Genomic DNA, 67,930 nt, shown 5'->3' with positions numbered 1-67,930 from the left:
CCCGCTGGGGTGGCATGAGCCGGGCATGGAGCGGAGAGGATTTTTGGGAATCGCCTGTGGGTTGGGGTTGGAGCATCCCGGGATGCTGCTGTTTCCTTAAGGATTTTCCTGGAAAACGTCCCTAAATGCCGGGTTGGGGCAGTGGCAGCTCCAGGGTGGGCACAGCCGGGTGGGACGGGCGCTCTGCCCACCCCTGTGTGTCCGCAGAGCTTGGCCCGGTTTGGGGACAGTGTCGTGGTCAGCTCAGCCCCATCCCGCCCTGGGGCAGCTCTCTGGGATTGCTCCGAGTCCTTTCCCACCCCATCCCGGGCAGCAGCGGTGGGAAATGCCGCCGAGGGGTGACAGAGGTGACAGAGGTGGCAGAGCCCCAGCGCACCCCGCAGCCGGCGGGAGGGGGACAGTGCCATCCCCCCATCATCCCGGCGCTCCCGGAATTCCCCCGCCAGCCCTTGGAAACGCTCCTTTCATCCCAGCGCTGCTCCCCGGAGCCCCCCCGGCAGCCCCCCACCATGATCGGCGGCTCTTTCATCCAGCAGCCCTTTCATCCCGAGCCTTGGCAGCTCCCCGCTCCCCTCCCGCCGCCCCGAGTCACCGAGCGCAGCCCCCCCGCCCTGCCCTGCCCTGCCCTGCCAGCCCCCGGGGCTGGAAATGACCTCAGCCGCGTTTTGCTGAGAAAATGCCATTTTCCGGGGGTGACCTCAGCCCCGAATGATGCGTTCGCTGCCAGACGGGGTGTGGGAGAGGAGCTGGGCTGCTGCCGGGAGGGATGGGGGGGGACGGGAAAACCGGGAAAAAACACCCGGAGAGGAGTTATCCTGGAGGGTTTGGAGCTCGGGGGGTTGTCCTGTAGGTTTATATCCATGGTGAGAGATTTTCTGGTCGCTATCCCAAGGGATTATCCAGGTGAAGATAGCCTGGACACTTCTCCTGGGGATACTGGGGGAAACTGGGGAAAACCCCAGGGTTTGGGACTGCAGCCACTGCCGAAGGACAGGTGTAGGGACTGCCAGCAATGGGAATTGGGCATTCCAGAAGATTTTTAATGGAAATTCTGGGGTGGGTGGTGTGTCTGGGGGTCGGTGGGTCACCCCGGGCTTGGGTGAGGTTTTCCTCTCACCCAGGAGCTGCTTTGGGAAAACCAACCACGGGAGATTCACACATCCCCGTGCGGCATCCCCGGGCAGCCGCAGCGCCCCGAAAAATGGGACAAAAGGGAATTTTGGGGTTGGGGCAGAGCTGTCTGGGGGAGCACAGAGAGCAGCCCCGGCGCCACTCCCAGAGCTGCCGGCGGGAGGTTTCCCGGCAGAGCGGAGCTGTCGGCGCTCCCCTGGCCCTGAGTCACCCCCGGGCATCAGCTCCTGCCCGGGCTTGTGCCGCGAAACCCGGATCGCCGAGCCTGCTGTGGGACTGGGAGCGGGGCAGGCTCGGGGGACAATGCCCGTGACCCCAGGGGACATCGTGCAGCCAGAGGCACAGCTCGTGCTGGGAAGGCAGCGCGGAGATGAGGGTGGCATCCCGCTGGAGCGCTGGGATGGTCATGGATGGAGGGCCAGAGCCAGCTCTCATTAACTGCTGGCTCCCAATGATGCCCTGGGATGCCCCCGGAGCTCTGGAATTTGGGTATTCCAGATCCCTGCTCCTCGGAACGTTGGGATTTTTCCTTCCTGTGGGAATCTCCCGGTGTTGGTTTTTCTCCTCCCCGGGTTTTGTGCTGGAGCGCTTTGTGCGCGTCTGACACACCGTGGGCGCAGAGCCAAGGATATTTCTGAGACATTTTGTCGGAACTTTGAGCGCCCGAACAATTAACACAACAAAGTCGAGGTGTTCCTTTGCCTCTGATTCTTTCAAAGTCGGGTTTTGGGTTTTTTTTTTTGGTGTTATTTTTTTTTTAAGGTGCCTCCACCACCACCTGTTTGATTGCTGGATTTCTTTGAAGATCTGAAGGGGAGAAATCCCCACATGAAAGTCCTCCTTGTCTTTAATGGCACCGGGCTGCAGCCTGGAGCAGCCCGAAAAAAAAAAAGGGGAGAAAAATGCACCTGGAAACTTTGATCCCATTTTCCTGGAGCACAGGGGATGTCTGGGTCACATCTGAGCCGAAATTGGAATCCCAGACCCCACTGGGGAGCTGGTTAGCCGAGCTCTGGTGGCCGTTCCCAAGCTCCTGTGTCCTTCTGGAGCTGTGGTGATGAGGGTTTTTTGGGTCTCTGTGGTGGAGGATTTCTCCAAGATTTATCTCGGAGACTCCGGGATGTGCAGTGGGGTGGGACAGAGGGGATCAGCTCCAGCAGGACCATCGGGACACCTCCTGTCCTTCCCAGGATCATCCTGATGGGATGTGAGAGCCACAAATCGTAAAATCCTGGAATATCCTGACCCACAGGGATCGTGCAGCCCAACTCCCCTCACCCCGACCCTCCGGCCGCTCCCGGGACACTCCGGGCTTGCACAAGCCGCTGGCTCTCAGCCCTCGGGCTCTGCAGGTGACCTGTCTGGGGAGCAGCCGGTGACTCAGGTGGGTCACCGGGGGTTGTGACACCTCGTGTCACCACCGCGTCACCGCCATGGCATCTCCACAGAGCCCAGGCCAGCGCAGCGGGAAGAGCCGGAGAGACCCCGACCGTCCCGTGGTGGGCAGAGGGTGCTGCCAGCCCGGCCGGGGGGAGCTGGAAGCCCCCAAAACCTCTCCCAGAGCCATTTCTCCTCATCCTCCTCCATCCCCCATCGGCAGAGCTCCCCCCGTGCCTCACACGGGAAGCGAGCTGCAAGGGAGGGCGATTTGCCCGGCGGATTTGGCAGCCTGGCAATGCAAAGCAGCGCCCAGACAGGTTTCTCGGAGGGGCCGGACCCGGCGGATCCCCAATTCGGGACGCTGGTAGCCAGCCAAGCCCGGCTGCGAGTCCCTGGCCACCCGGGGAGGCGACGCTTTGCATCTCCAGGCACCGGAGCGATTCCGGCTGCTCCTGCAGGAGGTTCAGGGGTTCCCGTGGGCCGTGACATCGCTGCCGTGGCAGGAGCAGCTTTGCATCCCGCTGGGAATTTCCTGCAGGGCAGCCGAGAAGCGGGCTGGGCTCTTGCCTCAGCACCCGGGGGAAGCGGTTCAGCCGGCTCCGGCGGGGAGCAGCGGGGCTGGCAGCCTGGCACGGCGACAGCATCTGGGTGTGCCACCTCCCCGCCGCGCCGGTGGCAGCACCGCGCTCGCCCAGCCAGCGGGGCAGGTTCGCCGCGGCCCCGGGGAGCCCCGGGGAGCCTCCCGTGGCTGCTTTGCACGCGTGGGAAGGGCTTGGGAAGGGAACGGGAACGGGAACGGAGGGTTATTCCCATGGGGCGGCGATGGCGGGGTTTGGGGAGGGATGGGCAGGGCAGGGGGCTGGGAGGGACAGACCCGAGCTCTGTGACAGTGACAGTGACAGGAGCCAGGGGATGGTCAGAGCTGCAGGAGGGTATTTTTGGGTATCAGGACAAGGTTCTTCCCGCAGAGGTGGCACTGCCCAGGCTCCCCAGGGAACGGTCACTGTCCCAAACCTCCCAGAGCTCCAGGAGGTTTGCACAACACTCCCAGGGGTGCACAGGGTGGGATTTTGGCATCCGCCAGCCCTCGGGCAGCCCCGCGATCAGTTATTTCTCTAATCTTATCGAGCTGTCTCTCTGCTCCTTTCCCCTCGCTGCCTCCCCCTCCCTCCGCAGCCGCCCAGCCCTGCTCCCCCTGCAGCCTCGCCTTTGATCCCGGGAAGCAGCAATTGATCCTCCTTATCTTTATTGTGGTGGAGACATTCCCAGCACTGCCCTTAATTAAATTCTTCTTCATTTCCCTCCGCCAGCCTCGCGCTCCCCCCAGCCCTGCAAGAGGATTTATTTTTAAACTCGCAATTAAAAGATTGGATTGGTCCCTGGTCTGCCTGGGCAACAAGAGCTCGAGGGGCTGCTGGTCACGCTGTGATAGTGGCACTGGTCACAGTAGCGCGGACACTGGCCATGGTGGCATGGGCACTGGTCACAGTGGCATTGGCAGTGGTCACAGTGGCCATGGTGACACTGGCAGTGGTCACAGTGCAATGGAGATGATCCACAGTAGCACAGACACTGGTCATGGTGGCACTGGCACCTGCCATGGTGGCCCTGGCACCTTCTGTGGTGGCCCTGGCACCTGCCGTGGTGGCACTGGCACTGGTCACAGCAACACGGGGATGGCCCACAGTAGCACAGGCACCTGCCATGATATCATTGGCACCTGTCGTGGTGTCATTGGCACCTGCCATGGTGGCCCTGGCACTGGTCATGGTGGCCCTGGCACCTGCCGTGGTGGCCCTGGCACTGGTCATGGTGGCCCTGGCGGCGCCAGGTGACCGCAGTGCCCGGGGCCAGCCGCCGGCCGTGGCTCTGCGCCGCTTTAAGCTTTTCCGCTCGGAAATTTTTCCTGCAGCCACTCTGACCCGGAGGGCAGGGAGTATTTTTCATGTGGAACAGCCGAAATTCCCCCGGAGACAGCGCAGGAATGCGAGGCATGTTATCCTTGGTACCAGCGCTTGCTTTTTACGGCCTAAGCTCGGCCACGCAGCCGGGGGGAGGGGACAGCAGGGGACCCGCCGTGTCCCCTCTCGTGACTGCCAGCATTCCCCCATCGCCGATCCCATTCCTTCTCGGGAAAATCCCCCGTGCTGGGCCTGGATGGGGTCTCCTTGCCCAGGTGGAACTGCGGGTGCAGGTGGCACCTCTGTGTCCCTGCTGTCCCCAGGCACACAGGGAGAGCCCCACGGGGACACCGCGGGGACGTTTTGGGAGCTCCCCCAGCGGAGCAGAGGGCGGCGAGGACATGATTGTATCTGGGAACGGCCAGGAGATAAATCAGTGCCTCGTTTCATTCCCGTTAAGTGTGATTACCCTGAGACACCAAACCGATTTATTATCATTATTGTGATTATTATTCCATCCGTGCTGCGGTGACACACGGGGCAGAGCAAGGGGACAACGCTGGCATCACTCTGCCCGATTTGGGCACTCTTGGGATGCAGCAAACCAGCCCTAAACGGGGGGGACAGGACAGGGGACAATCCTGCTGGGACACCCCAGGTGACCCTCGGCACCCACCAGGGTCCCGTGCCCGGTGCCACCAGCCCGGCGCCCCATCCCCGTGTCCCCTCCTGTCCCCATGCCCGGTGCCACCAGCGCGGCGTCCCCATCCCCGTGTCCCCACTAGGGTCCCGTGCTCGGTGCCACCAGCGTGGCACCCCCATCCCCGTGTCCCCTCCTGTCCCCATGCCCGGTGCCACCAGCGCGGCGCGCCCATCCCCGTGTCCCCTCCTGTCCCCATGCCCGGTGCCACCATCCTAGCTCCCCCATCCCCGTGTCCCCTCCTGTCCCCCGCCTGTCCCCATGCTCGGTGCCACCATCCTAGCTCCCCCATCCCCGTGTTCCCTCCTGTCCCCATGCTGGTGCCACCAGCGCGGCGCCCCCATCCCCGTGTCCCCATGCTGGTGCCACCAGCCCAGCGCCCCCATCCCCGTGTCCCCTCCTGTCCCCATGCCCGGCGGCAGGCTGGAGCGCAGCTGCCGCTCTTACATAAACCGCAATTAGCGGCGGGCAGGGAGGCCTGAGTGGCATTAAGGAATTCCTGCCGGGCTGACGTCAAAGCTGCACCTCTCCCCCCACCTCCCGCACAAAGGGGGCCCTTATGAGCCCCCCCGAGTCCTCAGCGAGCCCCGCGCCGCACATGCCACGCGGGAATTGTCCCCGATGGCACCGGCAGCTCCCGGCGCGGGATTTGCTGGCGCCCTGCTCCCCCTTGCTGGGCATGGGAAGGTGCCAGTGGCCCCCCGTGCCAGCTGCTCGCCCGCCGTGCCCAGCCTGGGGAGCTGGAGGGGCAGGGGAGGTGAGGTGTGGACAGCTGGACATGGGGACAGGCAGGGCAGTGAGCGGGAAATCCTGAAATTCCCAGCGGGATGGAGGAGCTGAAATTCCCTCCAGGCTGCAGGAGCTCTCCTGGCTGCCCCAACGCTGGGGCCTCCTGCGGCCGCTGCCAAGGAGGTCACAGGGACTGGGCAGTGCCAGGACACCGTGCCAATGTCCCCAAGTGTCACGGGAGGCGGGGGGGTGGCAGGGCTGACATGTGTGGGGCGCCTGCCTCAAACCTCCTCCCCTTCACGGCGATTGTGACAGAGCACAAGGGCTGGGAACAGTTTTGAACTGAAAAAGGGTCAGTTTAGAGTGGATACAGAAGGCATTTTTTAAAGGGAGGGTGGGGAGGAGCTGGGATGGAATTCCCAGAGAAGCTGTGGCTGCTCCTGGATCTCTGGAAGTGCCCAAGGCCAGGCTGGATGGGGCTTGGAGCAGTTTGGGACAGTGAAAAGTGTCCCTGCCCATGGTGGGGGGTGACACTGGATGTGCTTTAAGGTCCCTTCCAACCCAAACCATCCTGCGATTCTGCGATCGCTGGTGCTGCTGCGGGCAGGAAGGGGTTAATGCACTAATTTGGGGGGCAGGGGGTGACCCCAGCCCGGGCCTGCCCTGCCCCATCCCTGCCCGGCCTGACGGGAAGATGCTCCGGAGCTGCTCCGGGATCTGCCGCGGGGACCGGGAGCCCCCCTGCGGCCGCGGAGCCGCATCCCTCTGCCGCGGGATGATTCCCTTTCCTGCAGGGTTCCCTTCCTCGCGGGATAATTCCCTTTCCTGCAGAGTTCCCTTTCCCGCGGGATGATTCCCTTTCCTGCAGGATTCCCTTTCCCGCGGGATAATTCCCTCTCCCGCGGGACAATTCCCTCTCCCGCGGGACAATTCCCTCTCCCGCGGGATAATTCCCTCTCCCGCGGGATAATTCCCTCTCCCGCGGGACAATTCCCTCTCCCGCGGGACAATTCCCTCTCCCGCGGGATAATTCCCTCTCCCGCGGGATAATTCCCTCTCCCGCGGGATAATTCCCTTTCCCGCAGGATAATTCCCTTTCCTGCAGGATTCCCTTTCCCGCGGGACAATTCCCTTTCTTGCAGTACAATTCCCCTCCCCGCAGCCCCTTTCCCCCTCCCCGCAGCCCCCCGCCCACCCGGACGCTGAAAACCACCAGGAAAGAGGTTTTTTCCCCATCTCCCTCCGGCTGTGGGGCTGGCAGGGTTGGGGCAGCTGAGCCCGATCTGGGCTCAGGCAGAGCCAGGCAGGGCATGGAGAATTTGGGGAATTTTGGAATTAATTACTCACAGTTTTGTCCCCTTCACGGTGACCTGGCTGGGGTGAGGCAGCACAGGGAATTCTGCCAGACCGGAGGGTGGGACAGATCCTCCAGCCCTGGGCAAGCCCAGCTCGCCCAGGTGACCATTCCCTCTGCAGAGGACATGTCCTGGGTGTCACCTGAAGGAATGGGAACCCCAGGGAGCTCCCCAAAGCTCTGTCCCGTCCATCCCTGTGCATCCCAGCTGGGCACAGCCCTGCTCTGCTCTGGGGCTGGGCTGAGCCTTGTTTTTGATACCAAACCTGTGTCACCTCCCAGCTGTGAGAGGTGATGCTGCAGCACCGAGGGGATGCAGGGACCCCGATATGGGGACAAAGCTCAGCCCTGGGAGCGTGGAGGAGGTGGCAGAGGGACCCCACAACCTCCCCAAAAACCCCATTGGAATCCCCACAGGAAATATTCAGGGCCAAACTCACACCTGAGGCCAAGCACTCCACTCAGTGCCCGTTTGCAGCAGAGGAGGCCCTGGCTGTGCAGATATTTTATATATATATTTCTATATATATGTGTGTGTGTATAGATATATTACATAAATATATAGGTATGAAATAATTTAAGAACCATCCGAGACAGCATGCTGTGCTCTGGGGTGGGGCTGGGGGGGCTGGAAGGTGCTGCTCCCCTCCCCTGCCCTGCCCCACCGGCTTTGATTCACAAATGGAAACAGAGTCTGGAATTAAATTAAAAAACTGCACACACGCACACGACACGGGGCAGAGGCTGGCAGAGTCCAGGTGTGTCCCTGAAGAGATTGACCAAAGCCAGAGAATCGGGAATTCCGGGAAGGAAACCGGCGGAGAGGTGGTGCTGACCCTCCCCCCGTGTGTGCCCAGCCCCTTGGGGACACTGGGGTGGTGTCACAGCCCTGCCGGGTCCTGGCTGTGGGCTGTGAGTGTCCTGCTGGCTTTGCCCCGGAGCTGTGTCCTCCATCCGTCTTTTTCGCTCCATCCCAGGACTTTTTGCCACCTCAGTTGTCAAGGCCAAAAGGGAAAACCCTGCCCCGTGAAGCCCTCTTCTCTCCCTGCTGGAAGTTCTCCCAGAAGCCAGGTTTGGTCCACCTCCATCCTTCCCACCAACCGAAGCCCCCTGAAGAAGGGGATCCGTGCTCTCCTCCAGGACGACCTCTAAAAAACCACCTCAGAAAAACATCACCACCGCCAGCGCCGTCCCAAACTCCCACCCTTCCCAAACACCCCACAGGGCTGGCAGATCCCAAAGCCACGCGGCGGCTGCGGAGAGCCTGGAGAGCAGCCTGGAGAAAGGCTTCAGACCCTCACCCCCCATCCCTCCCCTCTGCAGGAATCCAAAACCCCCCGGGGATTCGCGGATCAGCTGGGCAGCAGCACGTGCTCCAGGAAGTAGCTGATGGAGTCCCAGTGCTTCCAGAGGAAGAAGAGCAGCAGGACGAGCAGGGCGGTGCTGAGGATGCGCATGCGGGTCTTCATGAGCGGCGTGATGAAGTTGGCGATGGTGGAGACGAAGACGAGCAGCACGGCCATCAGGGCCAGGATGACGTTGATGAACTTGCCCAGCAGCGCCCGGGCGTTGGCGTTCTCCACGCCTTCCAGCTGCACCACCTGCTGCTGCTGCTGCTGCAGCTCCAGCTTGGTCACCCGCGTCAGGCACGACTCCACGGCCTCCTGCGGGGGGACAGCGGGGCCAGGGATGTCCCCTGAGGGGTGTGGCACCTGGGATGGCTGATGGGGAAGGTCTGGGTGCTGGCTCAAAGGGGATATGGGGACTGTGGTGGCCCACACGTGGCTTGTCACCGCCCAGGGCTGTGGCCAGCTCCAGGAAGCAGCAGAGCGGGGAGGGACAGGACACAGGGAATGGCATCCCAGGGCCACATGGCAGGGTGAGATGGGATATTGGGATGGAATTCCTCCCTGTGAGGGTGGGGAGAGGCTGGGATGGAATTCCCAGAGAAGCTGTGGCTGCCCCTGGATCTCTGGGAGTGCCCAAGGCCAGGCTGGACAGCTGAAGCAACATGGGACAGTGGAAAGTGTCCCTGCCAAGGTGGGGTGGCACTGGAGGATCTTTAAGATCCCTTCCACCCCAAACCAGTCTGGCATTCCCTGGTTTTGGGGACATGGTTCAGCCACCTGGGGAGAACCTCACCTGGATGGTGCTGGGAGCAGGGATCTCTCTTCCCCTCCCTCCTTCCCAGCCCAGGGTCTCTCTCCCAGCCCTACCTGGATGTCCCGTGCCCTCTCGTAGGACTGGTAGGCCACCTTCTCCTCCATGCTGGCCAGCTCCTGCTTCAGGTTGGTCATCTCGTTCTGGTGCAGCTCCGTCAGGTCGTTCAGCTGCTCCTCCAGCCGCTCATACCTGCACAGGGCAGCCGGGCTGGGCACACCTCCCCGAGACCTCTGGGGACACCACCCTGCCCTTCTGAGCCACCCCTGGCTCTGGGGACACCACCCTGCCCCTCTGAGCCACCCCTGGCTCTGGTGACACCATCCAGCCCTTCTGACCCTCCCCTGGCTCTGGGGACACCACCCTGCCCCTCTGAGCCACTCCTGGCTCTGGGGACACCACCCTGCCCCTCTGAGCCACCCCTGGCTCTGGTGACACCATCCAGCCCTTCTGACCCTCCCCTGGCTCTGGGGACACCACCCTGCCCTTCTGACCCTCCCCTGGCTCTGCGGACACCACCCTGCCCTTCTGACCCTCCCCTGGCTCTGCGGACACCACCCTGCCCCTCCAACCCCCTCCTGGTTGTGGGAAAACATCTCAAGATCCTCCCTGGACGCCTGGCAGTGAGCATGGCTGCAGCTCCTCATTACCCTGGCATGCAGGGCTCAGCTGGACAAACCCAGCAGGTCCCCAAAGAGCCACCCCAGGTGACACAACGTCCATCCCTACCTGTAGCGCTCCTCCTGCAAGCACTGCGTCATGTAGGAGTAATCCCGCTGCAGCTGGGCCTTGAGGTCCTCCATTGAGTCCTCCAGGTGGGACTGGCTGTCCTTGATCTCGCGCAGCTCCTCCAGGATGGTGTCGAAGTTGTTGTGGTGGCTGTCCAGCGTGTTGGACTTGGGGCTCCCCAGGCCGCCGGGCCCCGCCCCGGAGTTGCTGCCGCCGGCCGAGCCCGAGGTGGCACTGGAGCACTCGTCGTCGCTGCCGTACTTGGGGCTGGACACCAGCGTGGCGCTGCCGCTCAGGGCCCGCGACGCCTCCTCGGGGTGCCCGTCGTCCAGCGTGTCCTTCAGGTGGGCGATGTTGTCGGCGCTGCCGAACTTGTTGCGGATCAGGCTGGCGAACTCGCGCGGCTTGGACACCACGGCCGTGTGGGTGGCCTGGGACAGCCCCGAGAGCCCCCCCTTGACCCCTTCCACCACTCCCCCGCTGAACCCGCTGATGCTGGAGCGCACGTTGGCTCCCACGTCCTTCAGCCCCTGGTGCATGTCCCGGAAAACATCCTTGGGCTGGCGGGACGGGCCGTTCTGCTCGATCTCCTTCAGCTTCTTGTGGTAGTGCTCCAGCTTCTTGTGCAGCTGCGCGATGGTCTGCGCCGACTTCTGGTTCTTCTTCTCGAACACCTGCTTGATGCGCGACGCCTGCTGCTTGTCGGCGTTGTTGGCCAGCTTCAGGTACTCGGCCACGTTGTCGTCGCGGGCCTCCTGCTCGATCTTGATCTGCTCCGTGATCTTGAGGATCTTCTGGTGCAGGTGCTCGATGGCGGCTTTGGTGCGGTGAGGGTCCGGCGTGCCATCGGGGACGTCCAGGCACACGGGGCCGTCGGTGTCACCGTGCCCGGCGCCCGGGGGGAGGTTCAGGGTGGTCACGTCGCCCTTGTCCAGCTGGTGGTGGAAAAAAAAGGTGGGGGATGATCAGGAGACAGAGGAAAAACCCCGGGATGAGGAGGGAGAGCTGGGTGGGAGAATGATTAACTGGAGAAATGAGGAGAAGTTGGGGAGTTTTCCGGTTGGTTGGAGGTTTTCACCGCTGCTGGAATGCCAGGAGTACAGAAATTAAAGAGCAATGAGGGTTCAGGGCTGGATTTTCCCAGTGGATTTCAGCAAGGAGCAGCTGCTGCAGGGAGCTCGACCCTGCCTTTCCACCCTTGCCTCGCGGGCACTGGGATTTCTCCAGCCAGCCAGGGAAAAGGGGTGAGGAAAACCAGGAATCATCATCCAGGAATCATCATCAAATCTCCACCCAAAGCGGCGCAGAGCGCAAGCATTGAGCAACCCAGAGGTATTTCAGTTTTGCTTTTAGCTTGGACGAACCCCAAAGTTATCCAGCCCGAGAGAAACTGGACAATTTGCGGGGGAATAATCCCTCCTCTGCTCTTCCAAGCTCCCTCACCTGGCAGTGCCAAGCTCCTCTCGCAAACACCAGCTGCCACCCCAGGAAATTCGGAAAAATGCCAAAATTCCGCTTTACACATGGCAAAACTGGAGCTTTGGGAGAGGAAATCACTTGCCTGGAGCCACGCTGGCAGAGCCTGGACTGAGACCCAGGTCCTGCCTCGTGCTCTCCAACCTGGACACGCTGCTTGGCCAGTTGGGGGGGAAAAAATAAATTAAAAAATCCCTAAATCTTTCCCAGTTGCTGGGTTTTAGATGCAGATTCTTATGCAAAACCCTCCCCGGTTGTATAAATGGCTCCTGGCTTCTAATTAAGAGCCGCTTGAAAGTTAAATACTCTTGGCAGACCTGAATAATTTCTCATTTCCATCCCACTTTCCCCGAGTGACCCTTTAATAGGGATAATGCCGCGGGATCACTGCTTGGGAGTGTGTTATCACCAGGAAAGGCTGGGTGCAGGAGGGAGGAATGTTCTCTCAGGATGCTGCTTGGGAACACTCCCATCTGGAGCAGGGCTTTGGAAAAACCTCCTGTTCTTCCCTCTCATTTCCTCCTTTTTTCCCCGTTGTTCGTGTCCTGCTGGGATTTATTTCATCTCAGCTCCCCCCAAACCCACCCCTCACGGCTTTTTCTCTCTCCTCACTACAGCAAATGAGAGCAAAAAGGCTGATTCCAGCTGGATTCACTCTGTCTGGAGTGGTAATTTTAAAAAAATAAATACAAAGTCATAACAAACTCGTGGTTTCCAGACCCCACTTCCAGGCTATTTTTAGGCTGGGCCCTCCACGGAGGGTTTTGCTTTGGTTTCTTATCTAGAGGGAGAATTTAGAAACAGCAGGAAACAGACTTTTTGCCCAGATGTGCAATTCTCTGGACAGAAAAGGGAAAAAATGACCCTGGCAGAGGAAAAGGCAGAGCCAGAGAGGCCGAAAAGGGAAACACCAGCTGGGGAGTGGAGGGGAAAAGTTGCTCAAACTCTGTTTTCTAAAGAGGGAATAATCAAACTCTGTAAAGCCAAACTTTTGGATTGGAAAGAGAGGAGGTTTAGATGGGATATTGGGAGGGAATTCTTCCCTGGGAGGGTGGTGAGGGGCTGGGATGGAATTCCCAGAGGAGCTGGGAAGTGTCCAAGGCAGTGGAATTTGGACACTTCCATCCCTGGAAGCATCTCAGGCCAGGCTGGAGCAACCCGGGATGGTGAAACTGGATGAGTTTTAAGATCCCTGGCGACCCAAACCGCTCTGTAATTCCATGATTTATCCCAGGGATTACACTCAGGAGGGCAGGACGGGCAGGGAACAGCACGGATTGCAGCTGGGCTGAAATCCTGGGCGAGGCACACCAGGTTACAGCTTGGAAAACAACCCCAAAAAAAGACAATGTGGATCCCTGGAGCACAAACAGACACTGCCTGCTAAATCCCAGCGAGCCCAAATGACTGTGCAGGGGATTTAACGGGGGGATTATGAAAAGCCACACTTTCCCTACATGCAGCAAACCCTCTGCTCGGCACATCCCCGTGTTTTCCAGCGTTTGTTTTCCAGGCAGGCTGGGGAGGGAGATGTGGGATGAGGGAGGAATGCAGGACGAGGGGAGGAAAAAATTATTCTTATCGCCGGAGCGGAGCCCGGGAGAGCTGAGATCTGCAAAAGGCTCGAGGGAATCAGCTGAGCAAACAGCAAACAGGGCTGCTGGGGCCATGGCTGGGCTGGGTTATGCAATGCTGGGGTGTTTGGTGCTGCAGGTGGGATGGAGGGAAGCCCAGGTGGCAGGTAAGGAGCTAAAGGTGTCCCCAGCCTGGGGTGGTGGCTGTCCCAGCACATCCATGCCTGGATTTAACACCACTCTGGAGAAATTGCACAATTATTGCAAAGTTCAGAGCAAAACTGGATTATTTGGTGCTGCAGGAGGGATGGAGTAGAGCCCAGGTGGCAGGTGAGCAGCTCAGGGTGTCCCCAGCCCATCCATGGCTGTCACAGCACATCCATGCCTGGATTTAACACCACTCTGGAGAAATTGCACAATTATTGCAAAGTTCAGAGCAAAACTGGATTATTTGGTGCTGCAGGACGGATGGAGTAGAGCCCAGGTGGCAGGTGAGCAGCTCAGGGTGTCCCCAGCTCAGGGTGGTGTCCCCAGCTCAGGATGTCCCCAGCCCATCCATGGCTGTCCCAGCACATGCACGCCTGGATTTAACCCTCCTTTTGAGAAATTGCACAATTATTGCAAAGGTCAGAGCAAAACTGGACTATTTGGTGCTGCAGGAGGGATGGAGGAAAGCCCAGGTGGCAGGTAAGGAGCTCAGGGTGTCCCCATCTCAGGGTGGTGTCCCCAGCCCATCTATGGCTGTCCCAGCACGTCCATGCCTAGATTTAACCTAACTCTTGAGAAATTGCACAATTATTGCAAAGGTCAGAGCAAAACTGGACTATTTGGTGCTGCAGGACGGATGGAGGAAAGCCCAGGTGGCAGGTAAGGAGCTCAGGGTGTCCCCAGCCATGAGCAGTGTCCCCAGCTCAGGATGTCCCCAGCTCAGGGTGTCCCCAGCCCAAGGTGGTGTCCCCAGCCCATCCATGTCTGTCCCAGCCCATCCATGCTGAATTTAACCCCACTCTAGAGAAATTGCACAATTACTGCAAAGTTCAGAGCAAAACTGGATTATTTGGTGCTGCAGGTTGGATGGAGGAAAGCCCAGGTGGCAGGTAAGGAGCTCAGGGTGTCCCCAGCCCAAGGTGGTGTCCCCAGCCCATCCATGGCTGTCCCAGCCCATCCATGCTGGATTTAACCCCACTCTAGAGAAATTGCACAATTATTGCAAAGTTCAGAGCAAAGCCCTGCAGGCACTGACACCATCCCTGAGCTGCTCTGCTCTCCATGCCCTACAGCCATGGCTGCATCCACCCCAGCCGAGGACTTTCCCTCCAAAGTGTCACTGTCACTCCTGGCTGGAATCCACCGCGGGGACAAAACGGCTGCGGGAAGGACCGTGTGCACCTCCCAGCATGGGAAAAACAAGAACAAGTGGCACTGAGCTGTCGAGGGATGCCAAATCCAGGGCGGATCCAGGGAGCTGCTGCCCTGATCCCTCAGCTCCAGTGTCACCATGCCCGGGGCACTCGGTGGCTCTGGAATGCCACCAGGGAGAGGCCACGGCCAGCAGGGATGAGAAGGTGTGTGGTGGCTGTGGGGAGGGGGATTTTGGGGGAGTTATTCCATGTGGCTCCTGCTCCTCACAGCAATTCCCAGCACAGCATCCTCTGACTGCTCGGGACACCCCGAGTGTCCTGTCCCTGTCCCTGTCCCTGTCCCCACCTGGGCTCCCAGCGCCGTGCCACGCCGAGCCGAGCCGAGCTGTTATTCCCACCAGACCCACCCCAGCTGTTGAAAATAGCAGCAGGAGCCCTGACTCACACTTCCCACCCTCCTGCCGAGCCTGCAGCAGCACCTGGGGCTGGCGCTGCCATGTCCCCTCCGTGCCACGTCCCCTCGGGTGCCACCCACCCCTGGATGGGCACAAGGCACTGCCAGCAGCTCCCTGCGCTCCTTTCCCCCAGCCTGACGATCATTTCCCTTACATAATGCAGATTAACGCTCGGGCTCCCAGCCGCAGCAGTTCCCCACCCGGCAATGGGGGTTTCATTCCCCCATTTCACTCCCTGAGCAGCAGAGCCACCCAAAGCCCCCCTGGGGGTTTTCCTGCCCATCACCATCCTCCCCATCATCTCCTCCGAACCCCAAAGCTGCCAGGACCTACCTCCATGGCGGGCAGGGCTGGCGTGCCCCGGGGCTAGTTGGCGTGGGCTGCCCGGCAGTGTCCCCGCGATGTCCCCAAGGCCGGCAGCGCTGCCCAGGCTGCCATGGCAGAATCCCCGACTGGCAAAAGCAGCGGCGAAGTTTGGGGGGAGCAGCAGGGAGGGAGGAGGAGGAGGAGAAGCCTCTTGCAGACCCCGACAGGGCTGGCCCCACGTCCCCGGAGCGGAGTGTCCCCAGAGTGTCCCCAGCGCGCTCCCGGAGCGCTCCCGGCACGCAGGGAAGGAGGCGCTGGCTCGGGCGGGATTGCCGACTCAGGAAATCTGCCCGAGCTGTTTACAGCTCGCAGCGAGCGCAGCTTTCAGGGCTGTAATGCAAAACCCCCCTCGTCCCCGTGCCGGGATATTCACACGCCTCCAGCCCCATACGCTGCCTGTGCCCTGACGCAGGAGGTCGGGACGGGCTCTTGTCATCTGCTGTGTCACACAGCGGGACGGAGCAGCCTGCGAGAGGCAGGGGAGACAGCCATAGGGGAAAAACGCGAGTGGAAAATAGCCGGGGAAAAAATCCTGTCAGTGTGCGAGGAGCTGGGCAGCCTGAGGGAGGTAAAACCAGGGAATTTTGTGCCAGCATCAGGAGGTGGCTTGGACTGAGACATGGATCTGTCCCTGTCACCCCAGCAGGGTGGGAAGGGAGAGGCTGCACTGACCCCATTCTGCCACGGGAGAACACAGAGAACACACCCAGCCACTGCCCAGACACGGGTGGGGAGATTTCCAGCAATTCTGGGGATTTTCAACAGGATGGATGGAAAGCAGGGAGTGACCAAGAACGAGCCCTGAGCCCAAAGCTTGGGCTGCACAGAGCAGGGCTGGTGGGTCAGAGCAATGGGGAAACACAACTGAGCCCCAGAGCCTTGTGCTGGGCCAGACCAAAGCCCTGAAACCTCAAACCACCACGGGCACGGCCAGCAGGCTGGCTGAGCCCAGCTCCTCTGCTTGAGTTATTCCCCAGAAAAAAACCAGCAGCGGCTTAGGAAGCATTTGCAGCCCCGATGGAATTGTGCAGGCTGGAGCCATGAGCTGCCCGTGACCCAAATCCATGGTTAATGGGGAAGCCTTGCTGCTCCCACAGCCGAGCCCTGCGCTGCCCATTGTCCCCCGGGCTGTCCCCACGCCCAGCTGTGCCCTAAAAGTGCAGCCTGATGCTTTGGAGAGGTCTGGGTGTGGAGCTGTGCTGCCTTTAGCCCTTCCTGGAGCAGCACTGGTGTGTCCTCCCTGCAGGAGGGGGACAAAGCAGAGCTGGGGCAGCTTCATCCACCACGTGAAGCAGGAAAATCCTCATCCCATTCCAGCCTCAGCTCCCAGCACTAACTCCATCCATCACAAAAATCCTCATCCCATTCCAGCCTCAGCTCCCAGCACTGACCCCATCCATCACAAAAATCCTCATCCCATTCCAGCCTCAATTCCCAGCACTGACCCCATCCATCACAAAAATCCTCATCCCCATCCAGCCCCAGCTCCCAGCACTGACCCCATCCACCACAAAAATCCTCATCCCAATCCAGCCCCAGCACCCAGCACCGACCCCATCCATCACAAAAATCCTCATCCCATTCCAGCCTCAACTCCCAGCACTGACCCCATCCAGCACAAAAATCCTCATCCCCTTCCAGTCCCAGTTCCCAGCTCCCAGCACCAGACCCTCTCCATCCCCACGGGCACAGGAAAGAGCAGATTCCCTGCTAAACCGACCCCAAAATCCAGCTGTGCCTACCATGCGGCGCTCAGCCGTGCCAGGGCAGGGCGAGGAGAGGACAGAGCTTCCTCCCGGTGCCACCCGGAGCCGCGGGGACCGGGCAGGGCGGGCAGTGACCCCGCAGAGCTGTCCCCAGGGCCGGGCAGGGCGGGCAGTGACCCCGCAGAGCTGTCCCCAGGGCCGGGCAGGGCGGGCAGTGACCCCGCAGAGCTGTCCCCGAGCCCAGGACTGGCAGCACTCGGGGTTCCTCGGCTCCCTGGTGGAAAAAAGCTGCTCCTGGTCCATCCCTCCGACCCCAGGGGGTGGATGGACAGCCTGGCCAAGCCCTGGCTGCCTGTGGCATGACTCGGGGCAGATGACCAGCGCCGGGCAGTGTGGTTTGGTATCTCCCATAGCATCACTTCTCCTTTTAGCTCAGGGGGCAGAGGTCACTTCCCGTGGCCCTTCTGCTGCCTCAGCAGGACAGGGACATTCCCCAGCTGCACAGGACTCTGTGGAAAGCACCCTTCCTGCTCCCCATTTCCCTCTTTCAGGCGCTGGGCTGGCCCTGGAGCTCAGCTGCTTCCCCCGGTGGTTTTTGGGGCTGGGAAGTGGTTCACCCATCCTAGGGGGAACTGCAATGTTCTCCACACCCCCTGCCAGCTCAGAGCCCCCCAAAAACCCCGCCTGCCCTGCTCCTGGCCTTGGGGAAGGAGGGAGGAGTGGGAATTTCCCAGTGAGGGCTGATAAAGGCTGAGCTGATAAAGGTCAGGATGCTCAGGAGGAGACCTGGAGAGCATTCCTGTGCTTTATCAGTGACCTCAGGTGCTGGATTCGCAGGAAAACACCTCCTCCCAGCTCGCCAGCACGAGGGGAAGATTAACAAACCACAGCAAACAACAAGGAGAGTCGCTGATCAACTCCCAGCCAAGCCAGGTGGAGCAGTGGTGCAGCATCTCCCCTCCCGAGGGCACAGAGTTCCTTCCACGGGGATGCAAAACCCTCCTGGCACGGGAAAAGTGGGAGTTTGGCAAGGGAATTACCCACGAGGTTGGTGTCAGACTCCCCATCACCCTCTGCTTTAGGGGCAGCTGGTTTTCAGGCCTGGCTGCACGAGGTAAATTTAGAAATAAAGCAACACCACGTGATGAAAATCCCTGGATTTTCCACAAAATCACAGCAGATTTGGTGTGGGATGGTGCTGGGCAGTGCAGGATCCAGCTACAAAGATCACCAGATGGGTTCCCTTGTGGGGTTTGGGCTTGGCTTCCCTGGGGCTGGGCTGAGCAAGAGCTAAAACCAGCAGGAAAACCTTCCTCAACCAGGCTGGGAAAACTGAATATGGATTATTGGGAGGCAGGATGCTGACAGAGGTGAAGATCTGCCAGTCCAGTGCTCCTCAGCATCCCATTCCTGATGGGATTTGGCATCTGGAGCAAGTGGCTCCTTGGCCAAGAGCTCCACCCTCACCTCCTGCAGGTCACCCTGCTCCTCACCCCTTATCCCTGCACATCCCAAATCCTCGCCTGGCTTCTCCCTGGAAAGGAGAGCAGAGCGGGGTGGGATATTCACAGACACCCAGCAGAGAATTGAGGAGCAGAACCCTTTTCTCAGGGTGGGATATTCACAGAGAATTGAGGAGCACAGTCCTTTTCCCAGGGTGGGATATCCACAGACACCCAGCAGAGGATTTAGGAGCAGAATCCTTTTCCCAGGGTGGGATATTCACAACACCCAGCAGAGAATTGAGGAGCAGAATCCTTTTCCCAGGGTGGGATATTCACAGACAGAGGATTTAGGAGCAGAATCCTTTTCCCAGGGTGGGATATTCGCAGACAGAGAATTTAGGAGCAGAATTCTTTTCCCAGGGCAGGATTCGGGAGGGTGCAGACCCAGCACGAGGTTGTTCCTGCCGGATCTGCGGGAAGCAGCCAGATCCTCTCCCTCCCTCCCTCCCTCCCGGCTGAGGATCTGCAGAGGCGGCCAGGAACGAGCAGCACAGGCTGGGAGGGAGCCTGGGGGAGCAGGAGCAGGCTGGGAGGGAGCCTGGGGGAGCAGGAGCAGGCCGGGAGGGAGCCTGGGGGAGCAGGAGCAGGCTGAGAGGGAGCCTGGGGGAGCAGGAGCAGGCTGGGAGGGAGCCTGGGGGAGCAGGAACAGGCTGGGAGGGAGCCTGGGGGAGCAGGAGCAGGCTGGGAGGGAGCCTGGGGGAGCAGGAACAGGCTGGGAGGGAGCCTGGGGGAGCAGGAGCAGGCTGGGAGGGAGCCTGGGGGAGCAGGAGCAGGCTGAGAGGGAGCCTGGGGGAGCAGGAACAGGCTGGGAGGGAGCCTGGGGGAGCAGGAACAGGCTGGGAGGGAGCCTGGGGGAGCAGGAGCAGGCCGGGAGGGAGCCTGGGGGAGCAGGAGCAGGCAGGGTGCCACCGGGCTGATCCCAACCCTCCAACTGTGCCGGGAGAACAGACAGCACCTCCAGGCGCTGCTTCCCGACGGGAACAAACAAACAGCCTGTCCTGCTGCTCCCTGTCCCCAAGGGAGCTGGGACGCTGCCACCATCCCACGGGCACTCGGGGAAGGGAAGGATGGAAAGATCCTGGGATTTTCCCTCGGGAAGTCTTTGTATCTCCTCCATGCCCATCCACGCCGCGGCGTTTCCTGATTCCACGCTACGTCCTCCAAGTTGGGGACTGTCCCTGTGCCCTGGGCTTGCAGGGACAATTCAGTGACCACCCCTCGTGGGTGAAGACAGTCTCCCTGCCCACGCTCGGAGAATATTTGGAACAATTCCCACTGTTGTTGTCGCCGCAGGGAGTAACCCTGGGAGCTCCAGCACGTGCTGGGTGACACAGCACTAACCCACCCAGCACCCCCAGCTTTTTGGGATTTTTGGGAGCTTTGCCACAGAGGATTTGAGGGGGAAGCAGGGAGAGGCCGAGTCATAGAAGAGTCACCAACAAGACCCTCAGCTGGAGTCTGGAGCCAAATTCTGCTCCCAGCACACAGCAGCAGGATGGCCTGGAGAGATCACAGCATGGACACAAACCCTGCACCCCAAATCCTGCCCTGCACGCTGGGCAAATCCCCCAAATCCCCCCGGGATCGCGGCGCTGCCTGCCGGGAGCGGGAGCTGCTGGTGGGCTGCAATCAACAGCCATATGTCACCGAGGGCTGAGGAACACGATGTCTTCGCTGAGGGGTGAATCAGTCCCGCAGCCTGATATTCTTCTTCTCCTCCTGAATTAATTCTGCAGCAATCTCGGGTGTCTTTGTCTTCCCAGCTATTATCTGCTCATTCCCGAGCGCTCCTGCCAGCGCCATCCCAACGGGAATGAGTTCCCGTGGCTCACACTCCTTCCCTGCCACACGTGGGGAGGTGGAGGAGGCAGGTGGGAGCTCACCTGGACTCTCACAGCTCAAATTCCCCCAAAATCCCTGGCACTTGTGGGGTCTCTGCACCCTGGTGCTCCTCAGGACAATCCAGGGATGTGCCAGGGGTTGGGGGCTGCAGGGACAGGCAGCCTCACACCATTGCTTCTGTTCCCTTTTGCCTGTTTCACCTCCTTCCCCGGGATTTTAACAGCAGAACTCGCTGGCAGTTTGGGTGAGAGGGGAGGATAGGCCAGAAAATCCCCCTGAGGAGATCTAAGATGCTTTACCAAACTCAGGGATGTGCTGGCTCTGGATTCCAGCTGGGGAAACTGAGGCAGCAAGAGAGGGAGAACTCCTGCCGGGGTTAGATGTGGGGACAATCTGCACAGAGTCCCTGTCCCTGTCCCTGTCCCAGTTGTTGACTGAGCCCAGGTAACCGGAGCTGCAGGAGGGAGAAACCACATCCTCCCTCTGCACCGAGGGCAGCTGGATGCCAGCAGGGCAGAGCTGGCTGTGCCCCAGGCAGGGAGCAGAGGCCTGGGCAGGGGACACGAGCTTTGCCTGATGTCCCCGAGCTGCCACAGGGAAGGCTGAGCCATCCCCCAGCCACCCCAAACCCCTCTGTCCCCACGGGCCACCCCGGGATGGGTGCTGGGAAACTCCAGGTTCCTCCCTGCTCCCTGTAATCCGTCTGGCTAATATAGCCGCTGACCCGGGGGGAAGCTAAATTTAGCGGGATGAGTCCCGCCCCGTGTCCCGAGGGGTGGTGCCCTTGAGGCAGCAGGGCTGGGGCTGGGGGGACAGGTCCCTCCTGCAGGGCAGAGCCCCAGGACACTGGGGACATTGTCTTGGGGGGACAGGTCCCTCCTGCAGGGCAGAGCCCCAGGACATTGGTGACACTGTCCTGGAGGGCTGGGGCTGTGGGGACAGGTCCCTCCTGCAGAGCAGAGCCCCGGGACACTGGTGATACTGTCCTGTAGGGCTGAGGGGACAGGTCCCTCCTGCAGGGCAGAGCCCCGGGACACTGGGGACACTGTCTAGGAGGGCTGTGGGGACAGGTCCCTCCTGCAGGGCAGAGCCCCAGGACACTGGGGACACTGTCTAGGAGGGCTGGGGGGACAGGTCCATCCTGCAGGGCAGAGCCTCGGGACACTAGGGACACTGTCCTGGAGGGCTGTGGGGACAGGTCCTTCCTGCGGGCAGAGCCTCAGGACACTATGGACACTGTCCTGGAGGGCTGGGGCTGAGGGGACAGGTCCCTCCTGCAGGGCAGAGCCCCGGGACATTGGTGACACTGTCCTGGAGGGCTGGGGGGACAGGTCCCTCCTGCAGGGCAGAGCCCCGGGACACTGGGGACACTGTCCTGGAGGGCTGTGGGGACAGGTCCTTCCTGCAGGGCAGAGCCCCGGGACACTGGGGACACTGTCCTGGAGGGCTGGGGCTGTGGGGACAGGTCTCTCCTGCAGGGCAGAGCCCCAGGACAGTGGTGACACGGTCCTAGATGGCTGGGGGACAGGTCCTTCCTGCAGGGCAGAGCCTCGGGACACTGTGGACACTGTCCTGGAGGGCTGTGGGGACAGGTCCTTCCTGCAGGGCAGAGCCTCGGGACACTGGGAACACTGTCCTGGAGGGCTGGGGCTGTGGGGACAGGTCCCTCCTGCAGGGCAGAGCCCCGGGACACTGGTGACACTCTCCTGGAGGGCTGGGGCTGTGGGGACAGGTCCTTCCTGCAGGGCAGAGCCGCGGGACACTATGGACACTGTCCTGTAGGGCTGTGGGGACAGGTCCCTCCTGCAGGGCAGAGTCCCGGGACACTGGTGACACTCTCCTGGAGGGCTGGGGCAGGGAGAGAGGAGGTTGGAGCAGGGGAACGGCACTCTGGGGTTACAATCCCACGAGAACGGGTGGCTCAGAGCTCAGAGATGAGGCAGGAAGCTCCCCCCGTGCCCCCAGTGCCTCACAGGAGAAGAATCTACCCCGAGAGGCCGCAGGAGGGGCAGGGGGGGACACGGCCGGCGGGGCAGCTGGCGCTGTCACTTGCCGAGGGACACGGAGGGACACGGAGGGCAGTGAACCCAAGCAGGGTCAGGGGGGACACTCGGCGGGTCCGCGCCGCGCTGAGCACTCGCACTCATCACACCTGTGAGCGAGCCATCCCTCCGGGGCGCGGGGAGAAGGCGGCGGGAGACAGACAGACGGACAGAGAGACGGACAGACGGACGGACGGACAGACGGCCCCGGAGCGCTAACGCTGCCCTCTAACGGCCACCGGCCCCGCCGCTCCCTGCGCGCTCCCGTCCCCGCGGCCGGCCCGGGGCTCACCGTTCCGGAGCTCACCGGGGCTCATCGTTCCGGGGCTCACCGTGCCGGGGCTCACCGTGCCGGGGCTCACCATACCGGAGCTCACCATTCCGGGGCTCACAGTACCGAGGCTCACCGGGGCTCACCATACCGGAGCTCACCGCACCGGGGCTCACCGGGGCTCACCGTACCGGGGCTCACCGTACCGGGGCTCACTGGGGCTCACCGTACCGGGGCTCACCGTTCCGGGGCTCACCGTACCGGAGCTCACCATATCGGAGCTCACCGCACCGGGGCTCACTGGGGCTCACCGTACCGGGGCTCACCGCACCGGGGCTCACCTGGACGTGCACCATGCCGCAGTCCCCGCAGGCGTCCGTGCAGCTCCCGGGCAGCACCAGGCACAGCACCCCGCGACCCGCCCGCTCCAGCTCCGGCCGCCCCGCCCGGGCTCCCCCGGGGCTGCTCCGCTGCGGGGACACCCCGGGGGACAGAGGGGACACCCCGGGGGACAGCGGGGACACCCCACGGCCGCTGCTGCCGGCGCCGGGGCCTCGGCGGGCCGCTGCCGCCGCTAATTCCCGTGCGCCCGCCCCTGCCTGGCGGGTCACCAGCGGGAGATTAGGGAGATCAGCAGAAAGCTCCCCGGCACGCTCCCGGCCCTGCTGCTGCCTCCGCCAGCCCCAGCGGTGCCGCTGGCACACGTGCCGCCAGCACGGCCCTGCGCGGAGCGCCGGTACCGGTACTGGTACGGTGGAGTGTGACCCGAAAGTGCCACCGAGGGGCTCCGGGCGGGATGCAGGGATGCTCCGGGGAAGGAGCTCAGCCAGCTCGGAGCGCCGTGTAAAACACGGAGGAGGGGATGTTTGGGACACAGGGATGTTCCCGGCCCGGGGAAGGAGCTCAGAGCTCCGTGGGACGCACGAGAGAGGGGATTTTTGGGATGCAGGGATGCTCCCGGGGGCAGGGAAGGAGCTTAGAGCTCCACGAGACACACCAGAGAGATGTTTGGGATGCACGAAAGAGAGGATTTTTGGGATGCAGGGATGCTCCCGGCGCCAGGGAAGGAGTTAAGAGCTCCATGACACACTGGAGAGATGTTTAGGATGCACGAGAGAGAGGATTTTTGGGATACAGGGATGCTCCCGGGGCCAGGGAAGGAGCTCAGAGCTCCGTGTGACACACTGGAGAGATGTTTGGGATGCAGGGATGCTGCAGGGAAGGAGCTCCTCCAGCTCAGAGCTCCAGGGGAGAGGGGATGTTTGGGATACAGGGATTCTCCTGACCCCAGGAAGGAGCTCCTCTGGCTCAAAGCTCCATGAGACACACAGAAGAGGGGATTTTTGGGATGCAGGGATGCTGCAGGGAAGGAGCTCCTCCAGCTCAGAGCTCCATGAGACACGGGAAAGAGAATGTTTGGGATACAGGGATGCTCCTGACCCTGGGGAAAGAGCTCCTCCAGCTCGGAGCTCCATGAGACACACAGCAGAGGGGATTTTTGGGATACAGGGATGCTCCCAGGGGGAATTAGGGTGTGCAGAGGGAGGAATTGTGTGGGCCAGGCCCTAGCAGGGTTCAAGGGGTGAGGAACCACAGCAGGAGAAGGGAGGGAAGGAAGAACTGCAGGAACTTAATTAATCAAAAAAAAAATTAAAAGGAAAACAAATAATCAATAGCTGTTCAAAGGGAGGGAAGGAAGAACTGCAGGAACTTAATTATAAAAGAAATTAAAAGGAAAACAAATAATCAATAGCTGTTCAAAAAGCTTTTGCTGAGGCTGAGCAATCCCACGAAGGATGGGGTGGGAAATTCAGCATGAAATTCGTGTGTGTTTGGGGGAAATGGCTCTTTCCCAGGAGCCTGGTGCATCCCATGGGGCAGCAGCTTCCAGAGGGAGGGAAAACAGGGAGGAGGTGGCAAATCCCTGGGGACAGGGCAGGGATAATGCCAAATTCCCCCTCTGGAGCCCAGGGCAAGGCCAGCCAGCCCTGCCTGAGGAAAATGAGCTGGTTTGCTGCAGGTTGGAGCCTTCCTGAGGGCTCTGGAAAAATAATCCAGCACGGGAATATCACCCAGCTCGTGTTTCTCTAAATAAGTTATTTTTCCACTGCCTCACAAAGGTATTGTCTCTCTCTTCTTATTACTCTTTGTGTCATATGCAGTTAATTATTCATCCCCTTTCTGTGCTGCTCCTGGAGTGGACACGGATCTGCTCTGCCTTTCTTCCCTCTGGATGTGTCTGTCCTGGTGGGATTGCAGTTTTGGCCATAATTCCAGCGGGATTGGGATTCTTGCAGGGCAGTGCCATGAAATGGCAGTGCCAGTTCTCCCCAAGAAGGAGAAATTTTGGCTGCAGATGCTGCAAATGACCAACCTGATGCTCCTGCCTCGCTTGGTCTGGGTGTGACATTCCAGAGGGACTGCCAGGGAAGGGTTGGGATTTGCTCCTGATTTGCTCCCAGGAAAAGTGGGGAGAGGAGATTTTGGGCAGCTCCTCGGAAAGCTGCTGATGCAGTGACGTGTTCATCCTCTGGGAAGAGATTCCCACAGCCATCTCCACATCCCAACTCCCTGCTGTGGTTTTCAGGTGAATTCAAAGCACAAAAAGAAGGATCCTGAGAGCTCCAGGGTGTGGAGCCCCCCAGGCTCCAAAAGCCAAGGGGAGAAGCCAACACAGAAAATCCTCCAACTCCTGGAGCATCTCTCACCGCCCGGCCCTTGAACTCAGCGTGTGCTAATTGGGCTGTTCCATAATTAATGGCACTAAACACTAGCTGGAAACACCATCCTGCCCATCAGGTTGGTTTGGAAATCCCTTGGGAAGGAGCAAATCCGGCTGAACCCTGGCAGGTGCCTTGGGATGCCCACATCCCACAGAGCTCTTGCCACGTCCTTTTGCTCTCCCTCAGCTGCTCCATCCCTACCTCCTCAGCCAGGCAAGTGTGGAGAGCCAGGGAGAGCCAGGAACTCCTTCCAGAGCCCCCTTTCTCTCAGGACAATCCCCCCTCAGCTCCCTCAGGTCTTCCATCCCTACCTTCTCAGCCAGGAAATTGTAAAGAGACACAAAGTTCCTCCAGAGCCTCTTTCCCCCAAGGACCATCCCCTCCCCAGCTTCCTCGGGTGTTCCATCCCTGCTTTATCAGCCAGGCAATTGTGGAGAGACACAAAGTCCTCCCAGAGCCTCCTTTCCTCCAGGACAATTCCCCCTCAGCTCCCTCAGCCTTTCCCAGTGCTCCATCCCTACCTTCTCAACCAGGCAACTGTAGAGAGACACAAAGTCCCTATAGAGCCTCCTTTCTTCCAGGACAATCCCCCCAGCTCCTTCAGGTCTTCCATCCCTGCTTTATCAGCCAGGTAATTGTAAAGAGCCACAAAGTCCTCCAGAACCTCTTTTCCCCAAGGATCATCCCTCCCCAGCTCCCTCAGGTGCTCCATCCCTGCTTTATCAGCCAGGCAAATGTGGAGGACCACAAAGTCCGTCCAGAACCTCTTTTCCCCCAGGACAATTCCCCTCAGCTTCCTCAGGTCTTCCATCCCTGCTTTATCAGCCAGGCAATTGTGAGAGACACAAACTCCCTCCAGAGCCTCCTTTCCTCCAGGACAATCCCCCCCAGCTCCCTCAGGTGCATCCCTGCTTTATCAGCCAAGCAATTGTGGAAAGCCACAAAGTCCTCTTTTCCCCAGGATCATCCTCTCCCCAGCTCCCTCAGGTCCTCCATCCCTACCTTCTCAGCCAGGCAATTGTGGAAAGCCACAAAGTCCTCCAGAACCTCTTTCCCCCCAAGGATCATCCCCTCCCCAGCTCCCTCAGGTGCTCCAACCCTGTCTTCTCAACCAGGCAATTGTAAAGAGCCACAAAGTCCTCCAGAACCTCTTTCCCCCAAGAATCACCCCTCCCCAGCTCCCTGAGGCGCCCCATCCCTACCTTCTCGGCCAGCCCCTCGGTGTCCTCGGTGAGCAGGTACACTGCCCCGCTCTCGGCCAGCAGGATGGCCGTGTCCGTGGTGGACGACGACCTGGGCCTGCCCTGGTGCTGGTGCAGGATGGCCGTCAGGCCGCTGTCCTGAGGCGCCTTGCGGCCGAGGTGCGGGCTGCCCTTCTGCGGCTCCAGCGAGCCGCTCTTGGCGCGGCGGCCGGCGCCGTGCAGGCTGGTGCCGCGCTTGATGGACGGCCGCGAGCGGATCTGCTGCAGCACGCGGTTGAAGGCGGTGGGCCTGGCGGGCAGGTCGTGCAGGGACACGGCGTAGGACACGCGGTGCATCTCCGGCGAGCGCTCCTTCTCGTCGGGGGACTCGTGGTCCGAGGCGCCGTGGGGAGGCGGCGGCTGCGGCGGCGGCGGCGCGGCGGAGTCCGGCGGGTTGTGCTGCTCGCGCTCCCGCGAGCGCCGGCGGCTGTGGAACAGGTGCTTCAGGCCGTGGCCGAACATGGAGCCCTCGGAGAGCTGCTGGATTTTCTGCGGGAGGAGGGAGGGAAGGGAAAGTGTGAGGCGTTGGGGTTTGGGGATGGAGCCCACGCTCGCTCCAAGAGCAAATCGGAGCGCCGAGAGATTCCGGAGGGATCTGGGGATCCCTGGAGGGGTTTGGGGAAGGGAATGAGACTTGCTGACATCATTTCATGTTTAATTGGAATATTTACATTGGAAGGGTTAAATGTTAGTAGTTGGGAAGAGGAAAGATTGGTGGAAATACAAAGAATTGGTGGAAATATTGGAAATGCTAAGTGTTAGTAGATGGGAGTATGAAATATTAGTGGAAATATAGGAAATACTGAATGTTAGTGCTTGGGAATAGGAAATATGAGTGGAAATATTGGAAATACTAAGTACTAGTGGAAATATTGGAAATACTAAATGTTAGTAGTTGGAAATAAGAAATATTGGTGGAAATACTAAGAATCAGGGGAAATATTGGAAATATTGGAAATACTAAATGTTAGTACTTGGGAATACAAAATATTAGTGGAGATATTGGAAATACTAAGTGTTCGCAGTTGGAAGTATGAAATATTAGTGGAAATACTAAGAATTGGTGGAAATATTTGAAATACTAAAGGTTAGTACTTGGGAATACGAAATATTAGTGGAAATACAGGAAATACTAAATATTAGTACTTGGAAGTATGAAATATTAGCGGAAATATTGGAAATACTAAGTGTTAGTGGAAATATTGGAAATAGTAAGTGTTAGTGGTTGGGAATATGAAATATTAGTGGAAATACTAAGAATTGGTGGAAATATTGGAAATACTAAGTGTTAGTAGTTGGGAGTATGAAATGTTAGTGGAAATACTGGAAACACTTCATGTTAGTATTTGAAAAGATGAAATATTAGTGGAAATACTGGAAATACTAAATGTTAGTGCTTGGGAATAGGAAATAGTGGAAATATTGGAAATACTAAGTGTTAGTGGAAATATTGGAAATACTAAGTGTTAGTAGTTGGAAGTATGAAATATTAGTGGAAATACTAAGAATTGGTGGAAATATTGGAAATACTAAATGTTAGTATTTGGAAATATGAAATATTAGTGGAAATACTGGAAATATTAAATGTTAGTGCTTGGGAATAGGAAATATGAGTGGAAATATTGGAAATACTAAATGTTAGTAGTTGGAAATATGAAATATTGGTGGAGATACTAAGAATCAGGGGAAATATTGGAAATACTAAAGGTTAGTACTTGGGAATAGGAAATATTAGTGGAAATATTGGGAATACGAAATATTAGTGGAAATATTGGAAATACTAAATATTAGTACTTGGAAGTATGAAATATTACTGGAAATACTGGAAATACTAAGTGTTAGTGTTTGGGAATAGGAAATATGAGTGGAAATATTGGAAATACTAAGTATTAGTGGAAATTTTTGAAATACTAGATGTTAGTATTTAGGAATACAACATACTCGTGGAAAAACTTAGAATTAGTGGAAATATTGGAAAGACTCAATGTTAGTGCTTGGAAATACGAAATAGTAGTGGAAATATTGGAAACACAACATGTTAGCACTTGGGAATATGAAATATTCGGGGAAATATTGGACATACTAAATATCAGTGGAAATACTAAATGTTAGTACTTGGAAATACGAAATACTAGTGGAAGTATTGGAAATACCAGAGGTTAGTACTTGAAAATACCAAATAGTAGTGGAAATATTAGAAACACAATATGTTAGGACTCGGAAATACTAAATATCAGTGGGATTTTCCATGGACACACTGCCACACGAGCTCCAGGAAGGATCTGGGAGCTTTTCCCTGTGGGATTTTCCACAAGCCAAGCTTATAGGGGTGAAACTTATAGGGGTGAAACCCCAGGGGTGCCACCAACCCCAGTCCAAACTGGGATTCCCAGGCCTGGCTCCCAGCAGGGATGGGGATGTGCTGCTCCCCGAGGTCACCCTGTCCCTTTCCCCTGTCCCACAGCATTCCCAGGAGGCTCCCAGGGCTCGGGGTGGCTGGGAAACTCATGGAATATGGATGGTGGAACAGATCTGCTCCCGATTACGGCCGGGTCAGCCCGGCCAGGCTTCCCTGCAGCCACTGCAACACCCAGATTTGCATCCCGGGCAGATTTTGGCTGCTTGCCCTTCATGATTCCCTCTGGGAGGGAGAGAATTCCCTCCGTGGATCGGGGGGGTAGCAACTTCCAGCACTGCCAAAGGGCTCAGAGCATCCCACATCCCGAATTCCTGCTCCAGCAGGTGGCAGATAAAGGATTTTGGGGTAAGAAAAGCTCCTCTTTTCCTCAGGTAGGAGCTGGCGGATCTAAAGGCACAGCCCTGTCCCAATTTTGGAGTCATTTCAGAGTGGGGACGCCAATCCTGACCCTGCTGACGTCCAGGGCCACCTCACCTCTGCATCCTTGTCCCCAGGGATGCCATTTATCCCTGATCCCAAACCAGTGGGATCCAGGAGCTCCTTTTCGCTCCTCCTTGGCAAAAATTCCGGATTTTGGGAAAGCTGTGATGTTGCAGACATGACCTGCAGGAGCTACAGATGGAGGAAGATTTCATGGCCATGCAGAAAGGGTAATTTCTCCCAAAAATCCCAGACATTAAAGCCAAATCCGTAATTTTCAGCACACCTGGAATACTGACAAGGGATCAGCAGTTTGCATCCCCAAACTCTGCAGGCAAAGCCTCTCATCCTTCCCTGAGCCACTCAGAACGAAACTCTCCATCCTTTTTTACTTTTTTCCCTGGGAAATATATCACAAACCCCCATTGCCGAGCGATTCCCGAGGAAATAGCGATTTAAATTTTATTCTATTTATAGAGTCTCTATGGAAACAGAGGCAGCATCAGAGAGGTAATAACTCCAAACCCCCAGATTCCTCCCAGGGAGAGACCCTCGGAGGCACTGAGAAAAGTCCCAGGGAACAGAAACAACCAACTCCCTTCCCCGAGGGAGATGAAAACAAACTCAGAGCGGAGCTGCTGGCAGGAAAGGAGGGGAGATTGGAGATTTTCTTTTCTTTCCCGGCAGCAGCAGCTCGGGGGTGGCAACCAGATGCCCTCAGGGCTTCTTGGTCCAACAGCTCCTCCTGAGTAAATTCACCTTTTAAAACAAACCCTCCTCGGGCCCTTTCGGAGTTTTCCTGAAAGAAGCTTTCACGGGCTCGGCAGGCATGGAATTGCATGGAAAAAAAGGAGGGAAATGGAAAAAAAGGAGGGAAGCAGAGAGATCCCAGCCTGGAAGCCACCCTGGCAAGCTCAGGGTTTGTCTGCGTTAAGAGCTGTGAGTGGTGGCCACAAATGATTCCTCCTGCAGGGAATTTGCTGCTGTAAAAACTCTGTTTTCCCATGTTTTCCCAGGATATTTCAGCACTTCCAGAGCGGAGGCATTTTCCTGGCACGGAGCTGCCCGTGGCTCAGAGCAAGAGGCTATTTTGGAACAGCCGTTGCTCAATAACTGAGGCAATGGCCACGGAGATGAATTCCTCAGCGTGGACAGCTGTGAAGCACCGAGGTGAATCCAAAAATATCTTTATTTCTTTGGGCTTTTTCATCGACACAGCCAGGGTCTGCTGCTTGGCGGTGGGGATTTGTTTTATGGACTTGTCTAAGGTCCTGCTGCACCAAGAAGAGCTGGAAAAATCCCAATTTCAGCACAAACTGGGATATCTCACAGGAAATCTGGCACTTGGGTGAGGGTTTTGTCTCGGGCTGTTTGGCAGTGCCCTGTGCTGCCCTCGCTGTGCCAAGCTCTCCAGGGCTGCTTTTCCTGCTTTCCCACCCATCCTGAAAGCTCCCAGCTCCTGGCTGAAAGGTTGCCCAGCTCTGCCCCGACATCCAAACCCTTTCCTCGGCTTTCAGACGGACTCACAGCGAGAGGATCTGGTTGCCACGACCTCCCAGCGCAGCCCCGAGCTGTGAAATTCTGCTTGATTGTTGGAATTGTTAATTATTTACATCCCTGGCTGCAGCCAGGGCTCTGCAGCTCTTTGGAGCAGTTGCATGAACATGGGGGAAGTCTTATTTCTCCCCATCCCATCCCATCATCCCATCCCATCCCATCCCATCCCATTATTCCATCCCATCCCATCATCCCATCCCATCCCATCCCATCCCATTATTCCATCCCATCCCATCATCCCATCCCATCCCATCCCATTATCCCATCCCATCCCATTATCCCATCTCATCCCATGATCCCATTCCATCCCATTACCCCATGATCCCATCCCTCAGAATTCCAGTTTTCAGGCACAAGGGGAAGGCCATGACCCCCAAACTGCAGCAAGAATCCTGGCAGATTTTGCTCATCCCTGCATGGAATTGCCACTCCTCCAGCTGACTCTCCTCAGGAAGGACCGAGAGGGTCCTGGCAGCACCCAGCACCCCCAAACCAGGCTGGGGGACAGAGCTGTCCCCTAGGGGTGACAACCAGCCTGGCTGCCCCATCTGTCACATCTCCCCGCCGCTCCTCCCGCTGCCACAAACGCCGAGGGAAACGTGGGGATGTTCTAAAATGGCAAAGCCAGCACTCCCCCACACCCGCTGCTCCTGCCGGGGACAGCGTGAGAGCAGCGACATGTGACAAACGTTAGTCACGCTGGGCAGGGCACTACCGGCAGGCTGGAGTGACAGCAGAGCTCTGGGAACGAGCTCGGGAATGGCAGGGAATGCTCTGCCCGGGTGGGGATCCAGCCAGGAGCTCCCTGGTCCCGGTGCCAGGTGGCATCTGCAGGGGGACATCTGGGCGGGGAGGAGCCAGCTGTGCCAGCTGTGCCCCTGGGGGGACAGCCAGGGGTGGATGTCACCTGTGAGGGGAGGCTGGGAGATGGAATCCAGTGGGAAGGGAGGATGGGGATGCTGGGAGGTGAAAGGGGAACAAGGATGGGGATCCTGAGAGCTGGAATTGGGTGGGAAGAGAAGATGGGGATGCTGAGAGGTGAAAGGAAACAAGGATGGAGATCCTGAGAGCAGAAATTTGGTGGGCAGGGAGGAAGGAGATTCTGAAAGCTGGAATTTGGTGGAAAGATGAGGAGGGATCCTGAGAGCTGGAATTCGGTGGGAAATGAGGATGGAGATCCTGAAAGCTGGAATCCAGTGGGAAAGGAGGATGGGGATCCTGAAAGGTGAAAGGAAACAAGGATAAGGATCCTGAGAGCTGGAATTGGGTGGGAAATGAGGATGGGAATCCCGAGGGACAGGATCTAGGAGGGCTGGGACCCCAGGCATGCAGCAGCACCTCTCCCTGCCGGGATGCTCCGTGCAGATCAAGCATTCCACCCTCAGATCTCACCCCTCTGCCCTGCCTGCCACAAACTCCAGGGAAAATCCAGCCTGGAAGGATGCTTTGCTCCCCCTGGGAGAGCAGAGACCCTCTGGAGTCCTTCCCTGCAGCCCGGGAGCTTTGGGATGGAGGGAAATGATGGATGTGGCTGCTCCAGGGATTGCTCTGCTCTGCTCCAGCTCTGCCAGCAGCTCCAGCCCGGGAGCCACAGGGGAGCCAGCTCACCTTGCCTGTGTCCTTTCCATGCCCAAACGTGCCTGGGAAATTGTTAATCCCAGGGATTGAATAGAAATGGACCCGAGGGTTTGGAAAAGGGAACTTTAGGGAGGGAATTTGCATCCTCCCTGTGCTGCTGGGGGTGGGATGGTGAATCCCATCTGGGGATCTTCACCCCCACATGCATCCCTTCTGAGCCAGGGATCCCCAAAAAAATAAACCAGAGGATTGGGATTGATCTGCTGGGAGGGATTGGAAGGTTGGTGCTTCACCCTGTGCCCTGCAGCCCCTCCTGTCCCAACCCTGCTGCTGCTCCCAGGGCTGGGAATGTCCTGTGGTGGGACATCATCCTTCATCCCCCCCTCCTCAGGAGAGGCTCTCCAGCTGCACAAAGCCCTGGAGAAGCTTTCTGTCCATGGATGTGGGGTTTGGATCAGGCCCTGGGGACAGGGCAGAGCTTAGGCCAATGACTGAATTCCTGGCTTTTTGGTTCAGGAGCCAAGACTGTGAACCTGCAGATGGGAATGAGGTCAGCCTTCAACCTCCAGCCCTGAGCCAGATCACACTGTCGGGGAAAACAGACCCAGGGAGGAAAACCCTTGGCTCAGGGGAAGCAGGAGTGGCACCAAGCAGGGGTGGGATGGCAGCCACGAGGAGCTGGAAACCTTTATTTGCAGCACAGATCCAGTCACTCGGCAGAAATCCCCGCCACCGACGGGTTTCTGAGCAGAGCTGTCACACAGCAGCTTTGCTCCTTGCCAGAACTTCTTTTTCCCCCTCGTTTTCCCTAAAGGAAAGGCAGAGGAGCTGGAGACAGGGCTGGGGAAGGCAGAGCTGCCACGGATCTGCTGGAGTTCGGGGATGGAGATGACACGAGGCAGGCTGCTGTTTCCAGGGTGTCACCTCAAATCCATCTCCTGCTGGCACGGAAGGAGAGCTTCCCCTCATCCTTCCCCATCCATGGGTTTGGAGCAGGGACCCACCAGCAGCTCCAGAGGAGGGTTTGGGGCAGGAAAACTCAGATTTATTCCTGCTGCCACTCGCTGTGGCTGGCTGGTGGCTGTGGCAGAGTGCCCAGCCCGCTGTGGGCAGCAGCCAGACCCAGCTTTTCCCCGTGTCCTGCCCGCTTGGAGGATTTATTCCATGCAGGTAATTAATTGCTGAGCTCTGAATGCATTAAAGGTGAGCGCTGGCAGCAAACCTGCGGGAAGGGATGGCAGGCAGCTCGATAAAATCAATGGGGTTTGGCCTGGGATGGGGCTGAGCTCCAGCTCAGGGCTGGATGTGCCAGCCCTGGAATGTCTGGTGAGGTTGGCACGGCCAGGGGAAGCTGCAGCTCCTTCTGCCCCACATTGCCACCCTTTTCTGACCCTCTGTGCCCCAGGTGGGACAGGGGAAGGATGGGGGATGGGAAACAAGAAGCCAGGATGGCCCTGAGCACCACATCCCCGTGGATCATGGAATGGTTTGGGTGGGAAGAGACCTTAAAGCTCAGCTTGGTCCACCCTGTTCTCCACCTCCCACCATCCCAGGCTGCTCCAAGCCCTGTCCAGCCTGGCCTTGGACACTCCCAGGGATCCAGGGGTTCTCTGGGAATTCCATCCCAGCCCATGGATGTGCCTGGCCCTGGCACGGGGCTCTCCCCTCCAGCTGCACCCCACAGCAGCCACCCCACAGCAGCCCGAGGAGCAGCAGCTGCTGCTCAGACCTCGAGGGGAAGGAACTGGGTGAGACCTCCAGCAGCCACGGAGCTCCTGGTGCTGAAAGCAGCTGAGTTTTCCCGTGGGAACAGGGATTTTCTTCCCCTTCTGGAAGGGATGCCTGCAGTCCTGGCCGTGCTTCTCAGCTTCCCCGTGACCTTGACCGCGCTGGTGGCACCTTCGGGGCCACCTGGGGTGTCACAACACGGCGCTCCACCCCGGATCCGTTTCCACTGCCGTTTCCCACTTTTTTCCAGGTATTTTGAAACCGAGGAGTGGGAGCATCCCCTCCATCCCACCGCGATCCCACCCGACCCACGGCATTCCCACGCCTGCAAAGCCCCGAAGTTCCACGCTGGGAATTCATCCCCGCGGGATCAAACCCCACCAGCAGGACCCTGTTGAACAGCCAGGGGTCAGAGCTGCTTTTTCCCCAAATCCAGGGGGATTTTCTGCCTGATTTCACGCCGGACCCTCCCTCCAGGCTGGGCTCCCGCAGCGCTGCAGTGCCGCGGGGTTTGTTTGCCTTGTTTTCCTCCTCCTCCGGCCCCAGCCCCAAGGCCCGGCAGGAGCAGCCTGGGGCCATTTCTACACCGTCACTTCCCGGTGCCGCAGCACCGGATCCTCCCGGAGCATCCCCCGCCGCTCCCGGCTCGGATTTCCCCCGATCTGCGCAGCCCCCAGACCCCTGCTCCCGGCTTGGGACCGCTTCATCCCGGGAAAATGCTGTCCCGGGAGGGTCCTCACTGCGGGAGCAGCCTCAGCCTCATTCGAGGAGCATCTCCATCCCGACCCCAGCAGCATCCTCCCCCCAGGAGCATCTCCATCCTCACCCCAGGAGCATCCTCACCCCAGGAGCATCCTGTTCCCAGCGACATCTCCATCCCAGGAGTGTCTCCATCCCTGGAGCATCCTCATCCAGAAGGATCCCCGTACAGGAGCATCCCCACGCCAGGAGCACCCTAATCCCAGAAGGACCCCTGTGCCAGGAGCACCCCATTCCCAGGAGCATCCCCATCCCAGGAGCACCCCATTCCCAGGAGCATCCCCATCCCAGGAGCATCCCCATCCCAGGAGCACCCCAATCTCAGCAGGATTCCCATCCCAGGAGCACCCCATTCCCCGGAGCATCCCCACCCAGGAGCGCCCCGATCCGGAGCCATCCCGCATCCTCCAAGGTCACACCTGTAGGACCGCGGGGGGTGCGGATGGTGGCCCGGCCGAGGTCCATCGCACCGGTGACCACCCGCCGCTCCCGGCGGATTTTCCCGTCGCCGTGTCCCGCCGCGATGCTCACCTTCAGGTCGGGCGGTTTGGAGCGCGCCGGCGGCGGGACAGCGCCCGCCTCGGGGCTCGCCGCCGCCTCGCCGGCCTTGCCCTCCATCGCGCCGTGACCGGGCGACTCCCCCGCCGCGCCGGGATCCTCCTCGGGCTGCTGCAGCTCGTCCGAGCGGCACCGCTTCATCCCGGGAGCGCCGTGCCCGCGGCGGCCGGGGGAGCGCCTAGGGCCGCGGCGGCGGCGGCGGGCGGCGTCCCGGCGGCCGCTGCGGGGCCCGCGGGCTGCGCGGCCCCGGCCCGCCCGCCCCGCCGAGCCCGGGCCGGGCGGCGGCTCCGCGCCGCGGCGGCTCCGCGCCCGCCGCCGGCACCGGCATCGCCGCCGCCGCCGCGCCTGACGGACAGCGCAGCCGGCCAATGGCAGAGCGAGGAAGGAGGGCTTCCGCCTACTGATTGGCGGTGGGGGTGAGAGGGGCGGTGCCGGAGGGTGGAATGAACCAATGATGACTCGCGGTGGGCGGGGCAGCCGCTGGCGATTGGCGGAGGCGGAGCGGCGCCTCAGACGGGCGCGCCGCCTCCTGCCGAGCCGCTCCGCGCAGCGCGGGATGGAGGGACAGCGGGCGGCCGTTCCGCTTCCCCTGCTGCTTCCCCTTTTTAAGGACATCATTTCATGGCCGCTCTCTGTTTTTTGAGTGGTTTTCCTCCCCCCCCGCGGGGGTGCGCAGAGGCCGCGGAGAAAGGTCGGCGGCCGCTCGCCGAGAGACTACAACTCCTATGAGGCTTTGCGGCGCGGCAGACTACAACTCCCGGCGTCCCCCTCGGCACGCAATAATAAAATACAAGGGGATGGGAACGAACTACAACTCCCGGCGTCCCCCTCGGGGTGTAATAATAAAATACACGGGCATGGAAACGAACTACAGCTCCCGGCGTGCCTTGCGCGCAGGGTGCGCCCGGCCTCCTCCCCCTTTGCCCTGCGGCGCGCCGATAAAGGTTCCGCGCACACGCAGCGCGGCCGGCGGCGGCGCTTCCCCCCGGGAGAAGGCGGCGGCCGCGGGGGTCGGGGAGGCGGGAGGGGCGGGGGGGATGGGGGGGGCACGCCGCCGTTAACCGCGGGGAGGTTCCTCCCGGCGCGGCGGGCAGGCTGGCGGGGCCGGAGCGGTGGGGAGGGGATAGCGGGGCGGACCCGCAGGAGATGGAGGGCGAGGGGGGCCCGGCGTGGCGCGGCGCCGGCAGGGAGCTCGGCCGCTCCTTCGCGCACTACAACCGGCACCTGGCGCGGCTGCAGCACAACCTGCGCGACACCAGGAGGTTCTTCCGCGACGTCAAGTGCTCGCAGGGCCAGCCGATCGGCGGGGACGGGGATGGCGGGCCCGGGGATGGCCCGGCGGCTGGTGAGGCGGCGGGGAGGCCTGGCGGGCTGAGGGGGTGAGGGTGAGGGGTTTGGGGAATTTTGGGAGGGTTTGGGGGGCAGTGAGGGGTGGAACTGCGGGGTTTGATGGGGTTAAAGGGCTGCGGTGCCCTCAGGGTGTCAGACGGGATGTAAACAAATCGCCAAGCCGAAATTCCCGTTTTTAGGAATAGAATATTGGACATTTATTAGGAGGGCAAAGCCTTGCGGAGTGGTTGGTTTGCCTTTTTCTCAGTCCCTCACTCTATTCATTTTAATGTGTGTTTAAGTACTTTCTGTAACTGTTACATATTCATTAAGTCCCCCCCAAAAAATATTTACACTCCAAAAAAATCTATTTACACTCGAATAATTCCTCCTTCTTCACTCTTTGCCCCTCTCCGCCAGGCTGGAGATATCTTGTTTGTCTCAGAAGTCTAAAGAAGTTTTCTTTAGCTCTGATTCAATTTATTGACACTCTTCCCAGGGAGGTGTGACTGTAAATCACAGATTTCCTGGGATGCATGAGGTTTATTTCTTTTTATTCCTTCAGGACATCTTGCTCTCTGCCTTTGTGGCTTAAAAGACATTTATTCCCATGTATTTCTCACCACATTTCTAGCATATTCCCAACTATTACATAGATATAATTCCCTCTAACTTTGTTTCTACTTAACTCTATTTTATCTAAGTGCTACTTTACACAGTACTTTATAATTTATAAATGCTAAATTCATATCTGCCAAAGCCAACATTCACTGTCTCCTAATTTATCACAGAGGCTTCAGGCCAGCAGGGCAGGGGGGGATTTAGGGGTGATTTTGGGGGGATTTGGAGTGGATTTGGGATGGATTTTGGAGCAAAATGTTCTCCCCCTGCCCAGGCTCCCCAGGAATGGGCACAGCTGAGGCTGCCAGAGCTCCAGGAGGGTTTGAAAAATGGGATTTTGGGGTGTCTGGGCAGGGCCAGCAGCTGGGCTGGGTGATGCTGTGGATCAATTCCCGCTCAGGAATATTTCATGGTTTTATGATGAGGATTCTCTGCCCCTCTCCTCACCCCTCCTGCAGCTCCAGCCCTGTTTTCCCCAGAGTTCTGTCGCTTTTTTGGGAATGTTTTCCTCCAGGGTTTTGATCATCTTGATTCTTTTGGCTTCTTGGGGAGCTGGGAAATCAAAACCTGCATTAGGCACTCACAGTAGAAAATCGATAAAGACACCAAGGAGCAAAAAAACCAATTTATTTTCTGCTAATTGTGGTTATTTCCCTTGCTCTGCAATAATTTGGAGGGAATAATGCCATTATTCCCTGCAATAATTTGAAGATAATGCCATGATTCCCTGCAATAATTTGGAGAAAATGCCATTATTCCCTGCAATAATTTGGAGAAAATGCCATTATTCCCTGCAATAATTTGGAGAAAATGCCATTATTCCATGTGATAATTTAGAGGGAATAATGCCATTATTTCCTACAATAATTTGAAGAAAATGCCATTATTCCCTGCAATAATTTGAAGGAAATAATTCCATTTTTTGGCGACTCTCTGGCCATCTGCTGCTGTTGACAAACAGAGCTGCTGGTTGCACTTTCATGGCTCCATAAGACTGTCTCGTGAGAGGAGTTTGGTGTGACGTGAGAAAAAAAAACCCATAAAGATCTTCTTCATTCATCCCCAAACCTCCTCATGAGTCATCTTCCCTTGGCTGCTCAGCCCAGGATTCCTGTCCCTGCTTGTCTTGCACTCCTAGTTGTGGTTTTCAGGGTTTTGGAGTGTTGAGGTTTTGCTGTCTGTGTGTGAAAAAATGTGGTTTTGGTGGATTTGGGGTTTGTTTTCACCACTGTGGGGTTGGAGGTGGAGAGGTTTGGAGAAGTGGAGGTTGGAGGTGGAGGTGGGGAATGCTGGAATTCCCCAGGATTTTGGGAAGTGCTGAGTTTGGGGTTTCTGCAGTGATGTCATTGGGCTGGGGAGCAAGATTTTGGGAAGATTTCGGGTTTTGGAGTGTTGAGGTTTTGCTGTCTGTGTGTGAAAAAATGTGGTTTTGGTGGATTTGGGGTTTGTTTTCACCATGGCAGCAGTGTGGGGTTGGAGGTGGAAGTGTGTTGGGGAATGCTGGAATTCACCAGGATTTTGGGAAGTGCTGGGTTTGGGGTTTCTGCAGTGATGTCATCGGGATAGGGAGCAAGATTTTGGGAAGATTTTGGGTTTTGGAGTGTTGAGGTTTTGCTGCCTGTGTGTAAAAAAATGTGGTTTTGGTGGATTTGGGGTTTGTTTTCACCACTGTGGGGTTGGAGGTGGAAGGGTGTTGGGAATTCACCAGGATTTTGGGAAGTGCTGAGTTTGGGATTTCTGCAGTGATGTCATCGGGATAGGGAGCAAGATTTTTGGGAAGGGGGAGAGCCAGGAGAGGATGTTTGGGATTTGGTGGAAATTTCTGGAGGAAAGGAGGATTTGGGGTGACCTGAAGGAATGGAGAGGAAAAATGCAGAAGGAATATTTTAGAGGGATGGAGGGACAGGAGAAGGAATATTTTAGAGGGATGGAGGGACAGGACACAGGGAATGGCTTCAAACTGCCAGAGGGCAGGGAGGGATGAGATTTTGGGAACAAATCCTTCCCTGTGAGGAGCTGGAATGAATTCCCAGAGAAACTTTGGATCCCTGGAAGTGTCCAAAGCCAGGCTTGGATCACCCTGGGACACTGGAAAATGTCTTTTTCCCCCTGGGGACATTCCCAGGTACCAGAAGATTTAAGAATCCCAATATTCCTTGACTTTTCCCCCAGAATCTCCCCTCAGGCTGTCCCAAAACGAGAGGAATTTTGCCCAAAGCCTCCTGCTTTGTGCAACAGGGAGGGAGTGGAGTGGACAGGACACAGGGAATGGCTTCAAACTGCTAGAGGGCAGGGAGGGATGAGATTTTGGGAACAAATCCTTCCCTGTGAGGAGCTGGAATGAATTCCCAGAGAAACTTTGGATCCCTGGAAGTGTCCAAGGCCAGGCTTGGATCACCCTAGGACAGTGCAAAATGTCCTTTTCCCCCTGGGGACTTTTCCAGCTACCAGAAGATTTAAGAATCCCAATTTTCCTTGACTTTTCCCCCAGAATCTCCCCTCAGGTTATCCCAAAAGGAGAGGAATTTTGCCCAAACCCTTCAGTTTTGTGCAGCATGGAGGGAATGGAGTGGACAGGACACAACGGGGTGGGAAAATAAACTCTGAAATCGAACGTGGATGTCTTGGGAACCAGCCAGAGGTGAAGGGTTTGCTCTGGAGGCACCTGCAGAACGAGTTGTGACAGCGCAGCGAGGGAAATTCCCTCCAGATCAACCCCAAAACCAGCCTGATTTGAGCACTTTGACCAAAAAACTGAAGGTTTGGAGGGGTTTTTTTGCCTCATTTTAGGGATTTTTGAGGAAATCTGAGCAGGAGCAGTGAGCCAGGCGGGAAATAAATCCTGCTACTTCAGGCAGCAAATAAATCCTTTTATTTCCCACTTTTCCCTTTCTCAGGAAACCTCCATCCCTCCCAGATTGCTACTCTGAGGTTACTCCTGCTAGTAGCTAAATCCAGGGGCAGGAATTGCCTTCCAGCTACTGTTGGAGAGGGAAGGGAAAGTCCTGTTTGCTCTGTCTGCCTTCCCCAGGGAGTCAGCGGAATCCTGACTGCTCTCCAGGAGAAAATCAATGGCCTGTTGGGAGTGTTTTCCTCGAGGGTTGGGATGATTTTGAGGGTTTTTTTTGGGTTATTGAGGAGCTGTGGAAATAAAATCTGGGTTAGGGACTGGATTGGGAAAGTTGCTAATGGAAAAAAAATCAGTTTAACTGAATTAGGGGCTTGCAGTGTGGAATTGGTGAAGATAGTAAGGGAAAAAAATTAATTTATGTGGAAAAAAATCAATTTGCCTGAATTAGGGACTCACAGTATGGAATTGGTAAAGATACTAAAGGAAAAATATCAATTTACCTGGAAAAAAAATTAATTTACCTGGAAAAAAAAATCAATTTTCCTGAATTTTGCAGTGTGGAATTGGTAAAGATAGCAAGGAAAAAGAATTAATTTATGTGGAAAAAAAATCAATTTACCTGAATTAGGGACTCGCAGTGTGGAATTGGTGAAGATAGTAAGGGAAAAAATTAATTTACATGGGAAAAAAATCAATTTACCTGAATTTTGCAGTATGGAATTGGTAAAGATACTAAGGGGAAAAAAAATAATTTACGTGGAAAAAAATCAATTTGCCTGAATTAGGGGCTCACAGTGTGGAATTGGTAAAGATATTAAGGAAAAAAAATCAAATTACCTGGAAAAAAAATCAATTTACCTGAATTTTGTGGTATGGAATTGGTAAAGATACTAAGGGGGAAAATATCAATTTACCTGAATTTCACTGTATGGAATTGGTAAAGATAGTAAGGAAAAAAAATTAATTTACCTGGAAAAAAAATCAATTTACCTGAATTTTGCAGTATGGAATTGGTAAAGATAGCAAGGAAAAAAAATCAATTTATTTTCTGCTGATTTTAGTTGTTTTCTTTGCTCTGCGCCTGCAGTGATTTAAACATTTTGACCAAGAAACCTGAGGGTTTGGAGGTTGTTTTTTGGTTGTTTTTTACCTTTTTTTTAGGAATTTTTGAGGAAATCCACAGAGTTTTGGCCAGCAGCTGGGGCTTCCCTTAATGCTCTGAAAGCCATGGGCTCAGCTTCTGTAAATAAATATATTTTTAGGGAATTTCCAGAGGGTTTGGAGGCATTTTCATGCTGATTTCCACTGACTGAAGGCTTTATCCTGCTAAAAATGGCTGTTCTGATATCCCTGTGATCCCCTCGAGATCAAACCTCCTTTTTGGGGGTAAAAAGTTGGATTTGAGAGCAGAACAGAGGTGTTTGGGGTGGAATTTGGGGAATAAATCCTAAGGAGATGGAAGGAAGCAATTCAGAGGATGGAGTTTGGCTCTGCAGCCTTTGGAGCTGCTGGAGTTGGAATTAATTGGATTTTTTTCTCCTCGTGGAATTAACCCCTCTGTGCTGATATGGAGCTAAAAGAGGTTTTTTGGGAATCCCAGGCTGGTTTGGGTTGGAAATGACCCTAAATCCCATCCAACCCCATCCCTAAGGATCACATTCCACCATCCCAGCATGCTCCAAATCGGCTTTGAACACCTCAGTTTGCACAAAAACTTTGGGATGAAGTCTTGTGATGCTCCAAGCCTGCTGGAGCTCAGAGCCAGCAGCTCAGAAATGGCAGGAATTCTTGGAAAAACATTAAAAAAAAGGATAAAAAAATTTAAAAAAAAATTAAAAAATGGCACCAAGAGTGCCTCAGGCACCGTTCAAAACGGACTAAAGACAAACAAAGCCATCAAAGCTCCTGGAAAAAGGGATGAGTCAACACTCACAGCTTGCCCAGATCCCATAAATCCAACCTCAGCTCCTGCTGGCTGTGGGGTGGGTTTGGGGCTGAGTGAGTGCTGCTGAGAGCTCTCCTTGTTCCCTGCACAGGGCTCCTTTCATGGGCAGGGTTCACGGGATGCACGCGCTCGGGGCTCCCCTGGAGCGGGCTTTGGAGGGTTGGTCACATGGCTGAGCCCAGAGCGGGGATTTGGGATGGGCCTTGGTGGATTTGGGATGTGGGAATGGCAATGCTGAGGATTTGGGATGAGCCTTGGTGGATTTGGGATGTGGGAATGGCAGTGATGGGGATTTGGGATGAGCCTTGGTGGATTTGGGATGTGGGAATGGCAGTGATGGGCGTTTGGGATGAGCCTTGGTGGATTTGGGATGTGGGAATGGTGCTGCTCTGGATTTGGGATGAGCCTTGGCTCGTGGGATGTGGGAATGGTGCTGCAGTGGATTTGGGATGAGCCTTGGTGGATTTGGGATGAGCCTTGGTGGATTTGGGATGTGGGAATGGCAATGCTGAGGATTTGGGATGAGCCTTGGCTCATGGAGATTTGGGATGAGCCTTGGCTTGTGGGGATGTGGGAATGGAGCTGCTGGGGATTTGGGGTGAGCCTTGGTGGATTTGGGATGAGCCTTGATGGATTTGGGATGTGGGAATGGCAATGATGGGCATTTGGGATGAGCCTTGGTGGATTTGGGATGAGCCTTGATGGATTTGGGATGTGGGAATGGCAATGATGGGCATTTGGGATGAGCCTTGGTGGATTTGGGATGGGAATGGATTTGGAAGATGTGGGATGGGCTGGTGGATTTGGGATGAGCCTTGGTGGTTGGGATGAGCCTTGGTGGATTTGGGATTGGCATGATGTGGATTTGGGATGAGCCTTGGTGGGTGGGATGCTTGTGGATTTGGGATGAGCCTTGGTGGATTTGGGATGAGCCTTGGTGGATTTGGGATGAGCCTTGGTGGATTTGGGATGAGCCTTGGTGGATTTGGGATGAGCCTTGGTGGATTTGGGATGAGCCTTGGTGGATTTGGGATGAGCCTTGGTGGATTTGGGATGAGCCTTCGTGGATTTGGGATGAGTTTGGTGGATTTAGGATGAGCCTTGGCTCATGGGAAGGTGGGAATGGCACTGCAGTGGATTTGGGATGAGCCTTGGTGGATTTGGAATGAGCTGTGGGAATGGTGCTGATGAGGATTTGGGATGAGCCTTGGCTCATGGGGATTTGGGATCAGCCTTGGCTCATGGGGATGTGGGAATGGCAATGATGGGCATTTGGGATGAGCCTTGGTGGATTTGGGATGTGGGAATGGAGCTGCTGGGGATTTGGAATGAGCCTTGGTGGATATGGGATTTGGGAATGGAGCTGCAGTGGATTTGGGATGAGCCTTGGCTAGTGGGGATTTGGGATTAGCCTTGGCTCAAGGGAATGTGGGAATGGTGCTGCTCTGGATTTGGGATGAGCCTTGGTTCATGTGGATGTGGGATGAGCCTTGGTGGATTTGGGATTGGCCATGCAGTGGATTTGGGATGTTCTGGTCCTGTTTGGGGTTGGGTTTTTCCCGCCCTGAATCCATGTCTGTGCTCATTGTGAGGTGTGGAAATGCAGAGGAGAGAAGAGAAGGGAGAGGAGAGAAGAGAGAAAAGATAGGAGAGGAGAGAGAAAAGATGAGAGAAGAGAGGAGAGAGTGGAAAGGAGACGAGAGGAGAGAAGAGAGAAAAGAGTTGAAAAGAGAAGAGAGGAGAGAAGGGAGTAGAAAAGATGAGAGAGGAGAAGAGAGTAGAAAAGAGAAAAGATGAGGGAAGACAAAAGATGAGAGAAAGGAGAGAGGAGAGGAAAGGGGAGAGAAGGTTTGGTGCCACCTTGGAGCAGTTTCCCAGTAGCCAGAGGAACCCCAGGAGTGGCCACCTTCTGGGGAGGAGAGAAGGTTTGGCCACCTTGGAGCATTTTCTGGTAGCCAAAGGAGCTCCAAGGAGGCTGGAAAGGGAATTGCCACATGGAGTGACAGGATGAGGGGATAAAGCCTTAAGGAGGGGAGGGTTAGGTGGGATTTTGGGAAGGAATTCCTGCCTGGGAGGTGAGCAGGGCTGGGATGGAATTCCCAGAGAATCCAAGGCTGCTCCTGGATTGTGTCCCAAGCCAGCTGGGATCACCCTGGGATGGTGAAAAGTGTGGAATGGAATAGGATTTAAGGTCCTTTCCACCCCAAACCATCCAGGATTCCATTCAACCATCCCTAATCAATAATCCCTCAATAATTCAAATTAAGCTGCTGTATCTCAATGATTCCTTTTTTTTAAATTTTTTTTTTTTGCTGGAATTAAATATCCCCAAATTCCTGCCTGGAACGAGGAGAGGAAACTCTTCCACCTCTTCTCCCTCCCAAACCCTCAGCAGAGAAAAGGCTTTGAATTTGGGGTTGAATTGCTTTTTTCATCCTTGGGGGGTTTGAATCCCAGCAGAAATTCCAGGGAATGTTCCAAGCAGATCAAAGCCATTCTGGGCCTGGCAGATGAAGGTCTGGATGTGCTATTTGTGGGATTTTTTATTTTTTTTTTTTTCCCCCAGATCCTTATCTTCTGTGAGCTCCTGGTCAGCCTGTTGGTGCCTTGATGTGGCTCTTGAAAGGCTTTTGTAGAAAATAGTCGCAAAAATCTTCACCCAAAAGTCTGTCTTCCCAAAAAAAAAAAAAAATCTTCATTAAAAAAGAAAATCTTCATTAAAAAAATCTTCACCAAAAATCTATCTTCCCAAAAAATCTCTTCCCCAAAATCTTCTTCCCAACAAAATCTCTTCCCCCAAAACAACCTCTTCTTCTTCCCCTCAAAAAATCTTCTTCTTCTTCTTCTTCCCCCCAAAAAATCTTCTTCTTCTTCTTCTTCCCCCCAAAAAATCTTCTTCTTCTTCTTCTTCCCCCCAAAAAATCTTCTTCTTCTTCTTCTTCCCCCCAAAAAATCTTCTTCTTCTTCCCCCCAAAAAATCTTCCTCTTCTTCCCCAAAAATCTTCCCTCTTCTTCTTCCCCCAAATCTTCCTCTTCTTCTTCCCCCAAAAAATCTTCTTCTTCTCTTCCCCAAAAATCTTCATCTTCTTCTTCTTCTTCCCCAAAAATCTTCCTCTTCTTCTTCTTCTTCCCCCCAAAAAATCTTCCTCTTCTTCTTCTTCCAAAAAAATTTCCTCTTCTCCTTCTTCTTCCCCCCAAAAAAATCTTCTCCTTCTTCTTCCCCCAAAAAATCTTCTCCTTCTTCTTCTCCCCAAAAAATCTCCTCTTTTTCCCAAAAAATATCTTTTCCCCCCCCAAAAAAATCTCTTCTCCCCAAAAATCCCTTCAGGCAGTGATTCCTCCCTCAACCATCCCCAAACCCCAAATTTGGGGCTCAGAATTGGCATTTTATGGGGCAATTTGAGGTGCAGGACTGAACCCCACAGAGCCTTCCCCCTTCCTTTTGGAGTGGAAAAACTCCAAAATCCTATTTCCAGCTGGAAAACTTGAGGGAAAACCAAGACATTAAAGCAGCTCTAAGCTTCAAACCGGTTTAAAGCTCCACAATTAACTTTAATTTTAATTAAAGTGGAGTTATTAAGCTGTCAGTCAGCGAGGAGCAGGATGTGTTGTAGGATCTCTAATGGGGTTTGTAGTGTCAGGAGGATCTTGTTTTCAATCCAGGCTGCCAGAACATGACTCACCACAAGAATTTTAATCGCAGAGCAGCACCTTCCCTGCAAAATCCCTGCTCCTCCTGCCAAAATCAGGGTGATCCTGCTGGTTTGGAGCTCAAAATTGGGCATTTTTTGGGGACCTGCTGGCTCCATTTCCCTTTTTATTCGCTGGGATTTTGGGTTCCTGGAGAGCAGCAGATGAGGGATTTGTTTGTATCCTTATTTTTGAGCCTCTCAGGGTTGCTGCTGTAACACTGAATTTAGGGCTGTTGAGGTCGGATTTAGGGCTGTTGAGGTCGGATTTAGGGCTGTTAGGGTTGAATTTAGGGAATTTGGGGCCGTTGGGGTTGGATTTAGGGCTGTTGAAGTTGGATTTAGGGCTGTTGGGGTTGGATTTAGGGCTGTTGGGGTTGGATTTAGGGCTGTTGGGGTTGGATTTAGGGCTGTTGGGGTTGGATTTAGGGCTGTTGGGGTTGAATTTGGGGCTGTGGGGGTTGAATTTGGGGCTGTTGGGGTTGAATTTGGGGCTGTGGAGGTTGGATTTAGGGCTGTTGAAGTTGAATTTAGGGCTGCTAATTTTGAATTTAGGGCTGTGGAGGTTGGATTTGGGGCCAGGAAGGTTGGATTTGGGGCTGTGGAGGTTGGATTTAGGGAATTTAGGGCTGTTAAGGTTGGATTTAGGGCCGTTGAAGTTGAATTTAGGGCTGTTGAAGTTAAATTTGGGGCTGTAATGCTGATTTTGGGGCTGTGGAGGTCGGATTTAGGGCTGTTGATGCTGAATTTAGGGCTGTTGATGCTGAATTTAGGGCTGTTGGATTTAGGGCTTTTAATGTTGTATTTAAGGCTTTTAATATTGAATTTAGGGCCGTGGTGGTTGAATTTGGAGTGTGAAGGTTGGATTTAGAGCTGTGAAGGTTGGATTTGGGGCTGTTAGGGTTGAATTTAGGGAATTTAGGGCCGTTGAGGTTGAATTTGGGGCTGTGAATGTTGAATTTAGGGCTGTTAACATTGAATTTAAAGCCCTTCAAAGCCGGATTTAAACCTTTTAAATTTCAAAGGAGCTCAGCTCACTCCTGAGCCTGAACTCAGCCAGCCAGGGAGTTGTTCCACCCCACTGCCCTGGAATTCCTTGGAATTCCTGGGAATTCCTCATCCACAACATTCCAACAGGAGTCAGGAGGATGATCACACAGTCCTGCTCTGGACAAGATGCAGAAATTCCCTTTTCTCTTCCCAAAACCCAACTCAGAAAAGGTGTTTATTTCTAAATTTGAGGCTTTCCAGAACCTTCTGGCTGCCAGCAAAGCCTTTTTTCCCTGTTTTCCCTGGAGTTCATCCCTTCCCAGGCTGCTGAAATTCCCAGAAAATTCTATTTATCCCAGGGAATTTCTGCTCCTTCCTCCTCCTGCATCAACCTCAGCCTCATCAGCTGCATTTTTGACATTTTGCCATTTTCTTCTCCCCTTTCCTGCTTTTTTACCATCCTGGATTTTGCTGCAGTGACACCTTTGGGGAAGTGTTGGGTGTTTTTTGGGGTGTGGGTGGAACTGTCAGCGATCAGGAGTCACTTGGATTTATTTATTTCTGACACGGGACAGGAATGTTCTGTACAGCCAGGCCTGAAAAAATTTGGGAAGTGGCTTTTGAAAAACTTGGGAAGTGGCTTTGAAAAAACTTGGGAAGTTTTTCCTGGAGCACTGAGAAACTCTTCCAGCCCGTGGCAGAGTTAAATTTTTGGATGTTTTTTTGGCTGAAAAGTGTTTTATCCTGATTTTTAGGGCTTTTCATGAATCATAAGGAACTTTTCCAGCCATCCTGTGTAAAATCCCATTGATGATAATAGGATATTCAGTACAGGATGAGGAGTTTTATTAATTTGGAAGAGCTGAGCACGATTCACAAAAATCCATGTGAATTCTCCCCTCCAATCCTTGTATCCTCAGCAGTTTTTTATTCCCAATTCCAGGCCACAGCCTGATCTCATTCCTGCAGCAGGAGGAAGTTTTCCAACCACCCTGTGCACAATCCCATTGATGATAACAGGATATTCAGTGGGTTAGATTAATTTGGAAGAGCTCAATACCTTTGGAACAGCAGGAGAGGGAAATCCATGTGAATTTTTCCCAGAAATCCTTGTGTTCTGAGCAATTTTTCCTTCCCAATCCCAGGGCAAACCCCAATCTTGTTCCCACAGTATGAGAAACTTTTCCAACCATCCTGCATGCAATCCCATCGATGATAACAGGATATTCAGTGGATTAGATTAATTTGGAAGAGCTCAGCACCTCTGGAACAGAGGAAAAGGGAAACCAATGAGAATTTTTCCCAGAAATCCTTCTATTTTGAGCAATTTTTCCTTCCCAATCCCAGGGCACACTCTGATCTCCTTCCTGTGGCACAAGGAACTTGTCCAACAACCCTGTGCATACTCCCATTGACGATATTCAATATATTAGAATAATTTAGAACAATCCCCATGAGTTCTCCCCTCCAACCCCTGTTCTCTCCCCAACCCAGGCCACACTCCCATCTCCTTCCTGTGGCACAAGGAACTTTTCCAGCCACCCTGTGCTCAATCCCATTGATGATAACAGGATAATCAATAGATTAGAATAATTCAGAACAATCCCCGTGAATTCTCTCCCCACCGCAGGCCACACTCCCATCTCCTTCCCACAGCATGAGGAATTTCCAACCACCCTGCATACAATCCCATCGATGATAACAGGATATTCAGTGGATTAGATTAATTTGGAAGAGCTCAGCACCTCTGGAATGGAGGAAAAAGGAAACCCATGTGAATTTTCCCCTGAAATCCTTCTATTCTGAGCAGTTTTTCATTCCCCACCGCAGGGCACACTCCCATCTCCTTCCCACGGCATGAGGAACTTCCAACCACCCTGTACATGCCATTGATGATAACAGGATAATCAGTAGAATGATTAATTTAGAAAAATCCCCATTAATTTTTCCCTCCAATCCCTGTTCTCGTCCCCAGTCCCAGGCCACACTCCCATCTCCTTCCTGCAGCACAAGGAACTTTTCCAGCCACCCTGTGCTCAATCCTGTCGATGATACTCAATATATTGGAATAATTTAGAACCATCCCCATGAGTTCTCTCCCCACCCAGGGCACAACCTAATGTCCTTCCTGTGGCACGAGGAAATTTTCCAACCTCCTTGTGCACAATCCTATCGATGATATTCAATACATTAGAATAATTTAGAAAAACTCCCATGAGTTCTCCCCTCCAATCCCTGTTCTCTCCCCACCCCAGGCCACACTCCCATCTCCTTCCCCCAGCACGAGGAACTTCCAACCACCCTGTGCACAATCCCATAGATGATAACAGGATATTCAGTGGATTAGATTAATTTGGAAGAGCTCAGCACCTCTGGAACAGGGGAAAAGGGAAACCAATGAGAATTTTTCCCAGAAATCCTTGTGTTCTGAGCAATTTTTCCTTCCCCACCCCAGGCCACACTCCCATCTCCTTCCTGCAGCACAAGGAACTTTTCCAGCCATCCTGTGCTCAATCCCACTGATGATAACAGGATAATCAATAGATTAGAATAATTCAGAACAATCCCCGTGAATTCTCTCCCCACCCCAGGCCACACTCCCATCTCCTTCCCACAGCACGAGGAACTTGTCCAGCCACCCTGTGCACAATCCCATTGATGATAACAGGATATTCAGTGGATTAGATTAATTTGGAAGAGCTCAGCACCTCTGGAAGAGAGGAAAAGGGAAACCAATGAGAATTTTTCCCAGAAATCCTTGTATTCTGAGCAATTTTTCCTTCCCCACTGCAGGCCACACTCCCATCTCCTTCCTGTGGCACAAGGAACTTTTCCAGCCGCCCTGTGCACAATCCCATTGATGGTAACAGGATATTCAGTACAGGATGAGGGTGTAGATTAATTTGGAGGTGCTCAGCACCTTTGGAATGGATGGAGAGGGAAGCCAATGTGATTTTTTTTCCCTGAAATCCTTGTATTCTGAGCAATTTTTCCTTCCCCCCCGCAGGGCACACTCCCATCTCCTTCCCGCGGCACGAGGAGGAGCAGCTGCAGCGCTGGGTGAGCCGCCCGCCCTGCCTGCTGCTGCTGGGGCAGAACTGCAGCGCCAAGTGCCAGCTGCTCAACGCCCTGCTGGGCGAGAAGCTGCTGCCCACCAGCAAGGCCGGCAGCGAGGAGAGCTGCAGGAGGAGGAGGATCCGCCTGACGCACGGGGCGAGGACGCGGCTCAGCCTGGCGCTGCCCGGCCACTACGAGCTGGTGCAGGCGCTGGCGGCGCACAGGGGACACTGGGACACCATCCCCGAGGAGGACCTGGAGGTCGCGGGGGACACCGAGGATCCTGCGCAGAGGGTGGCCGAGCTGGAGGTGGTGCTGCCCTACCCTCTGCTCAAGGTGAGGGTGGCATTGTCCTTGTCACTGGCACCTGGGAAATGGTCTTAGAAACTTGGGTGGCAGAGCTGGAGGTGGTGCTGCCCTACCCGCTGCTCAAGGTGAGGGTGGCAATGTCCTTGTCACTGGCAACTGGGAAATGACTTTTCCAGTCCTAATCCATCTCAGAAGGTGGCAGAGCTCAAGGTGGCACTAAATGGTGACCACCTAAATGGTGGTACTATCGTTGTCATTGGCACCTGGGAAATGGCCTTAAAAACAGGGGTGGCAGAGCTCAAGGTGCTGCTGCCCTGAATGATGGCAGTGGTGCTGTCCTTGGCACCTGGGAGGTGACATTTCTGATGCCGACAGTCCCAATCCTGCTCAGAGGGTGGAAGAGCTCGAGGTGCTGATGCCCTGAATGGTGGCACTGGTGCTGTGTGGCGTTGACAGTGAGAAGATGGCAGAGCTCAAGGTGGTGGTGCCCTAAACAATGGCACTGGCACTGCTCCTGGCAGCTGGAAAATGGCCTTAAAAATTTGGGTTTTTAAGGCTTGAGGTGGTGCTGCCCTACTCGCTGCTCAAGGTGAGGGTGACGCTGGCCTTGTCCTTGGCACCTGGGAAATGGCCTTAAAAACAGGGGTGGCAGAGCTCGAGGTGGTGCTGCCCTGAATGATGGCACTGGCGCTGTCCTTGTCACTGGGAACTGGGAAATGGCCTTAGAAACTTGGGTGGCAGAGCTGGAGGTGCTGCTGCCCTAAATGGTGGCACTGTCCTTGTCCCTGGCACCTGGGAGGTGACATTTCTGATGCTCACAGTCCCGATCCTGCTCAGAGGGTGGCAGAGCTGGAGGTGCTGATGTCCTAAATGGTGGCACTGGTGTTGTCCCTGGCACCTGGGAGGTGACATTTCTGATGCTGACAGTCCTGATCCTGCTCAGAGGGTGGCAGAGATGGAGGTGGTGCTGCCCTAAATGGTGGCACTGTCCCTGGCACCTGGGAGGTGACACTGCCAGTCCTAATCCATCTCAGAGAGTGGCAGAGATGGAGGTGGTGATGCCCTAAATGGTGGCACTGTCCTTGTCCCTGACAACTGGTAGGTGACATTCCTGGCATTGACAGTCCTGATCCTGTCAGAGGGTGGCAGAGGTTGGGGTGATGTTGCCCTAAACGGTGACACTGGCACTGTCCTTGTCCCTAACAACTGGTAGGTGACATTGCCAGTCCTGATCCCCCTCAGAGGGTGGCAGAGATGGAGATGCTGATGCCCTAAATGGTGACATTGGCACTGTCCTTGGCACCTGGAAAATGGCCTTAAAAACTTGGGAGGCAGAGCTGGAGGTGGTGTTGCCCTAAATGGTGGCACTGTCCTTGTCCCTGGCACCTGGGAGGTGACATTCCTGACCCTGACAGTCCTGATCCCCCTCAGAGGAAGGCAGAGGTCAAGGTGGTGCTGCAGTAAATGGTGACACTGTCCTTGTCCCTTGCACCTGAAAAATGACCTTAAAAACTTGGGAGGCAGAGCTGGAGGTGCTGCTGCCCTAAATGGTGGCACTGGCACTGTCTGTGACACCTGGGAGGTGACATTCCTGACCCTGACAGTCCTGATCCCTCTCAGAGGGATCTGGGAGTCACAAAAATCCGTCTGTCTGCCTTTGGATAAATTTGGGACATTGGGATGAAAAAAGCCACTGGGATTAAATTCATAATCTTGGAATTCATAATTCATAAACTTGGAATAAAAAGCTCTTCCAGAGGAAAGGAATCATGGGTTTGCATGGATTCTGAAGGATTCCTGGTGGGAATTCAAGGGGCTGAAGGAAGAACGAATTTTTATTTTTTTTTTTTTAAAGCTGGTAGGAGATGGCAATGGTGGGGAAATTCTGGTGGAATTCTAGTGAAAAATTCCAGTGAAATTCTAGTAAAAAATTCCGGTGAAATTCTGGTGAGAATTTCCAGTGCAATTCTAGGGAAAAAATTCCAGTGCAGTTCTAGGGAAAAATTCCAGTGAAATTGTCGTGAAATATTCCAGTGAGAAATTCTAGTGAAATATTTCAGTGCAAAATTCCAGTGTTGAAATTCCAGGGAAATATTCCAGTGCTGAAATTCCAGGGAAATATTCCAGTGCTGAAATTCCAGGGAAATATTCCAGTGCTGAAATTCCAGTGGGAAATATTCCAGTGCTGAAATTCCAGTGGGAAATATTCCAGTGCTGAAATTCCAGTGGGAAATATTCCAGTGCTGAAATTCCAGTGGGAAATATTCCAGTGGGAAATATTCCAGTGGGAAATATTCCAGTGGGAAATATTCCAGTGCTGAAATTCCAGTGGGAAATATTCCAGTGCTGAAATTCCAGTGGGAAATATTCCAGTGCTGAAATTCCAGTGGGAAATATTCCAGTGGGAAATATTCCAGTGGGAAATATTCCAGTGGGAAATATTCCAGTGCTGAAATTCCAGTGGGAAATATTCCAGTGCTGAAATTCCAGTGGGAAATATTCCAGTGCTGAAATTCCAGTGCAACTCCTGGATAAAAATTCCAGTGCAATTCTAGTGAAAAATTCCAGTGAAATTCCAGACTTTCCCCACCCTCCTGCTCAGGCTGAGTCTGAGCAAAGCCCCGCCAGGCACAGCCAAAGCTCCTGAACCACAGGAATTTGGCTCTGGAGCCGAAATGGAGGAGTTTGTTTGGATCCTCTCCAAGATTTCAGGGCTGCAGAACAGCTCTGGAGCAACTTCTGCTTTTTCCTGACTTCTGAAACAAAGCTGAGAGGAATTACAACTCCCAGGGATGGTAAAATTATATTTAGGATGGCTCTGAAATATTTGAATTAATTTGGAGGAGCTCAGCACCTTTGGAACAGAGGGAGAGGGAGATTAATAGGAATTTAACCTCATTTTTTCCCCTCAAATCTCAGTTTTTTCAGTGTTTTTTTTATTCCATCCCCTCACATTTCAAATATTTCAACACTTTAGTGATGTTTGAAGACACCTTGGCCGTTAATCCAGCAAAGAAATACTGAATTAACTGCAAATTAATAATTTATTATTAACTATACTCCTTTTAAAAAAAAATTTGGAGATAAATCCCATCGATAAATTCAACTCAAAATGCAGAATATTTATGGTTTCAACACCAAACTGCAGCACCCTGAGGGGTTTTCCTCCACTCTGACATCCAGCATGGCACCATCCTTGCTTTTCCCTTCCCACAGGATTTCCAAATCCCAAATTTTCCAGAGGAGAAGAAACCACAAATCCCATTTCCCCAGGATGGCAACCTCGTGCTGTTGGGATATTTTTAAACCTCAAACATCAAGAAAAACCTCAGCAAATCCCCTATTCCTTTGGGATTTTAGGAATGCATTTTGGGGTCGTGGGGAATAATCCTCAGGGCCAGACAGATTATGGGATTTACAGGGGCAGCAGACGTTTGGCTCCTTCCCTAAATCCTCTTTTTTTTTTAATTGTTTTCCATAGTTTTATGGGATGGTTTCCCTCTGGATTATTCCCTTTTCCTGCCCTTGTGGGGTTTGGAGTTTTGGGGCTGAAAAGTTTTATTTTTCGGTGTTTTCAATGCCAGTTTAACTCTGATATTTGCATTTGCATTTGATATTTGGATATTCCTTGAGGGAATTCCACACTCAGAGCTCAGCAATCCCAAGAATTCCAGTGGGACTCCCAGGAATTCCCCATCCAGGAAACCTCAATCCCTAAAAGTGTGGATTTGTTAAACCCCTATAGGAGGAAAAACAACCCCAAAAAAAGGGGTTGGGCAGGAAATATCCGAAATTTTCTTAGGAAAAGGTTGGGTGGGAGGAGCTGGCAGGGTTGGGTTTTGGGGTTTTGTGGTTTTGGGGTTTTTCTTGTCTCCTGGAGACAACTGTGGCTTCCTCCTTACTTTGGGGTGACTCATTCTTTTCTGGGGTCACAAAACATCCCCTTTTGTGCCTCGGGGAAAGTTTGGGATCAACTCCAGGGGATTCTGGATTTCCCCAGAGCTCCTAGGGTTGGAAAAATGATGGAAGAATCCTTAATTATCACCTCTGTTAGGAGCCAGAGATTGCTCTGGAATTCTCCCTCCTTTGGCATTCTGATTTTATAGGGATAATGGAATTGTCACATTTTTCCAGAGGTGATTCCCACCTTCCTTATTTAATAGGATCCATGGAATTGTCACATTTATCCTGCAAATCCAGAGGTGATTCCCAAATTCCTTATTTAGTAGGATCCATGGAATTATTAAATTATTAAACTCCATATTTAATAGGATCCATGGAATTGTCACACTTTTCCTGCCTATCCAGAGGTGATTCCCAAATTCCTTATTTAATAGGGATAATGGAATAATTAAATTATTAAATTCCTTATTTAATAGGATCCATGGAACTGTCACACTTTTCCTGCCTATCCAGAGGTGATTCCCATTTTCCTGATTTAATAGGGATAATGGAATTATTAAATTAAATTCCTTATTTAATAGGATCAATGGAATTATTAAATTATTAAATTCCTTATTTAATAGGATCCATGGAATTGTCACATTTTTCCTGCAAATCCAGAGATGATTCCCAAATTCCTAGGAAGTGAAGGAAGCAAATTCCAAACTGTTTTCCATAGGGTTAGGAGGAAGTGCCAGCAGGAGAGTGAGGCCAAAGCAGCAGGAAATTAAAATAAAATAAAATCCATATTGTGGCTCCAACAAGATCCATGGAATTGTCACATTTTTCCTGCAAATCCAAAGGAGATTCCCAAATTCCTGGGAAGGGAAGGAAGCAAATTCCAAACTGGTTAGGAAGAACTGCCAGCAGGAGAGTGAGGCCAAAGCAGCAGGAAATGAAAATCAAATCAAATCAAATCCATATTGTTGGATTTCAAGGATGTCACAACCATCTGTTCTCCTGGCTGTGAATTCCCAGGAATTGGTTGTTGTGTTTCCTCTCCTTGGCAGCAGAGGGTTGTGTGGTGTTGGAAAATCCGTGGAAAATTGGGAAAAATGTCTGAAAAAGAAAAAGAAATGTCTGCTCGGAGCTGCAGGGCTGGGAAGCATCGAGGATAAGTTAAAGAATTCCAGCTTTTCCATGCTGGCACTTTGCTGGGACACTTGGTTGGAGTTTTAGGACAAAACTGGGCTGAAACTGCAAGGCCTTCAGTCCAAAATCAGGAATTTGCTGTTATTTTTCATATATAGATATATTTTGGAACATTTATATTTTCACTGTATTTATTTTCACTGTGTTTATTTATTTTCACTGTATTTATTTTCTCTGTATTTATTTTCTCTGTATTTTCACTATATTATTTTCTCTATTTTCACTATATAGTATTTTCACTATATATTATTTTATTTCCACTATATTATTTGTTTTCACTATATTATTTATTTTCACTATATATTATAGTGTTTTCACTATATTATTTGTTTTCACTATATTATTTGTTTTCACTATATATTATAGTGTTTTCACTATATTATTTATTTTCACTATATATTATTTTGCTTTCACTATATTTTATTTTCACTATATATTATTTTGTTTTCACTATATAGTGTTTTCACTGTATTTTCTTTTCACCTATAAATTCACTATAAATTCACATATATATACATATATATATATGTAAATATATATAAAAAATATAAATATATATATATATATATACACACATAAATTCAGCCTGGCACACCCAACTTGAAAAATCCAACTTTTCCCCTCCATCCCTAAATTCCAGGCCATTTTTCCACAGAAAACCTCCTTTTTTTTTCTCCCTCTCCCCAGGAGGTGGACATCGTGGTCGCTCCCTGCCGTGCCTTCCAGCCAGCCACCTCCACCCTGGCCGAGCTCCTGGACCAAGTCCTCCCCGTTGTCACCTTCGCCATCAGCGACCCCCAGCTGTCCCCTCCTGACCAGACCGAGCTGCACCACATCAAGGAGCAATTCTCCCTCCCCATCTTCTTCATCCGAATCCCCGACCTCAGCTCCCCGAAAAAACCCGACAGGGAGAAATCCTCCCTCCACCTCCAGCTGGAGCAGCTGGAATACCTCAATCCCTGCGGAACTCCCAGCTCCAGGAGCATGCTGGTGGAGCAGCCGGAAAAACTCCGCCTGCTCAGCACCTTCTCCCGGCAAATCCTCCAGGAGCATCTGGTGGAAGCAGCGACAAAATTAAACGAAGTTCACTGCCGTTGCCTCAATATTTTCATCGACCAGGCGTTTGACATGCAGAGGGATCTGCAGATCACCCCCAAGAGGCTGGAGTACACCAGGAGGAAGGAGAACGAGCTCTACGAGTCGCTGATGGGAATCGCCAACCGCAAGCAGGAGGAGATGAAGGAGATGATCGTGGAGACGCTGGGCAACATGAAGGAGGAGCTGCTGGAGGATGCTGCCAGCATGGAGTTCCGAGGTGATTGCCTGGGGGGTTTGAAGGATTGTTGCCTTCTCCTTTCAGCCCTGAAAAAATCCCAATTTGTTCTTTCAGCTCCTTGAATTCCCATCAGGAATTCCATGTGAATTCACTCTCCCTCTCTTCTCTCAAAGAGCTTTTTATTCCAGCAATTATTCAGAATTTAATCCTTCAGCCCCATGAATTCCCATCAGGAATTCCATGTGAATTCACTTTCCCTTTCCTCTCTGGAAGAGCTTTTTATTCCAGAAACCCTTTGGTGGAATTTAATCCTTGAGCCACTTGCATTCCCATCAGGAATTCCATGTGAATTCGCTCTCCTTCTCTTCTCTGGAAGAGCTTTTTATTCCAGCAACCATTTACAATTTAATCCTTCAGCCCCTTGCATTCCCATCAGGAATTCCATGTGAATTCACTCTCCCTTTCCTCTCTGGAAAAGCTTTTTATTCCAGCAACCATCTAGAATTTAATCCTTCAGCCCCTTGAATTCCCAAAAGGAATTCCATGTGAATTCACTCTCCCTCTCCTCTGGAAGAGTTTTTTATTCCAGCAACCCTTTGGACTTTAATCCTTCAGCCCCTTGAATTCTCATCAGAAATCCTTTGGAATCTGTGTGAATTCACACTCCCTCTCCTCTCTGGAAGAACTTTTTATTCCAGCAACCATCTAGAATTTAATCCTTCAGCCCCTTGAATTCCCATCAGGAATCCTTTAGAATCCATGTGAATTCACTCTCCCTCTCAAAGAACTTTCTATTCCAGCAACCCTTTAGAATTTAATCCTTCAGCCCCTTGAATTCCCATCAGGAATTCCATGTGAATTCACTCTCCCTCTCCTCTGGAAGAGCTTTTTATTCCAGCAACTATCTTGAATCTAATCCTTCAGCCACTTGAATTCCCATCAGGAATCCTTTGGAATCTGTGTGAATTCACTCTGCCTTTCCTCTGGAAGAGCTTTTTATTCCAGCAACCCTTTGGAATTTAAACCTTCAACCCCATGAATTCCCATCAGGAATTCCATGTGAATTCACTTTCCCTTTCCTCTCTGGAAGAGCTTTTTATTCCAGGAACCCTTTGGAATTTAATCCTTGAGCCCCTTGAATTCCCATTAGGAATTCCATATGAATTCACTCTCCCCAATTCACTCTCTGGGCAACATGAAGGAGGAGCTGCTGGAGGATGCTGCCAGCATGGAGTTCTGAGGTGATTGCCTGGGTTTCTGATCTCCTGTCAGCCCTAAAAAAAATCCCCAATTTGTTCTTCTTTCAGCCCCTTGAATTCCCATCAGGAATTCCATGTGAATTCACTCTCCCTCTCCTCTGGGAGAGTTTTTTTATTCTAGCAACCATTCAGAATTTAATCCTTCAGCCCCTTGAATTCCCATCAGGAATCCTTTAGAATTCATGTGAATTCGCTCTCCCTCTCAAAGAACTTTTTACTGCAGCAACCCTTTGGAATTTAATCCTCCAGCCCCTTGAATTCCCATCAGGAATGCTTTAAAATCCTTGTGAATTCACTCTCCCTCTCCTCTGGAAGAGCTTTTTATTCCATCAACCATTTACAATTTAATCCTTGAGCCACTTGAATTCCCATCAGGAATCCTTTAGAATCCATGTGAATTCACTCTCCCTCTCCTCTCTGGAAGAGCTTTTTACTCCAGCAACCCTTTAGAATTGAATCCAAGTGGCTGTTTTTGTTTTGGTCTGGTTGAGGGACTCTGCAAATCTTTTGTGGAATCTCTTGGGTAAAAAAAAAACATAAATGAGAGGCTTGGACAAGCTTCTTATAAATCAGATTTTTATTGGTCTGAAATCAGGAATTTGCAGTTAGCCAGGGAGCAGCCTTGCAGATCTGCTTTGAAGAATTCTGCTTTTTTTTTGCTTCATTTATGAATTTCAGAGCCATCCTCCCTATGTTCAGGATATTTTCCATTTCTTCTCCAATTCCTTACTTTGCTGAGGAAGAAAACAACCCTCTCCACTTTGCCCCAGTGAGATTTGGGAATAAATCTGTCCTAAGAAATACCAAAAAAAAATCTATTTCAGTGTCAGCAGTGAAACTTAACCTTCACTTCCTGCTTGGTTTCTTTGACTTTTGCACTGAACTCTTGGGTGCAGAAATGGAAACTTCATTTTTCATTCGTGGGGAGGAGAGGTTTTGTTGGAAAAAAGAAAATTAGCTCAGATCTTGTGCTCCCAAGGGGGTATTTTGGGGAAATCAGAGAGTTCTCACTAGTTAAATCCTATTAAATCAGGATTCTAGAGATCCTATTAAATCAGGAACCTCCCCCAGGAAGTTCCAGGGGGATGGGAAAGCTGGGAATGTGGAGAGAATCTCCAAATCCTGTCTGAAACATCCCAGGAGGTTGATCCTCACACCTTTTTTTCCCCTCTCCTTGCCTAAATCCTTCCTCTTCCCAGGCAATGCAGCTCTGGGATAATGGGCAAAACTTTTTCTTTCCCAAACAACATCTGGAGCAGAACCTGGAGATTCTCAGGAGTTATCCCAAAGTTCCAGGGGGATGGGAAAGCTGGGAATGTGGAGAGAATCCCCAAATCCTTCTGAAACATCCCAGGGAAGAGTTGGAGGTTTTTTTCCCTCTCCTTGCCTTAATCCTTCCTCTTCCCAGGAAATGCAGCTCTGGGATAATGGGAAAACTTTTTATTTCCCAAACAACATCTGGAGCAGAACCTGGAGTTTCTCAGGAGTTGTTATTCCAAAGTCCCAGGGGGATGGGAAAGCTGGGAATGGGGAGAGAATCCCCAAATCCTGTCTGGAACATCCCAGGGAAGAGTTGGAGGTTGATCCTCACAGATTTTTTCCCTCTCCTTGCCTTAATCCTTCCTTGTCCCAGGAAATTCAGCTCTGGGATAATGGGGAATTTCCCAAACTACATCTGGAGCAGAACTTGGAGCTCCTCAGGAGTTGCTATCCCAAAGTCCCAGGGGGATGGGAAATCTGGGAATGTGGAGAGAATCCCCAAATCCTGTCTGGAACATCCCAGGGAAGTTGGAGGTTTTTCCCTTCTCCTTGCCTCAATCCTTCCTTTTCCCAGGAAATTCAGCTCTGGGATAATCAGGAAAAAAAAAATTTATTTCCCAAACAACATCAGGAGCAGAAATTGGAGCTCCTCAGCAGTTTCTTCCAGCAGGAATGGATCCAAAGGCTGTTTTCCCTTTCCCTCCCTGCAGACATCATCATTCCCGAGAACGGCGAACCCGTCAGCTCCAAGGACATCAAATGTTGCATCAAACAGATCCAGGAACTGATCATTTCCAGGCTGAACCAGGCAGTTGCCAACAAATTGATCAGCTCCGTGGATTACCTGAGGGAAAGCTTCGTGGGAACCCTGGAGAGGTGTCTGAAGAGCCTGGAGGAGTCCTGGGAGGTGTCAGTGCATCCTGCCAGGAGCTTGGAGAAGGCCAAGGAGGGTTCAGTGCACATCACGAGCAATTATCTCAAGCAGGTGCTGGGATGGCTCTGGAATGTTCTTAATTGTTGGGTTTGTCCTGCTGCAGGGAGATGGAGGTGGCAAAATCAGGAGAGCAGCTTGGGAATGTGTGGGAATCTGGGCTGCTGAGAGTGGGGAACAGTCACTTAAGGGCTTAAATTTTCCTAAAGCCTGAATTTTATTTCCTAAAATAATTAGGTATCAACGTAAAAACACCCATGAGCTGAATCCAGTAAATAATTAACCAACTCATTCATGGAGTATCCCACAGAACATCCAATTTTCCCATTTTCCCAGCCTCTAGCCAAGTTTACAGCTGGCAAAATTCCCATTTTTTTTCCCTCTTTTCCCTGTTTTCCAGATCCTAAATGCAGCTTATCACGTGGAGGTCACTTTTCACTCTGGCTCTACAGTGACCAGGATGCTTTGGGAACAAATCAAACAGGTAGGGATGCTTGGAAAAGTCCATCCTGGAGCAGGGAATCTTCCCTAAAATCCACTCTGGGCACAGGCTGGGAGTTTATTCCTGGGATTTCCCATCCCTGGAAGTGCCCAAAGCCAGGCTGGATGGGGTTTGGAGCAATTTGGGATGGTGGGAAGTGTCCCTGCTGTGGAATGGGATGAACTCCTGTGGTTCCTAATAAAGGGTGAGGCAGAGGAATGGAATTCCCAGTAATGGCAGGAAGTGGAGCTGGAATTTCCACACCTCAGCCAGGAAAAAGCTCCTTCCCTGGAGGTTTGGCCTCTTTGGGAACTCCTCTCCCTGGTTTTTAGCAGGATGTTGTGATCAATCCCTCTGGATGAGAATCCTGCAATCCCAGGATGGGATTTTAAGGTTTATCTATTTATCCATGGGCAGGGAACACTTCCCACCAATGCTCCAAATGTTCCCAAATATTTCCAGATGTTCCAAATCATCCCTTTGCCACTTCAGGACAGGAAGAACCCACTGAAGAGGTGTTTGCTTTAACAGAAATATTTAATAAATGTTATTAAATGGAATATTAGAGAATCCCAGGCTGGTTTGGGTTGGGAAGGAGCTTAAAACTCATCCCATTCCAAGGACAGGGATAATTCCCACTGTCCCAGGGTTGTCCAACCTGGACTTGGACACTTCCAGGGATGGAGCAGCCATGGATTCTCTGTGCTCATCCTGTGGGCAGAGAATTAATAAATGAAATTCTTAAGTGAATAATTAATAAGTAAATAAAAAACCCAGTAGGAATATTGAAGGAAGGATGGGAATATTGAAGGAAGGAGGGGAAATATGGAAGGATGGAGGGAAATATTGAAGGATTGAGAATATTAAAGGATTGGAAATATTGAAGGAAGGGTGGGAAATATTGAAGGCTGGGAATATTGAAGGATTGGAAATACTGAAGGATGGATTGGGAATATTGAAGGATTGGGAATATTGAAGGATTGGAAATACTGAAGGATGGATTGGGAATATTGAAGGAAGGATGGGAATATTGAAGGAAGGACAGGAATACTGAAGGCTGGGGAATACTACTAATACAAAACCAATTAATTAGGGTGATTTTTCAGCACATCTCTGTGCAGTCAGTGCCTGTCCTTTCTGAGCAAACCCCTACCCTTCCCACGAAATTCCCACGAAATTCCCACGAAATTCCCACGAAATTCCCACGAAATTCCCACGAAATTCCCACGAAATTCCCACGAAATTCCCACGAAATTCCCACGAAATTCCCACGAAATTCCCACGAAATTCCCACGAAATTCCTGAGCTCCCTGCCCTTTTCCCAGATCATCCAGAGGATCACCTGGGTCAGCCCCCCTGCCATCACCAGCGACTGGAAGAGGAAGGTGGCCCAGGATGCCATCGAGAGCCTCAGTGCCTCCAAGCTGGCCAAGAGCATCTGCAGCCAGTTCAGGACGAGGCTCAACAGCTCCCACGAGGCCTTCGCTGCCTCCCTGCGCCAGGGGAGTGGGGTTTGGGGTGGGGAAAGGGGTTTGGGAATGGGAAAATGGGAAAAGGGGTTTGGCGTGGGGAAAAAAGGTTTGGGGAATGGGAAAGGGGTTTTGGGAAAAGGGTTTGGGAATGGGAAAAGGGGTTTGGGGTGGGAAGAGGGGTTTGGGGTAAGGGAAAATGGGAAGGGGTTTGGGGAATGGGAAAAGGGGGTTTGGGGTGGGGAAAGAGGGTTTGGGGTGGGAAAGGGGGTTTGGGGTGGGAAGGGGGTTTGGGGTGGGGAAAGGGGTTTGGGGAATGGGAAAAGGGGGTGTGGGGTGGGAGAAGGGGTTTGGGAATGGGAAAAGGGTTGGAATGGGAAAGGGGTTTGGGGTGGGAAAATGGGAAAAGGGGGTTTGGGGTGGGAAAAAGGGGTTTGGGGTGGGAAAGGGGGTTTGGGGAATGGGAAAAGGGGTTTGGGGAATGGGAAAAGAGGGGTTTGGGGTGGGAAAGAGGGGTTGGGGTGGGGAAAGGGGTTTGGGGTGGAAAAAGGGGTTGGGGAATGGGGAAGGGTTTGGGGTGGGGAAAGGGGTTTGGGGAATGGGAAAAGGTTTAGGGTGGGAGAAGTGGGTTTGGGGAATGGGAGAAGGGGTTTGGGGTGGGAAAAATGGGAAAAGGGGTTTGGGGTGGGGAAAGGGGTTTGGGGAATGGGAAAAGGGAGTTTAGGGTGGGAGAAGTGGGAAGAGGGGTTTTGGGGTGGGGAGAAGGGGTTTGGGAATGGGGAGAAGGGGGTTTGGGAATGGGGAGAAGGGGTTTGGGGAATGGGGAGAAGGGGTTTGGGAATGGGGAAGGGGTTTGGGGTGGGGAGGAGGGGTTTGGGAATGGGAAAAGGGGGTTTGGGGTGGGAAAAATGGGAAAAGGGGTTTGGGGTGGGAAAAGGGGTTTGGGGAATGGGAAAAGGGGTTTGGGGAATGGGAAAAGGGGGTTTGGGGTGGGAAGGGGTTTGGGGTGGGAAAAATGGGAAAAGGGGGTTTGGGGTGGGAAAGGGGGTTTGGGGTGGGGAAAATGGGAAAAGGGGGTTTGGGGAATGGGAGAAGGGGGTTTGGGGTGGCAGGGATGCTTCAAACTGCTTTGTGTGGCTTTTTTGGAGGGGTGAGGAGCTGAATGCAGCTTTTTTACAGGATTCTATAGGATTTCTATAGGGGTAGTGAGCTGAATGTAGCTTTTTTTGTAGGGGTAATGAGCTGAACGCAAATTTTTTAATAGAGAATACACTGAATGCAGTTTTTTTATAGGGGTGATAAGCTGGATGCAGCTTTTTTTAGGGGTAATAAGCTAAATGCAGATTCTTTTATAGTGATGATAATAAACTAAATGCAGATTTTTTTTCATAGGGGTAATAAGCTAATTGCAGATTTTTTTAATAGAGATAATAAGCTGAATGTAGCTTTTTCTATAGGGGTGATCATCTGAATGCAGCTTTTCTATAGGATTCTATAGGGGTAATAAGCTGAAGGCAGCTTTTTTATGGAGATAATAAGCTAAATACAGATTTTTTTAATAGAGAAAATAATCTGAATGCAGCTTTTTTAATGGGGGTAATAAACTAAATGCAGATTTTTTTAAACAGGGTTTATAAGCTGAATGTGGTTTTTCTATAGGGGTGATAAACTGAATCCAGCTTTTTTTAATAGGATTCTGTAGTATTTTTATGGGGATAATAAGCTGAATACAGCTTTTTCATAGGGGTAATAAGCTAAATGCAGCTTTTCTATATGATTCTGTAGGATTTCTATAGGAGTAATAAGCTGGATGTAGACTTTTTTCGTGGGGTAATAAGCTAAATGTAGATTTTTAATAGAGATGATAAGATGAATGCAGCTTTTTTTATAGGATTCTGTAGGATTTCTATGGGGTAATAAGCTAAGTGCAGATTCTTTCATAGTGATAATAAGCTAAATGCAGTTTTTTTTATAGGGGTGATAAGCTAAATGCAGATTTTTTTTATAGCAATAATAAGCTAAATGCAGCTTTTTTCATAGGATTCTATAGGGGTAATAAGCTGAAGGCAGCTTTTTTATGGAGCTAATAAACTAAATACAGATTTTTTAATAGAGCAAATAATCTGAGTGCAGATTTTTTATAGAGCTAACAACCTGCACACAGCTTTCCATAGGAAGAAGTGACACAACTGATATAAACATCACCAACTAACGTTAATTTGAGTTTTCATTTCCAAACCACACCTTCAAAAACTCCAACCCTCCCCAAACCCCAGCTGGGCAATGTCCAACCTCCCCAACATTCCCAGTGACAGTGTGGTGTCCCTGCAGCTGGAGGACGGTCACTCTGGCCGCCTGGAGAGGACAGAGGACCTGTGGCTGAAGGTGAGGAAGGACCACGCGCCGCGGCTGGCCAGGCTGGCCCTGGAGAGCAGATCCCTGCAGGACGTGCTGCTGCACGGTGAGCTGCCCGGGGGTGTGCTCTGAGGGGATTTGGGTTTTCATCGCACTGATGGCTGGGGGGTTTTGTCCTGCCTTTTTGGGGCCTTTTTGGGGCCTTTTTAGGGCCTTACCCTGCGGTGTTTTTTAAGAGCACACACAGTCTCCACGATGGTGTGGCAAAGACACTTTATTGCAAATATTTAGGGGTTTTAAACTGTTAGTTACAAGTTTCATCTATCTATCTATCTATTTTCTGTCTGTATGTCTATTTTCTGTCTATTTTCCTTCTGTCTTCTATTTTCTATTTTCTATCTTCTTTCTATCTGTCTATTTTCTTTCTATCTGTTTTCTATTTATCTATTTTCTGTCTATTTTCCATCAATCTTTCTATCTGTTATCTTTCTATGTGTTTATCTGTCTATTTTCTATCTATTTTCTATCTTCTTTCTATTTTTTTATCTTTTATCTATCTATCTATTATCTATCTATCTCTCTCTCTATTTTCTCTCTCTCTCTATTTTCTCTCTCTATTTTCTCTCTCTATTTTCTCTCTCTATTTTCTCTCTCTATTTTCTATCTCTCTCTCTCTATTTTCTATCTCTCTCTCTCTATTTTCTATCTCTCTCTCTATTTTCTATCTCTCTCTCTATTTTCTATCTCTCTCTCTATTTTCTATCTCTCTCTCTATTTTCTATCTCTCTCTCTATTTTCTATCTCTCTCTCTATTTTCTTTCTATCTCTCTCTCTATTTTCTTTCTATCTCTCTCTCTATTTTCTTTCTATCTCTCTCTCTATTTTCTTTCTATCTCTCTCTCTATTTTCTTTCTATCTCTCTCTCTATTTTCTTTCTATCTCTCTCTCTATTTTCTTTCTATCTCTCTCTCTATTTTCTTTCTATCTCTCTCTCTATTTTCTTTCTATCTCTCTCTCTATTTTCTTTCTATCTCTCTCTCTATTTTCTTTCTATCTCTCTCTCTATTTTCTTTCTATCTCTCTCTCTATTTTCTTTCTATCTCTATTTTCTTTCTATCTATCTCTCTATCTCTCTATCTATTTTCTTTCTATCTATCTCTCTATCTCTCTATCTATTTTCTTTCTATCTATCTCTCTATCTCTCTATCTATTTTCTTTCTATCTATCTCTCTATCTCTCTATCTATTTTCTTTCTATCTATCTCTCTATCTCTCTATCTATTTTCTTTCTATCTATCTCTCTATCTATTTTCTTTCTATCTATCTATCTCTCTCTCTATCTCTCTCTCTATTTTCTCTCTTCCCCTCTCCCTTCACTACCCTACCTCCCCATTCTCACCAACAAACCACCACCCTTCCCATCCCCTCTCCACCCTCCGCCAGCCCGCCATCCTCCCTGTGCCCACCCCATTTTTGGGGCTAATTCCCAGGATTCTGTGCTTGCAGGGAAGCCCAAGCTGGGCCGGGAGCTGGGCCGGGGGCAGTACGGGGTGGTGTACCTGTGTGACACCTGGGGGGGACATTTCCCCTGCGCCCTCAAGTCCGTCGTGCCGCCCGACGAGAAGCACTGGAACGACCTGGCGCTGGAGTTCCACTACATGAGGTGGGTGTGGGGTTGGGAGCAGGGGGTTTCCTGAGCTCAGGGGATCCCTGGAGGGGAAATTTGGGGGAAATGTGGGGGAAAATGGGGAAACTATGGGGGAAAGTAGGGAAAATGTGAGGAAAAGTGGGAAAATATGGGGGCAAATTATGGGGAGAAATGGGGAAAATACGGGGGGAAAGTGGGGAAAATATGGGGGAAAATAATGGGGAGAAATGGGGAAAATATGGAGGGGAAAATGGGGAAAATATGGGGAGAAATTTGAAAATACGGGGAGGAAAAGTGGGGAAAATGTGGGGAAATATGGGGGAAAAGTGGGGGAAAATATGGGGGAAAAGTGGGAAGATATGGGAGGAAAATGAGGAAAATATGGGGAGAAATCTGGAGGGCAAAGTATGGGGAGAAATTGGAAAAATGGGAGAAATGGGCAAAATACGGGGAGAAAAATGGGGGAAAATATGGGGGGAAAATATGGGGGAAATGGAAAAAATATGGAGGGAAATGGGGAAAATATGGAGGAAATAGGAGAATACAGGAAAAAATGGGAAAAATATGGGGAAGAAAAAATATGGGGGAAAAATATGGGGAAAATATATGGAGGAGCAATTCGGAAATATGGGGGAAAACATGGGAAAAAAAATGGGGAAAAATGTAGGGGAGAAATTTGGAGGGGAAAACGGGGAGAAAAAATGGGGGGGAAAATAATATGGCAAGAAAAAGAAATACTGGAGGGGAAAAAATGGGGGAAGAAAAAAATGGGGGATAAAAAAAATGGGGGAAGAAAAAAAACACAAGAATAAAAATATACAGGAAAAAAATACAGCGGAGAGAAAATCCATGAAACCAGGGGATAAAAATTCCCAATTTTTCCCTTTCCCAGGTCCCTGCAGTCCCACGAGAGGCTGGTGCACCTGCATGGCTCAGTGATTGACTATGGCTATGGGGGAGGATCCAGCATTGCTGTGCTGCTCATCATGGAGAGGCTGCACAGGGACCTCTACACGGGACTGAAGGTGCCCTGCTGGGCTTGGGCTAGCTCTGTTTTATCTGTCTCTGTTTTATCTAGCTCTGTTATTTTATCTAGCTCTAGTTTAGCTCTTTTATAGAATCTAGTTTATATCTGTTCCGTATCTGTTTTATATCTCTGTCTGGTTCGTATCTATTTTATGTTTTATATCTGTTATGGTTATTTTTATCTGTTTTATATGTCTATTCTATGTATCTATTTTTTATCTATTTTATATCTCTATATCTATTTTATATCTCTATTCTGTATCTCTATTTTTTATCTATTTTATATCTCTATTTTTTATCTATTTTATATCTCTATTTTATATCTGTTTTATATCTCTATTTTTTATCTATTTTATATCTCTATTTTATATCTGTTTTATATCTCTATTTTATCTCTATTTTTTATCTATTTTATATCTCTGTTCTGTATCTCTGTCTATTTTTTATCTATTTTATATCTCTATATCTCTATTCTGTATCTCTGTCTATTTATCTATTTTATATCTATCTATTTTATATCTGTTTTATATCTCTATCTATTCTATATCTACTTTATACCTTTATTTCATATCTCTATTCTATATCTCTATTTTTTATCTATTTTATATCTGTTTTATATCTCTATCTATTTTATATCTGTTTTATATCTCTATTCCATATCTATTTTATATTTCTA

At 52.7% G+C, this 67,930-nt stretch overlaps 2 protein-coding genes across 5 annotated transcripts; one reads left to right on the top strand and one right to left on the bottom strand.

Annotated features, from left to right (window-relative positions):
• Positions 1–7,689: 7,689 nt before the first annotated feature.
• On the bottom strand, positions 7,690–35,892 carry TMCC2 (transmembrane and coiled-coil domain family 2). 4 transcript variants are annotated; one of them, XM_085044373.1, is made up of 5 exons: positions 35,639–35,892; positions 26,608–27,135; positions 10,085–11,019; positions 9,412–9,547; positions 7,690–8,859 (listed from the first exon to the last, which is right to left on the bottom strand). In XM_085044373.1, the coding sequence occupies exons 1-5, from the start codon at positions 35,804–35,806 to the stop codon at positions 8,548–8,550; spliced, it is 2,079 nt and encodes a 692-aa protein (XP_084900499.1). In that variant the 5' UTR covers positions 35,807–35,892; the 3' UTR covers positions 7,690–8,547. The 4 variants fall into 4 exon arrangements, with proteins under 4 accessions (XP_084900499.1, XP_084900501.1, XP_084900502.1 ...); XM_085044375.1 differs by lacking the exons at positions 26,608–27,135; positions 35,639–35,892 and adding an exon at positions 23,024–23,284; XM_085044376.1 differs by lacking the exons at positions 26,608–27,135; positions 35,639–35,892 and adding an exon at positions 22,522–22,551.
• An 874-nt stretch (positions 35,893–36,766) lies between these two features.
• On the top strand, positions 36,767–67,253 carry DSTYK (dual serine/threonine and tyrosine protein kinase; the record flags this gene model as incomplete). Its single annotated transcript, XM_085044379.1, has 9 exons — positions 36,767–37,010; positions 50,098–50,483; positions 56,238–56,865; positions 60,056–60,330; positions 60,677–60,760; positions 62,083–62,259; positions 64,558–64,687; positions 66,087–66,243; positions 67,121–67,253. Coding segments are annotated over exons 1-9 (2,169 nt in total), but the record flags the coding sequence as incomplete, so codon positions are not given.
• Positions 67,254–67,930: the final 677 nt, after the last annotated feature.

The sequence above is a fragment of the Lichenostomus cassidix genome, unplaced genomic scaffold (assembly GCF_008360975.1).
Source record: "Lichenostomus cassidix isolate B80296 unplaced genomic scaffold, HeHo_3.0 unassigened_scaffold_chr26, whole genome shotgun sequence".
Lineage (NCBI taxonomy): Eukaryota > Metazoa > Chordata > Aves > Passeriformes > Meliphagidae > Lichenostomus > Lichenostomus cassidix.
Note: the sequence above shows the minus strand (reverse complement) of the source record. Positions and strands in the feature narration are given on the sequence as shown.

What these genes read in the sequence shown, in the direction of transcription:
- TMCC2 (XM_085044373.1), bottom strand. Translation starts at nt 35,806, where the DNA reads ATGAAGCGGTGCCGCTCGGACGAGCTGCAGCAGCCCGAGGAGGATCCC. An exon ending in CCGAGGGGCTGGCCGAGAAG is followed by an intron (nt 11,020 to 26,607) that starts GTAGGGATGGGG and finishes TTCCACCACCAG; the next exon opens with CTGGACAAGGGCGACGTGAC. An exon ending in AGAGGGCACGGGACATCCAG is followed by an intron (nt 8,860 to 9,411) that starts GTAGGGCTGGGA and finishes GTCCCCCCGCAG; the next exon opens with GAGGCCGTGGAGTCGTGCCT.